At 45.7% G+C, this 70,625-nt stretch overlaps 5 protein-coding genes across 14 annotated transcripts; 2 read left to right on the top strand and 3 right to left on the bottom strand.

Moving 5' to 3' along the window:
- Window positions 1-21,601: 21,601 nt before the first annotated feature.
- Window positions 21,602-36,773, bottom strand: LOC105185658 (4-coumarate--CoA ligase 2). 5 transcript variants are annotated; one of them, XM_025307631.1, is made up of 11 exons: window positions 36,677-36,773; window positions 32,314-32,428; window positions 26,793-27,082; window positions 26,325-26,532; window positions 25,967-26,136; window positions 25,603-25,798; window positions 25,244-25,398; window positions 24,773-24,953; window positions 23,712-24,040; window positions 23,157-23,352; window positions 21,602-22,419 (listed from the first exon to the last, which is right to left on the bottom strand). In XM_025307631.1, the coding sequence occupies exons 3-11, from the start codon at window positions 27,033-27,035 to the stop codon at window positions 22,331-22,333; spliced, it is 1,767 nt and encodes a 588-aa protein (XP_025163416.1). In that variant the 5' UTR covers window positions 27,036-27,082; window positions 32,314-32,428; window positions 36,677-36,773; the 3' UTR covers window positions 21,602-22,330. The 5 variants fall into 5 exon arrangements, with proteins under 5 accessions (XP_025163416.1, XP_019698144.1, XP_025163413.1 ...); XM_019842585.2 differs by lacking the exons at window positions 32,314-32,428; window positions 36,677-36,773 and adding exons at window positions 31,324-31,489; window positions 31,556-31,646; XM_025307628.1 differs by lacking the exons at window positions 32,314-32,428; window positions 36,677-36,773 and adding exons at window positions 31,324-31,480; window positions 31,556-31,633.
- LOC112590609 (uncharacterized) lies at window positions 35,900-36,891 on the top strand. Its single transcript, XM_025307640.1, has 2 exons — window positions 35,900-36,189; window positions 36,614-36,891. The coding sequence occupies exons 1-2, from the start codon at window positions 35,915-35,917 to the stop codon at window positions 36,870-36,872; spliced, it is 534 nt and encodes a 177-aa protein (XP_025163425.1). The 5' UTR covers window positions 35,900-35,914; the 3' UTR covers window positions 36,873-36,891.
- LOC105185655 (uncharacterized) lies at window positions 36,760-41,205 on the top strand. 3 transcript variants are annotated; one of them, XM_019842581.2, is made up of 8 exons: window positions 36,760-36,942; window positions 37,597-37,704; window positions 38,161-38,370; window positions 38,476-39,144; window positions 39,583-39,652; window positions 39,724-39,886; window positions 40,681-40,911; window positions 40,969-41,205. In XM_019842581.2, exons 1-8 carry the CDS (start codon window positions 36,916-36,918, stop codon window positions 41,012-41,014), a joined length of 1,524 nt encoding a protein of 507 aa, XP_019698140.2. In that variant the 5' UTR covers window positions 36,760-36,915; the 3' UTR covers window positions 41,015-41,205. The 3 variants fall into 3 exon arrangements, with proteins under 3 accessions (XP_019698140.2, XP_025163422.1, XP_025163419.1); XM_025307637.1 differs by having other exon boundaries at window positions 40,987-41,205; XM_025307634.1 differs by lacking the exon at window positions 36,760-36,942 and adding an exon at window positions 36,975-37,523.
- A 315-nt stretch (window positions 41,206-41,520) lies between these two features.
- CarT (Carcinine transporter) lies at window positions 41,521-49,141 on the bottom strand. 4 transcript variants are annotated; one of them, XM_011145306.3, is made up of 11 exons: window positions 48,851-49,141; window positions 47,564-47,950; window positions 45,926-46,099; window positions 45,201-45,304; window positions 44,735-44,889; window positions 44,368-44,536; window positions 43,755-44,003; window positions 43,145-43,359; window positions 42,720-42,901; window positions 42,411-42,589; window positions 41,521-42,098 (listed from the first exon to the last, which is right to left on the bottom strand). In XM_011145306.3, exons 1-11 carry the CDS (start codon window positions 48,920-48,922, stop codon window positions 41,891-41,893), a joined length of 2,094 nt encoding a protein of 697 aa, XP_011143608.1. In that variant the 5' UTR covers window positions 48,923-49,141; the 3' UTR covers window positions 41,521-41,890. The 4 variants fall into 4 exon arrangements, with proteins under 4 accessions (XP_011143608.1, XP_025163436.1, XP_025163442.1 ...); XM_011145307.3 differs by having other exon boundaries at window positions 41,891-42,098; window positions 47,729-47,950; XM_025307651.1 differs by lacking the exon at window positions 47,564-47,950.
- Window positions 49,142-61,257: 12,116 nt separating this feature from the next.
- On the bottom strand, window positions 61,258-65,376 carry Fs(2)Ket (Importin subunit beta Fs(2)Ket). The gene is given in 6 exon segments (XM_025307468.1): window positions 61,258-62,753; window positions 62,756-62,879; window positions 62,912-63,289; window positions 63,856-64,038; window positions 64,127-64,185; window positions 64,756-65,376. Coding segments are annotated over 6 exon segments (2,301 nt in total). The 5' UTR covers window positions 64,817-65,376.
- Window positions 65,377-70,625: the final 5,249 nt, after the last annotated feature.

Here is a 70,625-nt window from a genome sequence, read left to right on the forward strand (position 1 = left end):
CGTATCGCTCTAACGATCCGTCATTTTCTGTATCTCCTCGCGGAATAATCGCGGCAATTGCAATTGTAGAGGGGACGATGTGCTCTTTGAGCATCGCAGAACGCGCAGATTCGCAACGCGCCGGCGATGCATTGTTAATCGTTCCGCGGTAGACGAAAGGGCAATCAAGTTGCCATTACACAGCTCGACGCGGAGAGTCGCGCGTTTCCTGAGGAGGACGGAGGGGGAAGCATGCATGCATAATTCACGTAACGTATACACGCCCCATATGGAATTATCATCCCGGTCTCGAAGCGGCGAAATCGCCGCTCCGCGCGCGTCGCGTCGCTGCGATTCGTGAGCGTCACTTCATTAGTCAAACTGCGCGCGTCGACCGCGAATAAGTCGCGCGTACAAACGACGCGCGGGAGCATCTCCGGAGTCGACTCGCCGCGCCGGCTGGCCGGCCGGCCGTTTCTTCGCCGTGAACGATCACCCGGGCGCGTATCCGCGCGGAAACGCGCGGTGATTAATCGTCGGTTGCGCCCCGTCGATATATCGGGCATTTCGGCATTTCCAGAGGGATGTGCGAGCTCTTTCACGTTGGCGAACGCAAATTTTTCGCGCACGGCCCAATGTATCGCACGCGCGCGTGCGCGCGTCTGCGTTTCGACCTGGCTGCGAAATAAATCACGGCCGATAACGTTACACGCCGAGGTAGATTCTCCCGCACGTCGCACGGCTCATAACTACGGCGCCGTGAGGGATAGGATTTTGAGCCGCGGATTCCGTTATGTACCGCGACCGACCATCTCGGTGTGAAGAATGAGCGGAGGCGTTTCCGCGACTCCGTACAAATGGCCCCGCGGCTCAGGAGAAAAATAATAATGCGCCCGGTGTGTGTGTGTGTGTGTGTGTCGGCGAAGGCAACAGGAGCGCGGCGTCCGCCGCATAAATCGGGGATGAAACGCTGTTGAGTCGGGCAAAACGTGCATGCGGGATCGAGCGTCAATTAGCAAAGCAGCGATTGCTCTCTCAAGTTACGGTCGATCTGAAAAAAAAAAAGAAAAAAGAGCAGAGAAAGATAAAGCCTCCCTCTCGGGGCGAAATCGCCGATAACTTCGGCAATTGGTTCGGATGCTTGAGATAGGAGCGGCCGGGTGTCTGCTTGAATGTGATTTCAGAGCAGACGCTCTTAAATCGATAAAAAAGCGACTCCCGTATGCGCGCGAGTGATACGAGCGGGGTACTACGGTAACGCTCGTTTGACGCGTTGTTAGTGATTGCGATTGCGAAGAGTACAACCGGACGGATGCGCGTGTTTATGCGCGCGAATTATAATCGCGCGAATTACAATAGCCGCTCGTATTTGCGCGAGATCGATTTGCCCGGCGCCGCTGATATTTGCACAGTACTTTTCGGGAGCTCGCCGCTGCCGCAGCTCCGCGTAATTCCGAGTAATTTATATTCGATGATCAAATCGCATTTTCGGCGCAGCCCACTACCACGCGTCCTGAGTCGACGCTTTTTGCGCGGCTTTGCGGAATTTTTGCATTTCCCAAGCTGGGATTCCATTCCGACTCCGAGACTCAACAACGCGCGCGCGCACCTTTACGAACACCTTTCGCTCTCTTAATTATCAGCGGAGCGTGAGAAGTCCCTCGAAATTCCCAGAAACTTTGCAGCAGCTCACCGCGCGCCGCGAAGCCGCAGCACTCGCGAATGGACAAAGTAAGCGGCTGATTGAGCTGCCTCGAGCTCGGAGAACTCGAAGAGATCGCGCCATTGGCATTCGTTGAAAGCGCGAAAGCGTGAAACGTGTCGCGGAGTACGAGGTGTGCGTGAACGCTGTCTCGTGTCTCGGAGGCCGCCAAGGACGAAAGACGGTTAATCGCGACGGGAGTCACGCGCGAGCTGTCTCCCGCGAGCTGAACTCGCGCCGCAACTTTGCGCGCGCGACGCGCGCGCTCGCTGCGGAAACTGCTCTCCCGCCCCTTTTGACAAACATCACTGCTTTTACCCCCGGAAGCTTGCAGATGTCAAGACGCCAAGGATCCGGATATTCATCAGGAGCGTCCACGCGCGCACGAGAGAGAGAGAGAGAGAGAGAGAGAGAGAGAGAGAAAGAGAGAGGGGGGCGGGGAGAGAGGGAGACGGGAATATTCGTCGTGTGGAACTGAGAGTTCGCGAAATAGCGCGATCCCTCGTAAGCGGAAAACTCGTTAACTCTTTCATCCCGAGTTACGGGAGAATTTACCCGGAGAGAACAGAGATTCGATTACACGAATGAGACGGGGGTATCGATTATGTTTCCGTTGTCGGGGGGGTGGGACCGGCGGAGGATTCGAGGGACACGGAAGGAACCGCAAAGCAACCGGCCACGGCGGTTTCTTCTCAAGCGTGGGGAAACAAAGTGGAATGTCGCGACGACCGCAGTAATTGGCTGGAATTGAGAATCGCGCGCCCGTTTTTAGCCCGACTTCTATCGCTTCTTGTCGGCGACCGTCACTCCCCCCCCGCCCCGCCAGCCGGGAAGGTGTATAAATCTGTATGAGCGCGCGAGATTCTCTCGCGACGCTCATTTACCGGCGGGCGAGCTTTATGACGAGAAGAAGCTGCGCAACATTTCGACTCGCGGCCAGTCTCGTCGCTGCCGCGTGTAATCGAGCGCGTGTAATTAAAACTGGTGGATTCCCGGCGAATTAATCAACCGACGCGTCGCTTGGGCGCCGTGATGTCGCGAACTTCGCCTCGTGAAGGCGTCACGCTTTCTTGAAGCTCTCGCTTAAAAGAGCAGGAAGGAAGGATGTGCAGTTTCGCGGGATAGATATTTTTCTTGTGCCGCGGCGAGCGAGACGAAATGAGGAAGAATGATTCTTCAACGGCTCGAAAAATACGAGTGAGATTTTATTTTACGGTAATAGAAACACGCTCTCCGATCTCGTAAGATACACTTGAAGGAACGTGACGAATTCGCTCGGAAGACCGATCTGATTACTGACTCGAAATGAGCCGAACGAAGCGTATGTACGTGAGAGTGAGGGAGAAATTGTTGGACCCATATCAATAAATGATCGTTATCTGAATTGCATTGAATTGCGATTATAAATGCAATTTGTTGTATATATATATATATATATATTATACAACTCAAATCTAACCGTAAATTCAGAGTATCTCGCGGTGAAACAAGTTTTAAACGACGACTATTTGTACGAGCTTGAAACTCAGCTGAAATATAAGATAACGGAATTATTACCTGAAACTTATCTCACACACGTACGTAAATTTGAGTTATAAATATTCAGATTTAAATTAGAGTCAGGGGTGAATTTGCCAGTCGAGTTGCGCGATTAAAGGTACAATTGCGCGCGTGTCGCGTGAGAGAGAAAAGAGAGGACTCGGATCCGCTTCTCACCTCAAATCAGAATATTTCGCAAATGAAACAAATTTCAAAGTCGTGACTGTGTTAACACGGACCTTAATGGAGCGTCCCGCTGTACGAGACGTCGCGGTGGCGACACAGATAGGCCGTGTAGCAGTCGCGACGAACGCGTATCCAATTTGCAGCGGCGGGTAAACAGGCGCGCGCGGTAAATTATTCGCGACATCCGTGTGCCCCGATTATTTCCATTTTGCCGTAATGGAGTGCTTGGTGCCCGCCCGGAGAGCCCGCCGATGTCCCCTTGGAATGACTCCAGCGGTGCAGCGCAATACGACGACGTATCGATTAAAAAAGCACAGCGTCGCGCTGGCGATAGCGGAAACGACGCGCGACCGCTCTGTCTTCTTCGCTGCAGTGTCGCGTTTACTAACTGCAACCTTTCAACAATTTTCTCTCCTCCTCTCAAGAGAAAGAGAAAGAGTCGAGGCGACATCCGGCGCGAGAGTCGCAGCGGCAGCGGCAGCGTCATGGAACCGACGATTGTAACTCGGCCACAAAGGCGGAAGGCAGAGATTATGTGATAATCTTGAAGAGTCCGAGTTTGCGGCAAACGCGCGAAGAAGCGAGCTCGCTTCAATCAGCGCGTCTCATTGATTCGCGAGAGAGCTCATCGTCTGTGTGTCTACAAGGACGACGATTTGAAATGACTCTTAATCCTCGCATTACCTTCGCTCGCTCGCTCGGTCTCGCCTCCGTCGCGGTGCGTGTGAAAACGAAAACACCGACACATTCGCTGCGCGAATTCCAAGGCAAAGTAGCTCGCCTCGCGTTCGCGAACAATCGGACGCGCAACGTGAGTTACGTCCCGGCGATCGGATATCGATTACCGCGGATGGGTTTACAGCGAGGAGGACGGGGGAGAAAGGACGGGAGAAAAAACAGCAGCTCCTTAACCTCGCTTTCTGCTTCCGCGAGCAAGGCAAACACGCTCGGGATCTCCCTCGAATGTGCGCCGAGGAGGGCCCGTCGCTGCGAAACGCCCGGCGACGTTCGTCTCGCAACTTCGTCCCCGGACAAGCGCGAGATACTTCAGCGACGGCGATTGTGCCGTCGTCCTCGATCGCGATCTTCCACTTTACGGCCATTTCTGCCGGATCGGATGAGCGCTGTTAACTTTTAACGGGCGACTTTAACGTTCCTAATGCGCGGCGCGGCGCATGATTTTCGCGAGAAACTCACCAAGCGGCTCGGCGACACGACCGTGAGAGAGCTTCCGAGAGCGCTTGACGGTACAGTGACGGTACACTTTTATTTACGTTTATTTAAGAGACAAGCGATCGAGTCGGAGTTATTCGAGATACTCTCTCCGGCGAGATCGGTGATTGCATGGATGACGGTATCGATTGCGGCGGATGTTTTGAGTCGGCGCCGCGCAATATGCGAAGCGATATGATAACAAGCGCGGATCTGTGTCGTTCAAGACTGAACGGACGTGCCGCCTGTGCTAATTAGTCGAATCGATAGCCAAGTGATGAACCTCAATAAAGCCGATTAACCGGCTCGACTGTGTGACAGGCAAAAATTGCGTCACGCCAATCTCACTAATTGACCGATCGCGCTACTTCGGCGATCGAAACACAACAAGTTCTTAACGAAGCGACAATTATTCCCCTTATCGCGCGGCCTTAGCTATTTGCCGTCATCAATTTGTCTGTTTCCAGTACGATCTCGTTCGTATTTAGCAATTCATCGGCCAGGCTTTCCGCTGGTCGAATTTAGCGAGCAAGTGTATACACTTGACGAAAAAGAGAGGGAGAGAGAGAGAGAGAGAGAGAGAGAGAGAGAAATAGGCGGGGGGGAAGAGCAGGAGAGGGGAGGGGATAAAGGGAGACGAGGAGAATCACAATTTATACTTAATTATCTTAACAATGGCGAGATCCACTCGCCAATAAATACCTCTGTTTCGCTGTAGAGCCTCGACATCGATTGGTTCGCGAGCTTTGGAGCACGAGGCCTCCCCAAATCAAATATCATCTCTCGAGATAATTGTCTATTGAGAGGCGCGCAACGCGCTCTGCCTGAATAGAAACCGCGCGAGAAATACCGCGCGAGCGTAAAACCGCAAGAGAGCCTCTCCCACATCGCACATTGTCGTTAATGACTTATCAACAAAGTTCACTCCCTTGAATGACAAGACCTAATTATACGGAGGAAGCTCGCTTATGAATTCTGCAGCAGCGGGGTGTACTTAAATATGCATTTAGCTCGTTCTAACGAGAATCAAGCTCGTCGGCTGCCCCGTCACAAAGTCAGCCGCGGCGAGCGGCTCTCGCCGCATACATACTTGGCCGTCCGACCGTCTCCCCAATGTTGAATCGCCGTTGACGTTGGCCTCGCTCCGCCAAAGATCTCTTTCAATCAACTGTGCGAAAATTTCGCGCACGGTCGATCGTCGAACGCGAAAGCGGAGCCTCGAAAGAAAGCGGCGTCTCGATTGATCCCTTTAGCCTCTCCAGCCGGTCGCTTTACTCACCCTTTGTCAGCCGCCAAGGGTCGAATACCCGCTACACAGCTATGACGTAGGCACGGACGTCGTCGACTGGTCGAGAGCTCAGCTGGCCAAGTGTGACGGGTCTTGCAGCAGCCGGCGGTAGCGACGAGGGAGCGTTGGGATTCTCACCACCCGAGCACAACCACCCTCACCGTTCGAGGGTGCGCGGACGACTGAGGTTCGCCTCGAACGTCGCCGTGGGTGTAGCTGTGCGGTGGCAGCTGCCACCCCCACCTCGGGCTGGCTTCCACCACCCTCTCGCTTTTCCGTGGGGTGCGAAAGCGCACCCTCTTTTATCCCCCGGGCTCCTCTCTCTCTCTCTCTCTCTCTCTCTCTCTCTCTCTCTCTCTCTCTCTCTCTCTCTCTCTCTCTCTCTCTCTCCCCCTCCCCCTCCCTCTCTCTCTCCCTCTCTCTCTCTCTCTCTCTCCCCCTGCTTCTAGCGATTCTCCCTCGATTTCTCGGGGCTCTCCGTCCTCGTCGCGCATTCTCCGTTCGTCCGCGCTCCACGTCCGAGAGACTTCTCTTCGCGTCTTTCGTATCTTCCTCTCTCTCCCTCTCTACGTCTGAACCTTTCGTCCTCTCACTCCGTCCCGCTTGTCCCCTCCTCTCGACGACGATCTCCGTCGTGTGATTCGAGCCCTCTCTTTTCCCACGTATCACACCGCGCCCTTCGTCCTTTACCTCCTCGGATTTCCTCTCTTTTTGCATCTCGGACTAATGTATCCTTTTTCCGCTGTAGTTAGTTCGCTCTTCTTCTGTTGCCATCTACTCCTCCCCTCCGACGATAAACCGATACCTCCTGCTCCCTCCAACCAACCCACCCACCTCCACCACCGCGTCTCAGTCATCTCATTCAACCCGTCTCTCTTGCGCGCGATTCTAAAGCGCCGTTCTCGTCGCTCCCTCTCTCTCTCTCTCTCTCTCTCTCGCCGCTCCCTCTCTCTCTCTCTCTCTCTCTCTCTCTCTCTCTCTCTCTCTCTCTCTCTCTCTCTCGGTCCTACGTCGTCTCGCTCCTGGATCTCTCTTCGATCTGCCTCCTCTCTTCGCGCCGCGTTATCCCGTCTCTCTCGCACACACGCGTCACTGTCTTGGAAAATTTCGCACCCTCCGTCAGCTCCACGGCAGAAACCGACGCCGGACCCGATTCGCCGACCGAGTCCACCCAGCTGGGGAAGAAGTTAGCTTTGACAGGAATGAACGAGTGCTGGCGGCCTGGTCAGCGAGCACGACAGAGAGAAACGATGACGGCGCGATCGAGCGAGCCGACCGGGGGAGAAAGACGGACGATGCGTCGGTCGCGTCGGTCGCGCGCGCCTGGTGCGGTGGAGAGAGGCCCGATTTATTGAATCCTGGGGACCAATCGTGAGACTACGATCGGAAACGCGATTCCGATCGGAAACGCGAGTTTCGCGACTGGCGCGAGTTCCCGACATCAAATGCCGTGTACTACGTCTCCGTGTGGAACTGTAGGACTCCGTGACTCTCTCACCGCCCTCTCTGAGCTCTCTGAGAACCGATGTATAATCGACGAAACAAACGGCGGCGATCCTCAGCAATCGCCAAATCGACTTGCTTCGAGAGCTCTCCGGTCATTTCGAGAGCTCTACCTCCAGAGCCCGCGATGGAGCGTTGCCTGAAAAACGGCAGCTTTCACGTCCCCGATAGCTCCCCCCCGCGAGCGGTTAGACATGGTAGATGTACTCCAAAAATACGGGATCCTCCGCCGCACGTCGCGAGGAAACATCGACTCGGAACTCGCCGAGATACTTCAGCCACTGGACGTTTGCCTTGCGACTGGCGGCGATAAATCGGGCGAGGTCGACGCAGCGATGTAAGATCGGTACGTTGTCGATGCGGCAACAATTGATAGGACACTTGTAGCAGAGTGACAAAATTCGCTCGAGGAGGAAGATTTACGCGCAAAGTCGTATTTTCCACCGCGAGATAATTCAGTAATATCCAGCGCGATCGTACGATCGCATCGAAGGTATCTCGCTCATGCGATCGCCGTGATAAATAAAACCTTCGGTCGTGCGCTGCGCGCGAGGAGTTAGACCGGTTCTCTCAGCGAGTAAGAAGGATCGCGCGCGCGACAACTGCTATTCCTGCCTGCGATAATTGGGAAATCGGGTTGTTTCGAGAAAGTCGTCCGATAGGTTTTCGGGCTTTGATGCGAGAGCGGTCTGTCGCGCGGAGCGCTGAATGCGTTTTCGTGCCGGCAAGATTCAACGATACGTACGAGGTTTGATCAAAAAGTAACGAGAATTGTGAAATTGCGCACGCTGTATCTCGTCTATTCAGTTGATTCTTTTTTTGTGCGTTGGTAGCACTACCAGTGACCAGTGACCAGCGTCAATTTTCGGGCAGCTGCGACGCTTAGTTTGCGTTTGGCGTGCGAATGAGCAAGACGTATTCTTCGGTGCGTTTGGCGATTTTTCGTGTGGCGAAATCAGTCGGATCAGAGAGCATGCCGCTTTGCTTATCCAACAGTTCTTGGCGAAACACCACGCAACCGTTGTGATGCCGCAACCACCTTATTCTCCAGACATGGCCCCCTGTGACTTTTTTCTATTTCCCAAACTCAAAAGGACACTCAAGGAACAACCAACGTTTTTCAACAATAGATGAGATAAAGGCGAAATCGTAGTTCCAGCTCAAGACGATGCCTAAAGAGAGGCGTTCGACCGGTGTTTCTCAAACTGGCATAACTGGTACGTTGGCATAAGTTATACACATGACAGGGGGACTACTTTGAAGGAGATGGGATAAACATAAAGAAGATCAAGTAAATACTTTCCGAGGAAATTAAAAATTCTCGTTACTCTTTGATCAAACCTCAGGATATATCATCAGGATAGAGATTTCGGAGAAGATTCATGCCGCCGCACATATAGCGAAATTTATCGCATTGTTCGAAGCGAAACGAACGTGCACGGCGCGTAAGGACAGGCTGCTGACGATCACTCGTGTTTGTATGCGAGTAGAGTCGAGCGAGAGATGTCTCGTCCAAGTTGAAAAGCGTGTGTTACATTTTCGCTTCCTTACGCACACACGGTTGTGACAACTTGAAGCGCCGTTCGCAAACTCGCGACTGGGCTGTACCGAGTGCAGACTGAATTGAGAACTACAATTAATTAACGTAACCGTAATTTGCGCGATCGTATTTTGCCCTTCCATGCCGCGGCCGGTCGCGTGCGGCAGGCTGAAATTGACGATTTCTCATCAGACTAACTTGAGCAGTTTGGAAACGACTCGGTCTTGCCGTGTAGACGCGAACGCCGCGCTCGTTCTCTCGCTCGCGCTACGGCAGCTTTCAATTTGCCACGAAATAATTTACACTTTCCACTACAGCGATTCCGCTGGGAAATTTATTGTGAATATGCATGCGGTACTTATGAATATGAATATGAGAAAATTATTATGCCAACGGCGCGGCGCGATGTAGGAAGTTCGCACGGAGGGCGACTGGTCTTCGCTCTCGTTTTCTCTCTCTCTCTCTCTCTCTCTCTCTCTCCCCCTATCTATCTTCCTCCTCATTCGAGCTCGCCCATGACTTTACCAAAATACTCCAAGAAAATGAGTCTGCATGAAACGGACGCATGAAAGGCAACGCGCCGCGTGATCGACGACAGAAATGAAATTCGCGCCACGAACCGCGGACGATACGCGGTCGTAGGATCGCCGCGCAGGACACGTGACAGTTCAACAAACAACGTTTCAGTACATGGAATGCCGTAATGCTTCCTGGGCGAGTCACGACGACCGCATTACTCGTGATTTAGCACAATGGTCAGGAAATACCCCGTGTACAATGCACGTCGCAGCGCGCGCGCACGCATTAGAGTAAACTTTAGGCTATTTATCCGGGAGCGGAATTGTGCGAACCGCAAATCAACTTGGGCGACGTGTAAATAATCTGATGTTACGAAATACAGCTTATTACGCGATTTAGCGTCCCGTCGCGCGAGCACGCTTGAATGCGCGTAGGCAGTTATGCTAATTCGTACGAGAGATTGCTTTTCGCTGATGCGGATTCGCTAGAATATCAAATTAAACTTGGCGAGCATAAAGCGGATATCCTCGTAATACGAATTTTTATTTTAGCGTAATATTGCTGCCTCTCTCTCTCTCTCTCTCTCTCTCTCTCACAAAGTAGAAGCTGTAACCGCGACTTGAAATAACCGCGACCCATAAAGTAGCCTTTCGCGGTGATAAGACGAGAACGAAACTGCTGGATTTCCGGATAAACACAGCGGGAAAACAGCGACGGCGCCGCGTCGTCGCATGTTCCTGGCGCCATATGCTCCTCGTAATACGGCAGACAAACACGAACGATTTTATTCGCATTTCTTTCGAAGAGTGCGCAAAAATACCAGTGGCTCATAAAAATTTTGCTCGCCGAAACCTTCTCGCATCTCGCCGGGCCGATAACTATTAAATGTGTAACATGTCGCTGTGACACGGTATGATGCGGTAAACGTACGAGAGCAAAAAATAATTCCGCCATTACCCTCCTGCCAAAGAGACTTGAAGAAATTAAATGCGCACCGGATAATAATAAATCTCGCGTATCTCATCTTCGAGCGTATTGGGCGACGAAAGTTGAAGTTTTTATCTCGAACTGCGAATCGTCTTCGCGGAGTTAAGCTCATTTAATCTTCCCCCCGCTTTTCCGCCGCGAAGACGCGCGATAACGAGGAATGATGATTGCGATTAAGCGGACGTATCGGCCAATCGGATAGAGTGGACGGAAGAAACGACGAGAGGCGGACGCCTCGTCGTTCAATCCGGGCCGGTGTTACGTGCACTCAAAAATAGTTCAGCCCGCCATCCGCACACTCATCTCCACCGGCAGCGTGTCAGCGTCCTCGTAATTTATTCATCCCTTCACCCTCTTTCTCTGATCTATCCTATGACGTCACGGTGACCCTTAAAGCCCATCCGGCGTTCGCGACTGCGTTTCAGCCCCCGGGCGACACGGACCAACTTTTTCCTGGCAAACAAACGACGCGGAAGAGAGTTTAATATGAGCCGACAGCGGATCTCCGTTCGTTTCGCGAGCACTACGAATTCGTAAGAGGAATCGAACGTGTTTGTGTACTCGCGGAATAATGCATCGTGCGCGCGCGCGCGCTGGATATTGTTAAATCGAAAAAAAGTCTCTTGAAAAATATTAAAAATACGTGAGCATATCAATTTTTTTATAGATTAAATTACGCTCGCGGGAATCGGAGTTTTAGTTGTTTTCCTTCTTTTTTTTTGCATCCCCATTAAGTCGGTCTCTACACCGAACTCGCGCATGCTCTCGGGGAATTCTGTAACAAGATATGGGGCTTATTTTTTTAGTCTTTACGTTTGTTCCTGTTTTTTTTTTTTTTGGTGTTAATTCCTTCTTACAATATTCTTTCCTGTCGTATCGACGTTTAAAATTTACTGCGCATATAAAATGCGGACGCGCGCAGTTAAAAGCGCGCGAATTTGTGCAGTCTGACAGGATAAATATCACTTTGTGAGAGCGTGTATTAAATACGCGTGTACGCTCGACCAAATGTCACCAGAAATAACAAGCAAATAAATCAAGTGAAAATAAAAAAGATGGGGGGGGGGAGGGTCGAAAGAGGAATGTTCGCTAATGCGTTTCGCAACTCGTCGCGCGCGCGTTTAAAAATTGGACGAAATCTCGTGCGCCCATCGAAATTTGTTTTGGCCGAGTTTTCGATATAGAAGGGCCGCCAATTTGCGCTCTAATTATATTTACCGAATCAATTTCCCTTTCCATCCGCGCGCGCGGCTTTGCTGTATGCTGACAGTCGTCGTTACGATATTAAGCTGGATATGTGCTGAGCATACCAATCAACGCTCGGCGGGGTTCGCTCATCCGGCGACATTAATTCGTCTGCAATTAGAGCGAAATGTCGGCCGGTGTGGCAACGACTGCATCGGTTTTAGCCCGCGTTCACCGATAAAAGCGAAAGGTTAACAATGAAACGTAATGAAAGTTGCATTGTTTCCTATGATAAAATATTTCGTTGTACACTCGGTCACTCGGCACTCGAGAAATTGAAAGCTCCGAATTTATAGCTCCGAAGATTCGAAACGAAAATTATCGCATCTCGTGCCTCCATTAGGAGAGAGAGAAAGAGAGAGAGGAAGGGGGAGAAAGAGAGAGAGAGAGAGAGAGAGAGAGAGAGAGAATAATCGGCCCGGATTATATAATATTTGTGACGCTACCAGCGCTCATGCTCTCTCGCGAATTAGCCGTTGGACATTTTGCAAAATTACAAAAGGAGTAGTAATTAAATGCGGGAGAATAATAAAAATGACATTAATCTTGTAAGAGAAGCAGTGCCGATTATAATAAGAGCCAATTAGGTCAATGAAGATTGACGATGTGCTGCCTTTCATAGATTAACTATGTATTAATAATGTTATTACAGTGCTTCAAAAAGCAATTAAACCGGCATGCGTGCGCGACAGCGTCAAAATTTATCTCCAGAACTGAATTTAAACTAGTGATGCTTTGAAATTAATTTCATACACACACACACACACATACACACGTACGCAACATGCTCTGCTGGCCGAGAAGAATGTGCACAAATTAAATTAACTTTGCCGAGTGACCTATCGCGCTCGCCGAGAGTGCACGAGACTTCAAGTTGAAGCACAAGAAGGTCTTTCGACACTTATCGATGGCTATCATCCGTGAGTAAGATGAGAAAAATGAAGAAAAGTAAGTGAAAAGGGCACGAGCAACGCGGGAGAACGAGAAAGAAAGGCGAGCGGCGAGCCGCGGGCGAATTTTCTCGTCGAAACAGGACGATCGCCTCGTTATCGCTTCCTTCACTTCTGGCGAGGTGGTTTATCCGCGAACACCTCGAAGGGAATTCTCACCGACGCGACGCGCCGCATCTCGACCGGAAATGGAAGGAATCGGCAGGCCGCCACCTAGTAATTTCCGGCGGAGCGAGGTGGCCGGATCGAGAGAAAGAGGGATGGAAACGCCAAGAACAAATTCGTGATTGTATCGCCGTTGGCACGTGGTGACGATGGGGGGTCTCTCCGCTTTTGCTAGCACGCGGACGTCGTTCCAGATCAAGTATCGAGTGCCGCGGAGCGAAGATACTTTCCGCTCTGTGCGTTTTATTAACATGGTCGTCGTGTAACAACGGTGATTCAGCTACCGCGACGGCGACGGCGTCAAAGACGTCAGCCTGACAAAAACGTGTACCGAAGGTACGAACGATTTCGTTGTTTTCGCGCTCAACGTCTCGACGACGTGATGGGCATGTCTTCGCATTGGTCCTCCTTTCTCTTCTCCCTGTATAAATACAGCTTCAGAGCGCAGCTTGAGCGGACGGCCGCGGCGCAGGACCGCGCGTTAAGCGTGTTAAGCTTCGTTGGAAATTACCTCTTGTTTTCATGCTTTTAATTTGTTCTTTACTTCCCCCTCCCGGCCACCGCGTATCTGGCAAGGCAGCGTCGCGACGAATCTCGACGCGACGCTGCCTTCGCCAATAATCCGTCGCGTTTTGCTTCCGTCTATCAGCGCTCGCCGGCGACAGGCCAGTTCGTAATTGGATTTTCGTGGCGGGCCTTTCATAGGGACACATTCGGTCCGGGCTTCTACATGCTCCGGGTCTGCCGCCACGTCGCGCGGGGCTAATTAGCCGCCGTGTGACACCGCCTTTGATCCCCGTAAATTAATAATGCCACCGCGCGCGCGCTACCTTGACAGCGAATTCAATTCGGCTTTCCTCTCCCTGCCGGGTGTCCCTCTCACCCCCCGGCGCTCCCCACGTACTGCCCCGTTGTTTTTAGTCCCGCACTCGCCTGCAGGTGAGAGTCTCGGAGGATTTCCGGTCTCGTCACGTCATGCTTCCCTTCTCCATCGTGAGCAGTCGCGTTATAGTCGCCGCGCGAGAGCATGTAAAAAGCGCCGATTGAATTTTCAAGCGCATTTGCAGAATGACACGAAGCCACGCGGCGCGGCAAGAGAAAATTACAGCGGGTATAAGCGAGGAAAATTCCCGATAAATACCACTCGAGCATATACGAGAAATAACTCTTCCACGCGAATTATTAGATTTTCTCGTATTATCGCCCTCGTCCTTGTTATTATTAGCAATCAACTTATATAGCGTGGGGGGGGGGGAGGCGCGCGCGCGCGCCAAAATAAGAGTCCGTCTGTGCAAACAAGCGATGTAATATCGCGCGACACTTTCGAGCAATAACGACCGCCGCTCTTATATCGGAAACTGCACGTACGGACAAATAGCGCCAATAAATGTATTGGATTTTTAGCGTTCTCCATTTTCCCATCTCGCGTCGCCTTCACAGCCGCTTTTATTATCGCCTCGTCGCCCGTTGCGAGCGCGCGACACACGTAACCGTGTGCGTGCTACTGTTATCTCCGATTGAGACAGCTGCGCTTTATACGTCGCTCGTGACAGGCGTTTTCTGTAACGCGAGACAAGAGCCGATGGAGCGACGATAAAGTGGACGCACGAAACGGCAGTATGTGATACCGAGGTGTAAACCGGTGACGTCTACGTGCGCATGCCTGCACTTGGCAATTTTTCTTGACGCTCGTGATTCCGCTCGCCTCGCCGAAATCGCGCCTTGCGGGACGAGCGTCGTCTCGTTTTTTCGCTCGACTCGCGCGCGCGCGCGCGTGAATATTTCAGAATAATGAAACATTTTAATTAAGGGCGTTAAACGTTGCGACGTGTGCGACATTCGCTTCGAAGCGACGAAATATTTCACGACGAGATATTTATCGAGAAAGGCCAGTGTGATTGCGCGCCCCAAATTCGCACCCAACCAAGAGAAATGAAGCGCTTTCGCGAAAAAGCTCAATGTATAAAATTGCTTTTCTACGGGAAATGAAGCGATATTAATCAATCGTGAGATTGCGTCTGACAGCTGCTGCAAATCACTGCGAGTCTCCAGCTCGTGCGTTGTTACATCGTCAACATTGTCTAAGCAAGCAGATTTTAGAAGATTAATACGGACGCATCGTTACGGTTTCGCGTTCGTTCCTTTTAAATATCGGCGCATTATAAGAGATAGGCGGTGCCGCGTAGAAAAACGGAAAGAGAGTGAGGGGAAGCAGAGAGAGAGAGAGAGAGAGAGAGAGAGAGAGAGAGAGAGAGAGAGAGAAGTTACAACGATAATGAACAATCTTATGGTAGTCTAATAAAACTTGCAAGTGCACTTTCATCGTCCACACCGGCTGAGTACTTCTCAGCTTGATGCCGTAAAAGCCGAAACGGTCGGAATTGAAAGATCGAAGTGCTCTTCTTATTGCCCCACATTCCATTAATAATGGAAAAACATTAATCCGGGGGAGATTACCGGAGGAGAAATGATACGCTGTTAGGAAGGATATAAGACTATAATTGCGCGATTACGTCCGATCGATTAATTCGCCACCGTGTCGCTTAGCGTTAAGTACAGTAGTTAAGGGGATTTTAATTAGTCGGACGTTGAATTCCTGGATAGTGTCACGAAGAAGTAAAGTTTCATAAAATCGTACGACCGACGCAGCGCTATACGTCGCGATGCAATGCGCCGCGATTAATCGACGAAAAACAATTACCGAGGCGATATGAACGTGTATGATAGCGGTAAACACGCTCATGCAAATGCTGCTTGCCGACGAGATGGATTTCTCCTTTACCGGGAGATAAAAGCGCGCGATAAGGGCGTCGCTATTAGCATAAACAGCGTAAGCTGTCGCAGAGAAACGCGTGCTTATCGCGCACCTTTGGATCTCGTCGGAGCGACGAACCGTATATCGCGCGGGACTACCGGCGCGGGAATTTACGGGAAATGGGCGCCCGGTAATAACATTCGAATTTTACCGGCCGAATGAAAACGTGTCGTGTCCCGGGCGGGCGTAAATGTCGCGCGGCGAGCGGGAACCGCGCGCCCGACACGAGGAATATTCCTCCGGAAAAATTATCGCGCCACTTTCGCACGAGGAGCCGCCGCGCTGTCGAAACACTCGCGCGCGAGCACGAGCGACAAAGGGAAAAGCTCTCTCTCTCTCTCTCTCTCTCTCTCTCTCTCTCTCTCCCCCTCCCTCCCACAAAGAGGTCCCCACAAAGTGAGGATTATCTGAAACGTCGTGAGAGGCAAAAAGAGCGTAACTCCCGGAGAAACATTCCGCCAAAATGTTTCTTACGTTTCTCGCCAGCCAATTGGAAGTGCGAGACTGACCCGAAGACACATCCGAGAAACACCGGCGAAAAAATTCGTTTGATCCTCACAAAGTGGATTCCGGGCGATTTCAAAATCCGGACGGACGACGAGAATCGGCTCTCTCCTTCTTCTCATCACCCCCGCTTCGTCCCGCTTCGGCAGCTCCAACCGCCGATTTCTGCACGACTTTTATTTTATGCCGACGACATTTCGTACGCAAAATAAGATCATTGATCGTCGCCGGACGAAGTTGACGCAACGCTCGCGTGATGACACGCGAGGAGGGAGGAGGGAGGAAGGAAGGAAGGAAGGAAGGAAGGAAGGAAGGAAGGAAGGAAGGAAGGGAAGAGCGAGAAATAAAGGACAAAAAATGGTTTCCACGCTGTTCCCGCGGCCACGACCCTTCCTATTTTTCATCGTCCGACCTCGACGATGCTCTCCCGGCCGTTCTTTCATTTACGAGAGAGAAACAGGAGGTGAGCTCTGAAAGCTTTCAGAGCTCGCCTCCTCTCTCTTTCCTCGCTTTTTCTCTCTTCCACGTCCTGTCGGCCTGTACCTTGCCGCTCCCCTGCGCCCTCCCCCCCTCTCTCTCTCTCTCTCTCTCTCTCTATCCTTCTCTCATTAATATACCGACGACTGAATTAAGCACGCCTACGGTTTATCTCCTTCTTGCAATGCGTTTAGGCAGGCTCATACGTAGCCGTTAGCTCTTGGCCGGGTGAGATAGGACGAAGAGCTCATTCACCAAGGAGCTTTACTCCTGTCCTGCGGCGCGTCAACTCTCGAAACCGAGGAGCAAAAGTGCGAGAGAGAAAGGCAGCGAGAGCATAGCGCCTACTTCGACGGGATAGCAGCGTAGGTGCGACAGAAACGTCAGGGAACGCGGGGGAGTTAAGCGCGAGAAGCCGCGCGACACTTGCGCGACTTCTCGCGGAGATTCGACTTTCAAATGCGGAAAATCGAATTGATTTGAATCTTTCCGGCGGGAGAGCCTTCCGCGCCATTGTCCACGTAGGAATAAATAACGCGAAATGCCGATGCGCCTCGAGCCTGTGCTTCTCACGGTGAAGTTTCGGAGAGAACAGCGGAGATTGCGAGCAGCTACTACATAAGCCACGACAGGTTCGTGAAAATTTAGAAGCGGGAACTTCATTGCGGGAAGAGGAACGGAGAAGCGATACCAGGGAGGAGAGGAGTAGCCTCACGCAGCTCGATTGCAACGAATATAGGCGAAACTAGGTCGTCCGGAATGTGTAATGAGACGCGGGAGAGGATGAACACGTTCGCGCCGATTGAAAGCTTTCTGCGTGACCTCCGGGGTCTTAGTTGGCTACGCAAAATCGTAATTAACGCTCGCGAACTGTCGCCAATGATTGATATCCGCACGATATTATTCTACTTTCTCCACTTATCGCGTGCGCGCTCTTCATTTTGCTCATTCATTCCTGCTCGTATTAATTTTTGCTTTTATCAATGTCTATATTAAAAATACAACGATGTAACAAGCCAAGTGATAGTTGTGTAATCTTCAAGATAAAAACGCAGATTATATTGTTCAATTGTATTTTGAAATTAATGCAATACTGTGCCGAGATAACCATGTGATGCGAATGAAAACGCTGCGGAAGAAATGGGAACGGTAATCTCTCATTGTATTTCTCACATTTGTCGAAAACGAGAAAATAATTAAGCGCAAATTGTCACAGTCACGCATGTGACTGAAAATTGCGTATGACTGCTGGCAATTATTGTTACGAACGTGCACACAACGTGCTCGGTGTTTTGTTGCATTAATTGGTAACGGCGCGCGGTGGTCTTTGACCACGGCGCGTAAATAAATACGCGCCGCGAACGTCGTTGCGAGTAGAAACGGCAAGTTAAATGATTCCCTGGTGGCAAAAGCGTCACACGTATACACGCCGGCAATCTCCTATATATAAAATGCATAAAAAGAGCAAAACTACGACCTCGCGTCGTTCCGCAGCGGCATTGAACTGCATCCGGTGCATCCACGAAAATGCAGCCACGCCTACAAAGCGTTTTCCTATTTCCTATTTCCGTCTCGCACTTTTTTCCCCGGCTAACATTGCCGCTTATTTTTACCGCGTGGCGCCGCGGGTAATCCGCGATCCGCGATTATTCGTTACATTGTAACCGCGATACTTTATCTCCGGCAACTTACGAAACGGTTTATCTCCGCCGGCCAGATGACCGTCTCGCACCGCACGCCGAGGGTGCTATCGAAGAAACTCCGCTCGGGTGAACTGTGTTCGTGGTGAACTGTGTTTCGTGACCATCAAGCCGAGTCCGGGAATAATCGGAGAGCATCGACATTATCGACTGTTTAAACCGCGTTCGATGTAAATAGCTGGCTGCGAGGGTTTGTCCGCGTTGTGGAAGGTGACCGGCATGCAAGAACAAACGTAGTCCCATCGAAATCAAGAACACCGCCACGCGCGGTGATCTACGAAACATCCGGATAATAACAAGTCGCGAAATTCATACACACACACTATTACACAGGCGTCCAGGCGTATTGCCAGTCGAGCAAACTTCCGCTTAGCGCGCGGACGGTCTTTGTGTGATATAACAATATCCCGTCGGTGTATACCTGGAACGTAATTGAGAAACACGCCGGCAAAATGGCTCACGGCGAGATAACGTCGTGGCATGAATAAGAGTAAAGAAGAAGAAAGAAAGTAGAATCATAAAACGTAGACAATGCAAGGAGCGGGAGCATCGATTTCGCATCAAAGGCCCGGCCGTTCGTAGAAACTAAATATCTTTCGCGTTTATGGCACTTTTACCATATTCGAGCTCGGATCGTTACGTACCGATCCACGTAACGGCCGTGCGATAAAACCGTGCGGCCGTAGGACTGTTTAACGAAATCTTCCCACGTGAACTTTAATGGAATTTTTATTTGACACTGAAACGCGTGTGCAAGATAATGATGGACGATCTCGACTTGATAATTGGAAAGTCGATTTTTTTCCTCGAAAAATCTAGTTTTTTTCAATGAATCTTTTTCTGTCCGATTTTGTGATACAAATCGATTCTTCTAACAGAGAATTGATTTTCGAGCTGTTGATACGTTCAGCAACGTTGTTTTGCTTAATGAAGAATTCACGCTGGAATCAACATTTGATACAATCAGGATATTATTTTGTCCTTTGCGAGACTCTCTGAAAGAAAATAAAATAAAATAAAATTGACTAAAACTGTTACGCAGTAACAGAAGTAATTAGAAACCAGCTGATTGCAATTCTAATTATTCAGCTCGACTTTAGTTACACGTTATTTCGTGTATCCGGACGACAATGTTGTCAAAAGTTGTTATCAAATATGTTATCAAAAATTTTCTCTCAAAAAAGAAACGCCTCCGTTATCAACATAAGATTTGCGTTTCCCTGAAAATCGGTAGATGACGAGAAAACATGCGACTATCCGTGACAAGAAAGAAGAAAAGGGACCAGATAATTTCGAGTTTGTCGAGATAAACCGTCCGACGACGCTAAACATTTGGCATGAACCGACATGAAAGCGGAAACGCAAGCGAAACTGCAGCAAAAGTCGCAATCCTTATGTGATTAGGGCATAATACGCGATTCTGACGGAGAATCAGGTCGTCTATAGAAGCTAATTTACGAAAAGCTCTTTGCCATGGGACAAAGCGGTTGAAATAAAAGGCAAGGACGCGTCCGCTTTTTTCTTCTTCCTCGAGGTGCTTCGCTGTCAGAGCAACGACTTGGAAGAGATAAAAGTTGGTTCGCCTTTTATACCAGCGGAGGCAACTGCATTCGCACCTTTTTAGCACAGCGCATTATGCCTGTCATAATGATACAGCGCGCTCGAGACACACTTCACAACTTGCCGGTATCAGCGGTGAATTTCTTTCACTCTCTCCCCACCACCCCCCCCCTAGTCCCCGAGCTTATTTGTCCCGCATTTCGCATAACGGTACAATGACAAGTGTCACCAGGACTGTGTCACTAAAACTGGCGACGATCTTCATTAATCCCAGAGTAGAAATTGCAGATTGAATTGACAGTGAAAAGGAGAGGAGTTATGTGCTAATTGTGATTAATTCAGCACGAGGCAAATGGTGCGTGACATGTGTATTGTCCTGAAAAAGTGTGTCTAAATTTAAAAAGTAGGGCGATTCTCTGGAAAGTCGCGATACCATGCAAAGGCTGAATATCGGGACGATCTCTCGAAATATAATTTTACCGGAATATTGAAATTTTCTCGTCATACAGAGAGAGATGAGTGCATTAATATTCATTTGATCACAGCAGGAGTGTACTCTCAAATGGATGGATATTAACATATCTGTGTGTAATGTTTTCGGGATAATAGTCCCTCGGATTAACAGTTGTTTGTATAGTTCGTGTTGTAAATTGTATTTCAGAATATTGCCTCGATATTGGGATTTCAGTGTCATGACATGATTTCGGGAAATTGCCCCAATTTCCGAAATTTTGACTTTTCAGGTCAGGTGCGTGTTTGCTCCCCAAACAGCGGCGAATGCGATTAAATATTGCAATGATAATAACAAAAGGACACCTATTAATTAATAGTGTTGAGCAAGAATGCTTTAAGCAAGTTCCTTCCTAAATTATGAGGTGAGCTTCATGAATTATGAGAAAATGTACGTAATTTATGAAGATTACTTTAAAGATGCAGCCTGGAATTTCAATAAACTTTGCAAGTTCTGCATCGAATCTGCAGTCCTCACCGCGAATTCTCGGAGCATTAATTGCCGATTCAAAGTTTGTGCTCGCACGCTGAATCCCCCTGAATTGGCTCGAGAAGTTAAATCGGAAGACACGTATCAGTTCTTGTCTCTCATTTCTGCCGTCGAGAGCTCGGCCCGTTTCTGCAAAGTAGAGCAACATCCCGTGCCCGGTAAATCCATCTCCGCGCGAACGAAACAATGCAAAAGTCTCGCCGCCCTTCTCCATTTGCGAGCTTCATCGTAAGAGACTCGCACTCTCCCGACCAACCGCCGTGCATAAATCCCGAAAGCGCGTGCATTCGCCTCAACCGCAGAAACTGCGCTTTGCCGCGAGACAAAGGCGTTTCCTTCGCGTCCTATTTTTTTCCGGTCCAGGCATCCGAATCGTGGAGGCGAGCATCTTGCTCGCCTCCATTTATCTCGAAAGGAAAATGCAGTTTCTTCCCGCCCTTCCGCTGCCCTCCCCTTTCGTCAACGACAAAACCTTCGCATCCCCTCGCAATGCTCGGAATGATTACGATAGTGATAGTGGCGCTTCCCGACTTTCTTGTACTTTCAACTGTCACTTACTCCTGGAATTTACATACGGAGCATAATATTTACGTAATACTGGTTGTCTTTTCGTCGCAATTTGTTCGATCATTGCGAAAGATACACTTCCTGTCGCATTTGACATTTTTATTTGTTGTTTCCGATGATATAAAAAGGACATCACAGTCATGTCAATGAAAAATGCTACACAGATGTATAAAACATTTCATTTAAAGAGTAAATAACATACGTATAACAAGTACGAAATTAAAATATAACAATTTTCAAAACTGACAACTGATACACGTATGCGGGAGTCGCAGTAGTAATACATAATAAAACAATAGCAGTGAAAATTACTAAATTAAATTAAATGGGCAAATAAGAAAAGAGCATAGAATGTACAGTCCGTCAAAATATAACATATTCTCTACATAAAATGAGCAAAATAACTGCAGCTAAAACACTTCAATCAGACAATTGTAATTATTTTTAGTTTTAGTTATATAAAGTCAAAAATGTCATCTTTTCAGAAAATATATCTTCTAGTTCGTGTGAATTTTAGTAGTAACATAGTTCCAAATAAAGTCTTCTTTGAATTTTCTTAGTTAATTTATCACATGACTCTTTTACCTAGATTGGTTTTTGTACTTATCCTACGAGTAAAACCCTACGTATAAAAAAGTAGTAAACTACATTTTTCATCACGCTCTCTTAACCAAGTAAACCTTAACAGGAAACAGGACATTGAGGTAAAAGGTTAAAAAGGTAAACCTTAAAGTATCGTAAACCAAGTTTGCCTTCCTCACTTCCATCATGGTTTTCAGAAAAAATAGCATTTTAAAATAGGACACCCTGTACCTATGTTCATCTCTATGTACAAACTTTGTCACTTGGAATTTCGTCGCGCGAAATGCTGTACATATATAAGATATAAACGTTAAAATTTCGCGCAATCCTTCTTCAAATGTGCTCGCAAGATCTTCCCGCTCGGGTTCTTCGGGATATCCGTGACGAATGTGACTCCGCCTAAAAGAAGAAGAAACGTACGTATGCAATCTTCCAGTTCTTTCTAATTGCCCGGTTCTTGTGGACCTCTACATCCTTAGACCTCTACATCTAATTCGACCGACTTACCTAACAATTAACGCTATTGTCCCCTTTTCCCCCCTCACTCCACGATACTTATCTGGTGTCATGCCCTAAGTGAGCATGACGAATTACCATTAATTAATATATATTAATTATATTGGCGGAAGTGCCATGCGAAGCACGTCCGCCTGTGCCGCACGTGCTGCTAGCTAAGTATCACGCCACACAGTGAAAATTCCAAATGTCCCAAAGAAACAACAGGCAAATAATGCACTGTCTGCATGGACAAAGGTCGCAAGTGACGCAAGTGGTGTTTCCGCAAAACTTGCAGATTCCTTCGGCGATGAACTTCGATAAATCGACTGCCATCGCCGAAGGAACGTTCAGAGCTTAACACACACCGGCCGACCGAACCGGACGCACATCTATCTCTAAGACTACATCTGTAGCGCGCTAGTCAAGTCAATAGGACTCCTTTCTTCAATAAAAACCAAGTTTTTATTGAAACCGCCTCGATAAACCGCCACCACTGTCTCGTTGAACGATCCCATAACACTGGATACTCGAATAATAAACTCTCTAAAGGCGACGAAGTCTTGTCGCTTTGATAATTAAATGTCGTATTAAATGACAATTAGAAATTCCACGCAGCGACTGTCGAAATCGAGTTATACCTTTGAGTTCCTTGTAGTCGGAGACCTTTCCTTTTACAAAGTTCTGAATGTCCTGCTCGGTGGGTTTCTTATCCTTGCTGATAACTATGAACGCTTTCGGTACCTCGCCGTATCTCTCGTGCGGAATACCAACCACTGCCGCCTCCTGCACATCCGGGTGCGACCGCAGTAGCGCTTCCAGCTCCGCCGGTGGTACCTTCAAACAGACACAAGATAACATTTTGAAAAAGGACGAATGAGGACGATGAACGCGATTCTTAAACGCCAGCGGATGAAGTAAACCACCGTGAAGGCCACCGCGAAGCTTCGAAGCTGTGACGGTGCTTTGGAGGGACCGTTGTGTACAAAATGGATTGTAGAAAAATATCAAATAAGATCCTAGCCTCCTGTTCGAGGTGTTCTAAGGTGTCGAAAGTGCAGGTTTGACGATGCAGCAATAATCGAGAGAATTTTTGGAATATTTTGAATATTTTGAATGTCATTCAATGTCAGAGCCGTCACTCGTACAAAGCATTGACTTTTCCTTTCCTCTTGTTTTCAGAAAGAAATTCTTACCTGGAATCCTTTAACTTTGATGAGCTCCTTCAACCTGTCCGTAATATAAAAATCGTAATCCTCATCGTAGTAAGCGATATCGCCGGTCTTCAGCCACTTGTCCTCGGTTAAAGTTTCCTTCGTGGCAACTTCGTTATTCAGATATCCTTTCATAACGTGAGGTCCTCGTATCCATAATTCGCCGGTTTGACCAGGGCCGCTGACATCCCGCTGAGTAGTCACATCTACCAAGCGCGCTTCACAATTCGCTACATTTCTCCCGATGCTGGAGAATTTCTTTAATGTACTTTCAGTGAAAGCCACTGGCGAAGATTCTGTCAGCCCGTAGCCTTGAAAAATTATTACGAGGTTTCTATCAGTATCGTTATATTATTGTCAGTATTATTTAATAAATACGAAGAGATTCGTAGAATCGAAATATAAACAATGATTACAAAACTGAATGTAATCGTGAACCGTTCAACGACGACGAAACAAAAAATATCCGATTTCATGCGTGTTTTACATGCATAGGGAAAACGTCAAAATTTATATCCTCGCTGCGAAAACAATTCCGCCGAATAAAAGTTTTACGCGTGTGTGCTCGCACGAAAGCCATTTTGGGCAGAAATCGAATAAATGGATCCTGGCGGTTAATACCGACATTTTTACAAACCAACACTGTTTTGCGAACTCGAGAGCGCATCAGGACGCAATATCAATTGGAATAGAAGTAAAATTTAATACGACCCCGTTCTCGGTACGCGGGGCTTTATTCCAAAAGCGCGACCGACTCGTCGTGGGATCTCGTTAAAAATTGAACGTACACACTCTGCCCGCTCACGAAGCCCACAGATGCAAAACTCGCTCCCACCTGCCTCCCTACTGCACTCTTTCGATCGACACTCCGGCGTTTCAACCTGCCGGGCGAAAAAAAAAAAAGAAGAGCGTATCCAGGCCTTCAAAGCTTGCGTGCGTCGGAACGCAATCCCGAAACTCGATCCGCGAAACTCGATAAACGTCTCGCTGCGTTCGTACTGCGAATTTCGCGTCGGCCTGCGCGCAATTTCACGATCACTCACCTTGACCGAATTTTAAGTCTCTGTCGAACTTGAACTTGTCGTAGAATTTGTCGACGTCCGACTGGGCGAGCGGCGCGGCGCCGCTGAAAATTTTGTCGACACTCTCCAAGTGGTGGTTCTTCATGAAGGGGGAAGTCGCCATGAAGAGTATCAGCGGTGGTACGCAGTACAGGACAGTCGCCTGAAAAATATGTGTTATTCATCGTGAGCTTGGCGCGCGTTAAATACTCTCAGCGTGCGTGAAATTTCAGAAATCATAATCTTCATCGGATGATTACATAAGTTGAGATTTTTTTCTCCCCTTTTTTTCTTATTTTGTATTAATACATCCTTGTTGCATCAATACTTGTTGCATTAATACATCCTGGTCAGGCTTGACATTTTGACGCTCGGAACACACTGCGCTCTCTTTGATGGCTCCTCGGGATATCTAAAAGTGAAATTTACTTGCACTTGCAAACTCTTATTCACCTTGGTCTTTTCCAATACGCTCAGATATATCTCCGGTACGAATTTCGGGATGGTAACGAATTTTCTGCCCTTACTAAGACCGGGAAGTAACATGCCATTTAATCCGTAAATATGGAAAAATGGCAGTACCGCAGGTATCACATCTTGAAATGTATCTAAAAAACGATAAATAAGGAAAAGAAAAACAAAAGAGACAGAAGAGTAGTGACTTACTCATGGCAAATTTATGAAATCATCGCTAGTCGATCAGGAAGAGGGAGAGGGAGAGGGAGAGAGAGAGAGAGAGAGAGAGAGAGAGACAGAGCGATTGGAAATCAAAAGTAGAAATTATAACAATCCATTGAGTAACAGCAAAGTACCAGTGGTAGGAAGAAATTTGTTATCTCCTAAAGAGTACTCGCACATATTGATATTAGACACCAAATTTCTATGCGTTAACATAACACCCTTCGGTAATCCAGTGGTGCCGCTTGAAAATGGCAGCACTGCCACATCGTCTATCGAGCATCTGCTCGGATTTGTATCCGGCAGCGATTTACCTCGCGTTATGAGATCCTGAAAAATTATATATTGCATATATACACGTACATTAATTAATGGCGGTTAACAGTTCATGTACGTATATATGCTTGGCCTCTAGGGCCAAATTACTCTTTAGCGACTTTGCACTTGTTTACCCGCGCGCGGTTAAATATTATTTAACATTTTTTCTCCGATACTAACATCGAAAAGTATACAACCCTCTGGTATTGGTTTCGTGCGATCGTCGATCACGATGATAGGCGTTTGAGGTGGAAGACAAGCGTTTGCCGCGGTGAGCACCATAGATGCGATCGCGGTCGAGGTGATAATCGCTTTCGCATTGGATTCCGTCAGCTGCCTCGAGATCTCGTCTGGAAGCGTCGAAAGTTCACGTACTCGCGTCAAATTTCATCACGTACTCGCACACGCAGCGTGACGATATACGCCGCGCGATAACTGTCTTTATCTTATTTTCGAATATCTTCATCGACAATGATTCATACATATCTCATCGAGAATATCTCCAAGTTAATGAAATGGACGTTGCGAAGTGATTTACCGGCCATATACTGCGGATTCATAGTGGTGCAGATAAGTCCGGCCGACAAGATTCCGAGGAAACCTAAAGCTGAGTCCGGCAGATTCGGTGTCACCAGCGCCACCACGTCGCCCTTCTTCAGGCCGAGGTTCTGTAAGCTCCTGCCGATATAATTCGTCGCGTCCTTGGCTTGCGCGTACGTGTACTTCTTGCCGGTCACACCGCACTCCTAGATTATACGATCGACATAAAAACTCACAACTCACTTTCTGCAATCGCATTACGCATTGCATTACGTTGGAACGAGAAGGCAGCGGAAAAGAGACCCGGGTCAACTAATCCGACATGTTTCACGCGCACGAGTGTGCACACACTTTTCCCGACTTTCCCGGTGTCGCATGGAAATGGGACTTGTCAGATGACCGATCTATAATCCGTTTGCGCACAAGTTTGCGCAAAAGTGATGATCTATCGAGTAATCGGAATTACCAGTGCTATTTTATCCGTATAATCCTCGGCCTTGTTCCAAACGTACTCGTGGAGCAACATGTCGGACAAACAAGGAAGATCACCGTACGGTGACTTGATGATCTTCTCGTTGTTCGGTCCCTTCACGATCCTGCTCTGGGCTAAGGTCGATGCACGCCTTAGCGCGGGGTTCAACGTCCTTATCCCGCTGTTCGTGATAATTCTGCCCAGCCTCCACATACCGTGAAACGCATTTGTCACCATACTTGGACGCTACTAATTCATCAACGCGCTATTGTACGAATCGAAATCTGCAAATGCAATAATGTGTAATTAATGTGCGAGTACAGATAAAAGATGCGCGTGCCATAGACATGAAAATAGACCGCAGACTGGCAGAGAGGCGACTTTGCGGGCGCATTGCAAATTACATTTTCAATTGTGTATGTGTTGGTCGTATAATAATATAATGATAATGCACAAAGATTTGATACCGCGCGAAAATACCGGTTTTGGTCACGCGCTATTAACACGTTGAATATTGTGCGCGGCACCTGTGAGATTACCGCAACTCATTAAGTTATATTCGTTGCATATAAAGTGCAAAAAATTGCGTTTTTGTAAAGCGCAATAAATTGCGTTTTCGAAAGGTTGAATACCAATACGACCAATCGGGACTCAGTAAAACAGGATAAAAAGTATGCATATGCCAAAGAGCGTTTTGTATCTTTGATAAAATTCAATGATTGGAAGTTAAACTCTTACTGTGTACACACACACACACACACACACAATCCACGGCGATCGACGCGACGCGACGGTTGACGCATTTAATTGTAGCTGCTCGAAATATATTTCGTTTATAATATCAATTGACCACAATGTAGCGGCGCGCTTGTGCGTGAACGAGACAATGCCGATATCACAAACAATGCGTCGAGAAGCGTCCTGTATATAAACTGATCGTACTCTTTAATGAAATCGGTCCTCTCGCTCGACGCGACGATTTCTTTTCTCTTATTGTCTTCTTTTATGCCCGATGGAAACGCACGGTTCGCTTAGAGAGAACGTTTTGCACGTTAATGTACGTAAATCCGACACGATCCATGAATATTTAAAACATCTTTATTTTTGCTTTTTGCGTTCATCGTCATTTTGTCAATCATTTTGTTACGTTTCTGAATTCAAATTGGCCACTTATGACCTTTCGTCATGATATAAATAAGTATAAATGCCTCTTTATTGAAATATAATTATAATTCGCACAGGTACCACTACTGTGTGCTGATTATTACATAAATGTTACATAATCAGACTTCAAACTCCTTCTTTTTACCCTAGCGAAAAAACCACAAATATATTTCTCTCTACCAGCGTGACATGTGATTAATGAGTGATAATATGTGAAATTGACCGATCTTCTTTTCGCTGCTCCTCACGAGCCGGAAAATAGTTATCGCATGAAATCTGTTCATCAAGCGAAACGCTCACAGATTTGAATGCAGAAAATTGACTCGAATTAGATGCGACTTTTCTACAGTCTATCTTGTTACATCGCGATTACAAGCATAATGTCGCACATATCAAATGATTCAACGAAGAATGTCGAAATCCAGCTTCGAAGGAGTGAAATCTGAGCGTCTCGCGTGAGATGACTTCCAAGCATCGACTATCGATACGGGCCTAGATGCATAAGAATTGACAGTCGAATATAATTTCCTCCCTGAAAATACTATTGAGATTCTTCCAACCGGGAATCGCGAAAAGCGTCGTACCTGATTGCAATACAGTCCGCATATGATACACTTTATTAGGAGATCACGTACGACATGCCGAGCAGATATTCGCAATTGGAATGTGTCGCGATCTTTGATTCCTATCGTTGTTGCTATCGCGATAATCCGTTATAAAGAGCTCGTTTATTCGCAAACTTAAGTTAAGGTCATTTTCCAACTATACTCAATGAATTTTGTCGCTGCCGTCGCTGGAATCGACTTGACACGTCGAACATTACGGGCATCGATGTCAAGGGTACGCGTTCCACACCGACAACTCGATGTTAATTGGGAAGCGGGCCGCTTACTAGCTCGAGATACGCTGATTCATATTCGCATGTGGCAAATATATATGCAAATGATGCGCGGCGGGAATAACAAATGTTAATTGCGACTCGGCGTGATTCGAGATCAACGGTTCAGTGTGCGCTCAAAACGGCATGTTTTCGTCATGATGTTAGGTGTAGGTGATGCCACACAATGATGTCGAGTGTATTTACCGATTCTGATGCGCATAATACTTTTTTGCTGGGTATTGCTATGTTATCGTTCACGATACGACGCAAGCAGCCCAGGTTCGCATAATCAAACGATAACAATTTTCTCATTCATTGGAAACGAATTGAGTATAATGATATGACGCGCGAAAGCGTATGGCACAGATGTGCGATATATATTATCGACTTTTTTCCGCGGCACACGAAATACGCGCGTAAAAAAATTCGTTTATTTTTTTGTTTAGTCACCACGTCGAATAATGTCAATTCAGCGTGACACAGAAGTTCACAGAATTTCCTTTTGAATTAAGCATAATGTAGACCTAGAGTTGATTTAGAATTTATTAATGAATTAATAATGAATCGCATAAATAAAGAAGACAATATGCAATTAAGCTTGTCCAAGGTTCGACTTTTTATCGTAAGAACGTACAGAGTTTTTATTTTAGATCGATAGCAGTTTATGACACATAAAATATCGTTTCCGTGATGATTCAGCGAAACAACGTTTTCCAAAAAGATCACATCATTAAATTAACAAGCGGGCGAGTTTGCGTATCATAGATAATCCACTCGGATATTCCATGCTGCATCAGAGATAGGGATCAGAGTCGATGGCTTCAATTATATTGAAGTTAGATCATTGAGCTTGGGAATTATTGAGTGTCGCCTGCGACAAGCGCAGCGTCAAATTGACATGACCCGACACGTTTCGAATAATTGGAATACACAGCGTCTCGCATCAATCTCTTGTTTATTGCAATTCCCCTCGACGTGGCTTAATCATTCAGATAGCGACAAATATCGCTGATGTGATGCAGCATAATCTGCGTGCTCCTATTTCGAACGAGGAAACTGTAAACAGATTGCGTGTACACGCCGGTGCGATATATGAAATCGCCTTCGCTGTTGCTTTTTCACCGGACAAGAGCCCGGAAAGATCTTTTTCCGAAGAAAGAAGACCTATTAGTAAGAATGAAAATCATTAGATCAACTAGCGGGCGATTAACAATTTGCGTATGCATAGATAATCCACTCCGATATTCCATGCTGCATCAGAGATAGAGATCAGAGTCGAGAAAAAATTCTCACGGATCTCGAAAATCTGTGTCGTGTGACGATGTACCGAAACCGTTAATTATATTATCAAAGCGTTTCCTCATGTGTTTTTGCTCTGTCGCGCCTTTTCTAACAAATGCAACGCCGAGAACATCGTGTTCTTTTTCACGCTTCGAAACGTGTGTTTTAATTCCAAACGTCGTTTGGAATTAAAAGTAGTCGTGTCACGTAACGACGTAAAAGACGTTTGTCTTGCTTATCACTGTTGTTGTTAACGAATGCATATTGCATTATTCATTAGCATGCATCGTGTTTATAGTGGATGTAAATCTCGCACTTATATAAGTATCCACAAATGAAAGACGATTATTTGTTATGATTGCACTTAATAATAATTGCTGTGAGTAACATAGACATGACAATACAAGCGAGTCTCTGATCTTATAGCCGACGCGAGTTATCGGACACTAAACAAATCTGCATCTTTACAACACGCTGCTACAAATGTTCTGATAACGTGACAGCCGAGGAGAAAGTACTATTTAGGAATTAGGAAGTTGAAATTATCTTTAATAATAAGTGGTTGCGCAGAAAATGCGTTATATTTCTGCAAGAGATATCTCTGTGCATAGCAATTTCTTTTAATGGCCCTCTTATCATCGCAAAATGATAAAGTCAGAACTCGTTGCACATGCTGCGACACATGTGCAGCGTCGTCCACACATGCAACGAAATCGTCAAATTTCGAAAGCCTCCTGTCAAATTCGAATAATATTTTTCGTACACGAAACAACGACCTGTCTATAAATCGCCCTACGCCATTTCACCCACGTGTGCATGCGTGCGCTTGATCTAAATATAGATGCTCCAAATTCAAGTTCATTACCCTCCTCACATTTACTCATTAGCACAGAAGACGTCGACTTTCACTTTAAACAGTGTTAAATTTACGCGGACGAATTTATTTAACGATTTTTATCTTGAGCATCTCCTTGAGCATTCTTCAGCCTAAGTTAGTATCCCCGAACAATGCTCTTGAATTAGTTGACATTCCGACAATGCGTTTAAAGCTGACGCATCACGCATAACGTTGTAAACATTCCCAAGTGGGAAACATTTTTACGCAGGTAAACAGAATCCAAACCTTCGATTGGCTTGGTCTTTGTTCTCTCTCTCTCTCTCTCTCTCTCTCTGTGTGTGTGTGTGTGTGTGTGTGTGTACCTCTTTCTCTCTCTTTCTCCCCCCTCTCTGTCACTCTCTCAAGACGTAGATCCACTGTAGTTTCCACGATCGTTAAAGCACTATCTCATCTTGGGTATTACATATAGCCTGAAGGTCGTCGGCGAGTCGGAATGCAGTCGGAAAACGCGTCAGAGCGCTGCAACAACTTTCCCACTTTCTCACGCGACCCGGTCGTAATCTCGATGTAATTTCACGAGAAATGAATGCTCACCGGCTGGATCGCTGTTCGCAATCGGTGACACCGATGCCGACTGTACCGTTTTCGTCGACGGACTGAGTTTCCTCAGCAAAGCGTGTTCACTTCTAGCTCAATGTAGATATTGCTCCCGGCTCCCCACCATCGGGGTTTATCATGCTGGGTAGGCTTGGCAGGTTAGCAAGTTGACAAGATGAGTTGGAAGAAACGAAACGCCGCGGTTGGACGCGAGAATTCGTTGGACTTGGGAATTTGGCGTTTCTAACGAGTGGAGTGAAGCTCAGAGGAGAAAACTCAAAATCTATGCTACTATACTTGGCGTATATCTCGATTTTTATGTAGCAACCTTACATTGTATGTGTGTGTGTGTGTGTGATCATAACCTTCGTTATTTAGAAATTATGATATGCAAAAGTTGTAAGCTCATAAGTTGATATCTTTTGGACGAGTAGTTTAACAGTGTACTCTAGCGACTTGATATCAGATTACTCGACGGGAGTCGAAAGTCCAGTTTATACATGATACTATCATTCCTGCTTGAAATATCTGTGCCTCCTTTTTTAAGCTACTTTTTTAATCTACTATAAATACAGTTGTGTGTTAGTAAAAGTTTAGAACGAGCTTAGAGAGTTTATATTACACTATTGTATACAAGCACTGTAAAATGAGAAGCACTGTAAAAATAAAATCTAAATCTTTAAATAACGGCTCTGACTGTCGAAACTATCTTGGTGTAGCTTTCTTCTAATAAAAATTCTAACAGGATTACCTACTTGCGATATGATCAGCGTATGTTTAAATTTCTTCCTTTGCTACTAGCTCTGCGAGCATTATTGGATCTTGGCGATACTTTAGAACGATGAGCGATGCATTAGTACTCGTCATTCTCTGAAAATTATAAAAATATATGTTTGTCTTGAGTCACAATTACGTAAGAAGGAAAAGTAACACAAACATTGCGCCGAGTAAATTTTCTGGTACAATGATCTTATACCAGAGTTCAATATCACTGACTGCGTTCAATTACGTTGACTGAAATCGTAATAAATAAGATATTATTGATCGGAGAAAAACAAGAATCTTATGTAATATATACGTAACGCATTCTGTCTTTGAGGACTATGTGGCAGCCTCGGCTAATGTTTCTCTGTATAAAAGATGCATTTCAAAATCACACTTATAAAAGACTCAAGTCCTTCCTTAGTGCAAATTTTGCACTGAACGAACGAAAAATAAACGCGACCTTTATGCCATTAAATTACGCGAACTACGAAGCTAAAGCTGACGTTGTATAGGAAAATTTTTTTAACGCACGATATGCACACACAGTCTGCGGTTGTTTTTGTCAATACACATAATTGTAGTTATAAAAACTATATATCTTTGCTTCGTTTCCGTTGCTCGTTATTTTTCATAGCGTGTTATTTATATAATACTAAAGGTATAACGATATTTCTATGTTAATGCAAGAATAATTTAACGTATATTTTATGTATGCGTTTTTTACAATCGATATCCCCAATGCTATGAATGTTTGCATATTCATATTTACGTCATCGTATATATAGTAGCAAAAGGAAATGATAAAGACTACAAAATACTTGTACTATGTGCTCACCTATTTTATTGTAATTTTATTATACTTTTATTATAACATCATTCTAGCCATTTTTTTTACATTTTAATAATTTTTAACATTTCGTCAGACATATATAATTTGTTTCCTTTACTTTTTTTTTTTTTTACCAGACGAAGAAATCCTGATGTAGAATTAATAGTGCCAAAAACTGACATTAGCAGTTTGTATCTTGACCGATTATTTACAATCGTATTAAATATGTGATATCTCTCATAACGTGGTTATCTCATGTTGTAAAATATAACGGAGAAGATATTTTCAAACATCGAGCAGACATAAGCGTGATGTCAACAAAGCATGTGAAACAACATTTGATGTATATAATATATCGTCGAAAATCTAAATTCACTATTTGAGCAACACAGTTGGGAAATAATTTTTGTTAATGATATTTTTTTACCTCTAAGAAACTATGAATTAATAAAGATTGAGGAATATGACTTATATCTCGAAGTTTACTTTGCAAATATTTCTCTTTTTATCTGTGTTAACAGGACCAGCCTAAATAAAATTGGTTTAAGTAAAAGTATTAGTATTTATAATTACACGGGAAAAAGATGTATGAAATTATGATACATCACTTGTTTCTTATCTCTAGTAAATATTATGATTCAATATATTAGCCCATCTCCTCTTTATTTATATGTTCAGCCATTCATTTAAATATTTAACACATTAACCTACATACCTACTTACATATTTCCGACAAGGAAAAGTACTTGCACCATTGTGTCGTAATGTAGAAAAATAAGTACATTAGTGTTATATTCTTAAAGTATCTTAGTCTATTTTAAGTATATCTCTCTTATAAATAATATATTTATAAATAATATACATATATATTTATATATACATATATATACATATATATACATATATATACATATATATACATATAATAATATATTTATAAATAATATACATATACGCTTGCAATCGTATATTTTACGATTATACTATTCTTAATGACTCATTCGATTATGTAACCATAATTGAGCGATAAGGTTGATCTATATATTGGGTGTGTGAATATGACTCCGCCCTTTTTTGTTAAAATAAAACACATTTGCTTGTTTAGAAAATTAAGGAAAAGTTTATTGAAAGTATACTCCATCTGCAGCTACAACCTTCGCCCATCTTTCAGGTAATTTATGTATTCCTTGCCTGAAGAAGTCCTGGTCTTTTCAGATGATCCAATTATCAAGCCAAATTTTGATACTTTCGTATGAAGTGAACCGTTCTTCCGTAAGATCTGACTGCATCGTCCGGAATAAGTAGTAATCTGAAGGAGCTATGTCTGGCGAATATGGCGGGTGAAGTAGCACTTCCCAGTCCTGTCCATCTAAATATCTTTTCACGTCTTCTGCGGTATGCGGTTTGCCATTATCATGCTGAAGAATTAATTTGCTGTGCCTATTCACCTATTCTGGCCGTTTTTCTTCTATGGCTCGCTTCAAACGCATTAGTTGTCGTCGATAAACTTCTTCTTTAATAGTTTGGCAACAATCCTCTGTCAATAATGCTTCCAATTCAGCATCTTCAAAATTTTTTGGTGGTTTCCCATGTTCTCTGTCCTCAGTTCCAAAATCATTATTTCGAAATCTTCGAAACCATTCCTTACAAGTTGTATTAGATGGAGCATGATCACCGTAAATCTCCACAAGCAAACGATAAGTTTCCGCTGCGCTTTTCTTTGCAATAAAATAGTGTAATAATACTTCCCGCAAATGATGTTTGTTTGGAACGAAAACCGACATTTCCAAGTAGGGTAAAACACTTGTTGCTTACACTTAAACCAAATTTCACGTAGTGCGTTTGAAAGTTGACATGAAGTACTATCGAATACAAGTGTTGCCAGTTATTAGTGCACGTTAACAATACTAAAAGCAAGCAACATCTGTTGGGAAAGGGCGGAGTCATATTCATACCCAATACGTAACGAGCGGAAAAATGTTCAAATGTTGGACAATTGTTTATTGTTACTTTACTTATGCTAACCGTGCCGCTCTATGAATATTTGTTTTATTTTGTAATAAGAACAGATTTAAATAAAACAGATTGTAATAAGGACAGATTTAGATAAAATTAATAGACTTTATATTATTTTATAGATCATTAACGCCAGAATAATCAAAGCTGTCAGAGTGACCGCTTAATGAATTCTTTTATAAAAATTATAGATTCTCTGTATAAGAATTTTATTATACAATTTATATTTTTAATTTCATAAATTCTAATCTTCTATAAGAACTTAAGATTTCTATTTTGTGTTTCTCATGAAAATTACTTGAATTTATACGATGATATATCGTATATTTTTCACAGATGTTAAAAAGATATAGAGCTAAAGAAATAAATAAACATTTTTGCTTTTACATAATGTATTTTTTTTTTTTCCAGGAACTTGTCGTTTCGATCGCTCTGGTAGAAGTATTCACATCGTTAATCGTCGGCAGTCTTAATGTTAACGAGCAGAAATTAAGCATGTAAGTATTTAAAGATATTTTTATGGTAGAATATAAATATTTAAAGATATTTTTATGATGCAATGTAATCTCTCCGAAGACATGAGTACGTGTGTATAAGAAACGTCCCATTCTCTTGTTATCTAGCAGTCCTGTTGAAAATATCGAGAAGCGGTTGCCGTCATTATATACGTACTTGCTATCATTAATAAGAAAGCACTGTTTCACTGTTTAATCAGCCTTTTATTCAAAACACCGCGAGAGCTGTACATGGCAAATTCCAAGGCGACTAAAAAAGCAGTGTCACAAAAGTACGTTATTAAAAGACTCATTGTAGCGTTTGTCGCGTCCTTCGTAAAGCCGCCAGTTTTACAATTCCTGCGCGTTAGAGTCAATTCATGCTGGCTGAAACGCCAATGCGTCGGCGCATCTTCATCGACGCTGACGCCGACGCTGATGACGCTTGCCAGGGCAGGGACGTCTCGTGAGGTCAGCGACGATAGCAACGTGCGAAATGTATCGAAATTTTCGAGAGATTGCACAGCGTAAATATCAAGCACAAGTGCTTTATTCCGTGCCAATTTCTCGTGCAAAATTCGACTAGTTACAAATCTAACAACAGCGGAACGACAGCGATCTTAAAAGATCACGTGCTCGCGCTGTACTTCACTAAAATCTCAACGTAGAACCTTCGTCGGTTTATACCACTTATAAACGATCTTTTTTTTTTTTACGTTTTCCAGATCGCTGGCGTAATTTGCAAAACTACCTCGGCAAACGCTCCTCGGGAGCCACTGAAAATTGTTTATCTTGTAAATAACACGAATGCGTTTCAAAGTTTCCCTTCCTCGTCAACTTTGAACGAGCATCCCCTCGAATTTCAAACGCGCGAATTCGCAGTTATATTCAATGGCACTCGATTACCGGACCTCGACAAATTTCTCACGCTATTGCTTTTCCCGTAAAAAGAGAGAAAAAGAAGAGAAAAAACGGGAAACCAACGACACAGTCAGCAAACGCAATCAGACTCACCAAAGGCAACGAAAGCCGGCACTGTACGCGACATCCCTGTATTCGCTTGAAACCTGCGCCCGAGGGTGACGCCATGTCGACGTGGACCCTGCAGTGCTCGCCCGTTGCAACCCACGTACACCCTCGACGAACGGTGACTCGCAGGAAGGAACGATCGCCACGAGGAAACGCGCTGGGCCACCCCCGAAGCTCGTAATCGTCGCACCGGATCACTCTCGCACGGAGCATTTGGGCTATGAATGAAGACCCAACCCTTTCACCTCGAGGTAATTAACATCCCTCATAACGACGTAGTGGTACTCGCGTACTCGTATTCGCTCGATGTGCCCTCCGGACCCGTCCGAAGTCCCGGCGAACTTTCGCGTCGCTCGCGCGAAAAAGGGCCGCGCGTCGCGCGCGGAACGACAGGCAACGCGAGCGCGTGATTAAGGATAGTTCAAGAGGATATTATTAATGTGCGTGAGCGGGCCGACGACGACGTTTTTATCGATTGTATTACTTATGCATGTGCGCTCGAGAAGGAGCACCGCTCGTCGCTTGTACACATTGTTGCGGCGCGTTAAGATTGGCCCGTCGTGCGTCACTTTGACGTTTGCCATTTACCCCCGTCGTCGTTGCGTGTCATAATGCGGCTCTAATTAAAGCCCGATGTTGTTCTGTCACGTGAGGGGGCTTAGACTGCCACTTTCTCTTATCGAATCGTACGAAAGCCCATGAATGCCCGTGAATGCGGAAAGCAAACACGAGGCACGTCATTCCTCTGTTCTGCTCTGTTCTCTTCCTGCGAAATGTTTGTTTATCTTCACGCCACTGATGACCGATGTATCAAGACTCTGTGACGAGGAAGGTTAAAATGATTCTGCTCTGAGTGTATTTTTGTAAGCACGCATAAAGATATACTGATATCGCGTTATCTTCAGGTTCTGGCAGTGCTGCTCTTATCTGTCATTCCATGGCCGGGTCCCAGCGTCTTTAAGATATCATGCCCGCGCGACCGAGCGTCTGTAGTGAGGAGGATAGTTCACAAGGTGAGAAAAAGACCGATGAATCAATTCAATGTCCACTGATAAGATGATTATTCGCCAAGACTCTGATATTCAAGATACGATGATAGAATTCTATCATCGAAGGATTAGAAGTCGTAGCTTGAAGAAGACAAATAAAATGTGAACGCGTCGTGTACTTTCCTCGATCTTTATTTGCAAGTATCGCACAGCAAATTCTAATAATGTTCTTCAGCAATAATCCTTAAACTCGTGAAGAGTTTGCTTTCTACTGCAGAACTTATATATACGCAGCCGGCTCAGCAATAGAAAGCAAGCCTTAGGCGACACTCGTCTAATTCGTTGAACAAGTAAAACCTGGAAAAGATAAAAGAGACGGACTAACGAGAGAGAGAGAGAGAGAGAGAGAGAGAGAGAGAGAGAGAGAGAGAGAGAGAGAGAGAGAGAGAGGCAACATCTTAAGCTCCGTCGAAATTTCAGAGATGGATTCCAATACTGAAGAAGTATCAGGTAGAGTTGCCGTTGGAATGCCCATTTCACGAAAGCCGAGACATTTTCCGACCGCAGCAGAAAGCGAAGCACCAACACAGGCCGTCACAATGGACCTGCGGCCTCTGCGGCAAGTCCTTTTACGCGGAGAGACATCTGGACGTCCATTTCGATAACAGACACAAAAGTAACGTGAACACGGTAGGCGCTAGAGAAAAAGAAACAGCACCAAAGCCAGCGAAATATCATGACGGACCCTGTCCGACTGTCCCCCTTTCATCTCCTCTTTCTCTATCCCTCACGAAGGCGGAGGACGCAGTTTGCCTGGCAGACTACTGCGACATCATGCGCTGCGACGTGCTGGGCAATCGTGACTTCGACAACTCGGTGGACGACGACGACGGCCACCTGAGCACCGACATCCAGGTCTGGCGCGAGAGCACCGAGCAGCAGCGGCAGCAACAGCGGCAGCAGCAGCAGCAGCAGCAGCAACATCAGCATCAGCATCAGCAGCAGCATCAGCAGCAGCATCAGCAGCAGCAGCAGCATCAGCAGCAGCAGCATCAGCAGCAGCATCACCGCAGCACCTCCGTCGTGCCGTGCGAGCCGCGCGGCCTCGCCAGGATGTACCCCGCGGACAAGTCCTGCGCCATCGCTGGCGGTGGCGCGGTGACGAATCTGCAGCAGCGTTATTGCCGGCGCGACGACCACGACGGCGGCGAGATGCACAATCATAGACTGGCGAGGTCGTCGTATCAGAACGAGATCGCCGGGCCGGACAACAAGAGCAGCGCCTGCGACGGCGACGAGGACGAGGACGAGGACGACGAGGATGCCGAGGACGAGGAGGAGAACCTGGTGGAGGCGGCGTTGCCCGCCGTCGACAAGAAGCAGAGGCGCAGGGGCCTGCACCTGAGGAAGCTCAAGTCCAACTGCAAGCCGGAGGAGCTGCAGAAGCTGAAGACCCAATGCGAAGTTAGTCGCTCACACGGATTCATGCGGTAGAATGGACGCGCGCGCGCGCGCGCGGTTACACATAGCGGTCACTCGTGCGGTCCGCGCCTCGTAGATTATTTATTCGGCACACCGCTGTCGTGGCGGCTATATAACGACTCGGTATACATACCGTATAACCTTAACTCTACTCTAGCGCTCTAGACAGTAGATAGAGCATTACAATACATCTCTACCTGTATCCACCGCGCGCATCGCAGGATCGCTCATTTTATTTCGATAGCTGGTGACCTCGAAGAAGGCCCTTTGAAGCTTCTTACATGTATTTCGCGCGTATCGGACGAGTATCCGCTAATCTAGTTCCGCGCGTAATCGACGCGAGAAGGGGATCACCCCAAAGATGGTATTCGCTGATATTGCGACACAGAATCGCACTCATTATCGTCCAATTGTCGACAGATACTCGTGCGCGATTGCATCGCTGGGCTGCTCGCCAATCTCTCCGTGCGGGACTTTCAAGAGATCGAAGGTACGCGAGCGTGCGACACGCGGCCGCCGCTTTTCGGCACTCCTCTTATCGGTCGTTCTTTCCGTCGGCAGGGGAGCTGAATCGCGCGATCTGCTGGTACCTCAGCTGCGACCGATACTGGGAGGACACGAAGAGGCACCAGCGGCACACACCGTGGCAGCTGCTGACCGTGTTCATGCTGGTGTTGTTCTTGTCGATCTACGTGTGTTACTACGTCATATGGGTCTGCTTCAAGTACGTCGTGCCGAATTGAGCGCGTAAAGTCGCCAGAGGAGGAGAAGTCGACGTCGGCCTGACGCCTGACTGGCCGAGATCAGTTGAATCATTCATGAACGCGCGTGGAGGGCTGGGAGAAGTATTAAAAAAAAAAAAAAATACGACTATAGACAGTCAATATCGCGGACCTCTTATGTCTCAACGTACATTGATTGCGTAGGCTGCTTTGAAGAAATTGTAATGTCGCCGCGCCATCCGTCCGTGCGCGTATTCTTGTCTAAAAATAGATATCGAACGAGCGATTAAGACAAACTCGAGACGTACGCAAAAAGCAGTTGCGCAAATAATCTTTCGACGAAACAGAATTTATTGGCCCTTTATACTCGCGCTGCTCCTCTCTTCTAATCGACACTTCCGAACAACGGCAACTCGACGAATGAACGATCACACGAATGCAGCAAAAGATCAAGTCGTACTACCTCTTTCACGAGGTGTGACCGGTTTCTCCGGCAACTTTCACGATCCCTGAACTAGAGCTTTCTCGCTCGTGTCAAAAGGTGGATTGATAAGAAATAGAGTCATCCATCTCATGAAGTATCACGTCACGTTGATTATTCTAAGATATCGTAACTCACATTACTCTGAAGATACCGAATCACATTGATCATGGTATTATCACGACGTTATCATTAGCGTTCACATTAGCATCACGACATGCTGCGCAGAATGCCGTGTCCGGCATTTTCCATAAGAAAGAAAGCGTCCGTTTCCCCTTGACGCGATTTCTCTTCAATTTCGTCCTCTCATGGCAGAACTGCGGACGAAGATCGACTGGACGGTACTGGCAGTGTGGATTACAACGGTAGCACGGATCGCTCGAGTACCTCACCGTTACACGACCCGAGCATTCACGGCGAGGGCAGGCTGGAGAGACGAAAGGGCGAGCACGGGGACGAAAATCTGCCCTTGTCGAGCGAGGACATGCCCGACCACTACATATACGTGTCCTATCCGCCCGAGCTGAAGCGGCGACTTCTAGAGAGGTAAATCGAGCCGCGCAAGAATGCGCTCGTCGAGCGACCTGCGTCGCAATCGTACAGTGATCCTCCTGCTTACAGCTGTTACAACAGGACCACTCGCCTGTGAAGCCGGGGCGAGGCGAGTTTACGGCGAGGAAATGAGGAACGCATGGGAAATATGCGGCGGCAGATTGTCCCGTATCCTGCACAAAGAAAACGAAAATGCACACTCGAGGCTGAAATTCTTCACTCTCTCATTCCTCTCGCTACCCTCGTGTTTTGTATACAGAAAGCGAATAAATTGCATCGTGGACACGATCTCTCTTTCTCTCTCTTTCTCTCTCTCTCTCTCTCTCTCTCTCTCTCTCTCTCTCTCTCTCTCTCTCTCTCTCTCTCTCTCTCTCTCTCTCTCTCTCTCTCTCTCTCTCTCGCGCCTGCTTCTGCCGTTCGTTCGTTTCATTCGTTTGACTTTTCGGGAAATCTCACCGTGCGGGGGACAAAGAGATGACGTGTTTGTTATTTGATCGTGGGAGTTGTCGTCTCCTTGATGCGTAATTCGGCCAGTTCCAATCGATACCGCTAATTTATTTCTCACGCTGCAGCGACGGAAATTTGTTCAACTTTTCTGCACAGATTCTGTTAACGTGCTCGTTATCGAGGATAACGAAGGTTTATTGATCAATGCGGTACAGATATCATGACACAAGTAAGCTGATATATCTCCTCATCAGACATTTGTTTTCTTTTTTATTAAAATAGAATTTATTTAATAGAATTATTTTTTTATACTTATGTACATGTATATAAATACATCGTTAAATACAAACTTGAAACAGCGAAATAGAATTTCCTCACCTCGACCGTTTTCCGGATTTTTTTCCACGTAAAGAAGTGGAATGGAATCAATCGACATATACTTAACAGATATACAAACTATCCAAGTTAAAAACGAAAAAGAAGATACATTGGACCTTATTTTGCTTGAAATATGAAGCGATTCACGTTAAAACCAATATGTCATCTTCATGGTTCCGTCGGAATCGCGTTGCGTATCCATCACGCTGGACTGACGAATCAAACGGCGAACGCTCGCCGTGCTCGGCCGTTGTTGTTCCTCTAAAATAGACGAAGCAAGCGGCATTTCAGGCACTTCGTGCATCTCAACGGTTTCTCGTGCCGATAGATCCTCGTACGACGCAATCGACGAAGGTCTAGAAATCAGAAATTATGATGAGACAAAAAAACTATACGAGAAGAGACGAGGTCAAAGCCTCGCGGCGAGAAAATTAAATCATGCAGCGGCCTTTGCGACTGAAATGTGACTGACAAACGACATCTTCTTCTTCTCACAAGTTTACATCTCAATATCACATCGCATGTTTACAAAATTTATGTGTCTTTTTCCTCCAGAAGAAAATATCGTTTCACGCGCTGAGTGCTTCGATAGACGATAGACGGAGAAGTCATCTTCTAGAGTACTGTAAGCGCGCAGAAATCTCATTCGATTTCTCGCTAATGCGTACTTTGTGGGAATGCAACGAATGCAATCGGCGCACGTCCAATCCTTGCCGAACAATTCTCCTTCCTCCACTGTCTGCGGCAGACGGTGGTGCAATGTTTCCGGTAACCGCAGGCCAGACAAGCCCCCAATTACTGAGACCATGCCTAAGATGACCAGAGGCAAGACAAGATTATCTTTTCCCTGGAAATCGGGTTAATGATTAGCTTGGAGCAGATTGCTCGCAACGCGATGTTTTCTTAATGGAAAAGGTAAATCGCAGTGATGGGGCGCATTGTTCCAGCAGCATTCCGGCATATCGACTTAGACTTACGAGATACGTCACGAAGGGTATGATGATGAGTCCGAGGCCGCTGATGTACGCAGAGAAGCCAATGGCAATCCCGCGCAACTGAGTGGGGTAAAGTTCCCCGGCGAAGGGATAAATAATTAGAAAAGACGCCGATATCGCCGACTTGGACACGAGGAACAGTATCAGAGTCTCCAGCACGGCATCTTGAATGAAGAAAGATGGAATGATACTCGCTTTAACAGAGAATTGCGGCTCAATTGTGTAGCGTGCGTCGCAATGATATCACTTTTCTCAGACACGCGGCGGCGACTGTCTTCGACACTAAGTGACTCTCCCGTTTCCGTCGGATGCCGAGGGCGCCGGTGCATTATATAATTAACTAATTATATCGTTCCGCTGTCGCTATAATTAATCGAGTCATTAACTAATCGGCCAATGGTGCGTACCGGACGAAAGCAACACCGTAGCGATGCACGACACTCCAGCCACCACCATGCACAAGCAAAGCGGCCACCGGCGGCCCCATCGATCCATTACAACCCAACACGCCATGTAACTGGGGATCTCGGCGAGGGAAGAGAACAGGAAGCTCAGATGTTCCTCGTTCCCCAGAGCCGGCCCGTAATAGGAAAGGCCGACATACACCATGTTGTTGGCGAACCTAGTCGCAATAGAAACAAGATGCATCATCGCGCTGGGCACCACCCATTAATAAATCCGTAAAACTCTATCGCTCTATCTGAATCAATTATATCATCGGAATCTGAATTATTCCCTCAGTCTGAACTGTTTCTTTTATCTACGATTTACTCTGATCAAATATAATCGCGACAGATGTCGCGAAACGGTTAATCCTAAGTGTCAACACAGATCAGTAGATAAATCAATGACGGAAACGTTCGACACGATAAAAAAGTAAGTAATGTGTCGATAACAAGAGCAGATAAGAATATGCGTGTAAAGAAGAGCATCGACGTAACGTAATGTGTGCAAAGCTGTCACGTTCTTAGGCAAATATTAAGTGAAGATTAATGTATGTACTTCTCTCTGTCTCACCAGTTTAAAGTAATAAGGCACGTTTTAAGGCGCATGTTCGGCGTTCTAAATAGCGAGAGAACACCGGGACCAGCTCGTAATCTCTCTTCCTCGCTCTTTGATCTCGACATCGTCATGCGCTGACGGAGCTTCTGCGTGAATGACAACGGAAGTTCTTTACCATTCACTCGCGCCAAAGTTTCAAGAATATCGTTAGCCTCGCCGAGGCGACCCTTCGCCAGCAACCATCGCGGTGATTCCGGCAAGAACCTGAAACGACCTCTGATTCTGAAGAAAAGATCTAAACTTTTTTATCAAGTGATTTTTCTAGGCATTTATGGATATTTGAGACGTTTGCACGAGAGGAAAAAATTATACGTCGAGAACATTTATAAAAATTCTTTAAAGATTTTCGTCGCAACTGAACCATAATCGTGACGAGTGATTATTATTATAACAAGTCAATAATTATTATAATCAACCAATTAGTGACAAAAATGCAACTGAATCTTCTGAACAATTTCTAGGAAATTAATTAATGCTAAAACATCGATATGATTACAATGTAATGTCACGTCATTAATGGACTTGCTTTTCAATGAATGAATTTTTTATGTGAATTTTATTCGCTCACCACCAGTAGAGAAAATAAATCAGGAAAGGTGCACTCGTAGTTACGGCGAGTGATCGCCAATCGCGAATCAGATAAGTAACGCCTGCTAACATGCAAAGACCCATTGTGTAGAAAGTACAAGTCATGACCGTTACGAATGAACGATAATTTGGTCCGACTAGTTCCAAAGCTGCCAAAATGAAATTTTTTCATTAGATTATTATTATTACACTTGAGATTGTTATTACTAGATCATTCAAGTTTCCAGCGTGTTATTTGGCGTCAAAGCAAAAAATTATGATAAAATATATACATATATCACACGAATAACGTCTGCAAGCAACTAGTTTCTTTCAACAGAAAAATTAAAATTCAATCATGTGCTCACAGATAATGAATGGTATTTGATAAATAGCCGGTATCGTTAAGCCGACGATAACACGTGTAGCAGCCCAAGTCCAAAAGTTATTTGATATCGATGTTAAAAATCCTCCAGTTATTAAGGTCGCCAAACACGTAAAAAAGGACAATCTTCTCCCAATTCTGTCAAGCAGAACAGTTCTATGTAGATAAGATATTAAAATGAACTAGGATATGAAAAATGTAATTTACAGTAAAGAAAGAGAAAAAAGAGAGAGAGAGAGCGAGAGAGAGAGAGAGAGAGAGAGAGAGAGAGAGATGTTACGTGAATAAAAGAATTTTACTCAAGAGAAAAGGAAGAAAAATTAATATATGTTCCAATTAATGAAAAACGATGTGAAACAAGCTTTATATGGACGTTGAACAACTAAAGCTAAGATAGAAAGTGATTAGAGCTGAATCTTTGAAACGCTCGCACCGATTTTCTAATTTACCTGTCATTTAGTGTACCGAACAAATACACTCCTATGGGGCCTCCTGTATTAAGAGCCACCAAACCGATCGTCGGATAAATCGCCCGACCGCACACAAGATCAAACTGCAACACATTCAAATCTTTAGTGAAGTGAAGAGGCAGCGCATGCCTAAGAATCGAGACGTTTAGTGCCTTCTACAAATTTGCCTTCGCGCAAACGCTTAATAATAAAAGCATGCACGAAAAAAAATCAAAATCTTTTCGAAATATAACAGAACGTCTCGCAAAAATCTTCCACGTATGCTCTAACATTTCTAAGTAAAGATATATCTGTAAAAGAATTATACGTATATTTATACCTACAGAGATCAAATATACGCTTGCTATTGTAATTGCTTTGAATTTTCTCCACTGATCTCATCCATTTAATGACGCAATTGTTACGTACGCATATTTATCGCTTGATAAAGGAGCTTCAACAAAGAATTAATAAGGAATTTAGATATCTCTTCACGCGAATTAAAGTAAAAATTACTCAGCAAAGCGCAAATGGCACCGCTGCTAAACACCGGAGAGAAATGCAAGAGCTGGATGAGAAGTTGACTGTTATCCGACTTCTCTCCGTATATCCATACGGATCAATCGATTACTCGCAGCAATGGTAATCTAATCGACGGCTTACGGAATCAAGCATGGTCGATGACATTGATGCTGTGTACTTTATTATTAGGACACATAACGTACGTCGATGACGATGGACGATATGACCTCGGAGGTCTCGTACTCCCAGCCATGGTCGCAGGGCACGATGGACCACGACGCGTTGGGCGCGGACGGGTACGTCGTTACGACGGAGTGGTTCTCCGTCGTCCAGTCGACATCATATCGCGTGCACTGGCTGTACGTCTCGTTGTCATCCTGCATGTCACATCACATCTTTTAGTCCTGGCGCGAAACATGGCATGAATAATGCATTAGCCTCGGGCTCGCGCTAAAGGCGGGCTCGATTTTACAAGAGGGATGCGAGAGTCGAGCGGGCGTTTTCGAGTCGAAACCCGAAATAATGAATTCCGCTCGGGTTCTGAAAGTTTTCGCGATACTTCACGCATATAACGTTACTTTCGCACTGTTCACAAGTTTGTTTACCAACGATCTCGCATTACTCGCGCTGGTTAGCATATTCCTAGGTGTTAATGAAACGGCTACAAGTGACTGAAAATTTGCAAGTAAATCTGCGCGCTTGGCCTCTGATAACACTGTCCGATATGTTTCGAGCTTTTTTCTTTGTCCGGCGAGTTGAAACAGTGTCATTCCCAATATACTTTGGCCGCTAAACACGAATCCATATAAACCAAGTGCAGTTACCACGTTACAACGTCGAAAGAAATTGTGCAAAATGGGCGAAAATTTTCCGCTCCCGCTCGGCTAAAGTCTCCTTTTTAGTCGAGACTTGAATTAAAATTTACAGCTTCACTCCGTGAAATATAGCCGAGACTGAACCAGGTTTTTTTCTTTTCGTGAACTTTTAAAATTACATTCGATAGTACTCGTCGAGTTACGTACGGTGATACCACCCCCGAATTTTTCCCTTCACCGGAAGAGCCTGAAAATAAATATATCCCTTTAGAAATGATAGAAGATCAATCTTTTTCGATCTCTCCCAAGCACTCTTCCGCGAAAGCGTGATAAAAGAATTTCGAAAGGAATAAGAAATAAAGGGAATAACATGCTTGAGCGTACATCATTCCTTTTCATCTCTTATTCTTCTCTGAAAACGACAAATTATTATGTGACGTCTCAGATAATCGTATTAATATCCTAACAATTGCGATTTTATCTTTTGTCTACTGAGAAAGGAAATATTATATAGGTAACCAAACCTGCAGAAGCAGACATCGAGCGGTAAATTTCATGGGCAATTTTTTAAGAGAAAAAATACAACAGGTAGTGCGCTAGTAAAGTATGAAGACAGATCGATGACAGCAGGAACCGAACAAAATCTGTCGTTTCCTATCGAAATAATCAATAATTATTGAAATGTATTTTCATTCTCGAGTGGAACACAGTGCAGAAATTCTGTTCGGTTTTTGCCTCCCAATCTACCGTCAAGTTGCGTCAGCAGCCTTTGTCGACAGAACACGGGCTTAATGCGGAATCGCTACGGATCTACGATTTTATTTATATTTTGCGACTCAGTCTCGCCGGGTATCTACATCTTTCGGAAAAACTCCAATACTCGAAATCGCGCTCGACGCTGTCGAGCCAAAAATGTGGGAGTGCTCTTTGAATGCGACAGATATGGCAGTTTCCGCTGCTCGGAGATACGAGAGGAGCGAAGGGTGATGCAGCATGAAATTCACAAACAAGGAAAATGACACGTACATTTAGCGCTAATACAGTGTGACAGAGCAGGTACGTTGATACGGCGTGTCGAGGCCGCAAATGAGGAAGCGGCGAGGCAACGTATAACCGGTAGGTGCATCTCAAGGTCGTACGAGCGGTGCCGTATCTACGAAAGCTCCTGGTCGCCGTCGACGACCGGCGCACCTGAATCGCAGGAATGGCGAGCCGCCTTCTGCGAGCGGCGTCCAAGTCTTCCAGGCCCGGCACTTTGCACCAGTGCGGCGGGGTGTCTGCCATGAACAGCTGATTGAAGGCGCAAAAGCCGCAAGGCAGGCACGCCGGCAGACAAACCAGCCAGAGCAGCTGCTTCTGGTAACGACCGAATTCGCCGACGACCGACCAGAGATCGTCCAGATCGAAAGCACCCTGCGAGAGACATTCCGCGCGTAACTGACCATCCTCGCGCGTAACAAGTGGTTCCAAACCATCGACAATGCCGTGTTTGCGCATTGTTATCTTGCGCGCGCGCGCTCTCGGCCGAACTTCCGACTTGATTTATTTTTTTGAATATCGTTATCTTTTCTTCTTCATGGAAGATAGCGGTAGGCCGCACGTTAGCGCGATAACAAGAATTATTCAATTCTAGAGGGATAACGAGAATTACTCTTGACTCTAGAGCGAAACATGGGAGCGTTTCAGCTCTTACAAATTAATGACTCGAGACATGAAAATGCAACGACAACGAAAATGTTTTGCATACTTTATCATAATTTCTTTAGTTTTATTTTTCGTACCGTCGGGGAAACGAAACTTTCTTCCTTCCTTTCCTTTTAAACGTTACGCCGGTTAAGCAGCTTTGAACGTTGCCAAAGTAAATAAAATTACGATAGGAGATCATAATTCGAGATCTTTGTCCCTCTGTTGGAAGTTCGAACACATGTCTCGCATTCGCAAGCTCAAGGCTGCCGCGCGCGTGTAGCTCGAAGTGATGAAATGACTTCGTCTTCGAGAAGACGACTTCGAAGAAAGCGACTTCGTCGCTGATTGTCATTTACTATATTACGGAGATTACAGCTAAGCTCCGCCGCTCTCTTAATTGTTATGTTTCTGATCACAACGTGACAATATTATTAATTAGAATTAACGGTTCCAATGAAGGGTGCAATTTTTTGTGTTGACGACAATGTAATCGATATGTAAGGGGAAAGTTGACGCGAGGCCCGACGTTAATTACGCTTTTACGTAAACTCCGATTCGTCATCGGGGATGAAAGAAGCAGAAAGTGAAATGGCATTAGGCGGAAGCGGCTTGTGCGATAATACTCACGTCATCCTTCGCGACCTTACGGTCTGCCGCGTGATTTGGCTGCGTCGAGTCATTATCATCTTGCCGCTCCATTTCGTGAACTTCGGCCTCGTCTCACGATATCGAAAGCCCCGATGATACCCTACAAAGGCGTCGTCACGTGACGTGCATTAGCCTCTCCACCCAATGGACGACGATTCGACCGATGCAACGCGCATCTTCTTGCCGGTGTTCTCTTCACGGTGAAAACGCGAGAACGATTTTTCTCTCTCTCTCTCTCTCTCTCTCTTTTCCTCCCTCCCTCTCTCTCTCTCTCTCTCTCTCTCCCTCTCCCTCTGCAACTCTGTGTCTCTTTTTCTCTTCCTCTCTCTCTCTCTCTCTCTCTCTCTCTCTCTCTCTCTCTCTCTCTCTCTCTCTCTCTCTCTCTCTCTCTCTCTCTCTCCCTCGTGGGTTTTCAAGGCGCACCACCATGCACCCTTAACGATTTCGGCGTCGACGGCGATTCGTCGCGCTGCGACTTCTACTAACAGGACGGGCCCAAAATAACAAGGACACCAGTGAGTTTGAATATTCTTCCAATCGCCGAGTTCGGTGTATGATATTTTTTGCGCGATACCGGAAATTACACACTTGCCGAGACTTGTCGAAAATAAGTACACGCGAGTATCTCTTCGCCCGCTACGCGATGTTTACCGACCGGAAGATTTACGAGCGGACAAATGTGCATTGATTCGACGCGGGGAACGTCGACGAGGATTCATGATCGAGATGAAGGGAATGAGGGACTGCGAGAATGATGAAATTGCGAATCGTGTCGATCGTGTGCGCTTGGGGACGAAGTGTCGAGTGCCGAGCGTAATTGAACTAAAGCAGATCTCGTTAAGCGTCTCTCAATCAACGAAACTGCGATTCTCGCGACTTGACACGAACAATGACAACTCTCGGGGTCGCGTCTCTCCTTCGTTATTCACGCGCGCGCGCAAGTTCGCACTAAGCGAAAGAACATGCCGGAGGTGCGAGACGGGTGGTTGGTTGGTCTGTGACGCGTGTCGCGCGGGGTGTGCCCTTCTATAATTCAATTGGGTTAAGGATATTTAGAAGAGATTAAGAATAACGCTGACACATGCTGTGTGTTACGCACGCACGACTCTCCCGATACGGCGATCTGATACACCCTTCCTCTCTCCCTCCAGCCCCCCCCCCTCCTGCCGTATCTTCTCCGCCCACCCGGATGAATGCGAAGATTATTTTCGTATGGTTTCAATTGTCCCCATCGCGGTGAAAACTTAATTCCGTTAAAAAAAAGGAAAAAAAGACCCCTCGCAACATCGAAACTTGAGAGTGACAGATTTCCTCACGGGGGCCACGGCGATTGTTATCGGGAAGATATTTTGAAGATGTTGCAAAGTATTTTGAAGTGCACTTTTGAAGTGAGACTTGGGACTATGTTGGGCAAGGTTGGGAGATGAGAATGTTCACATGGCTGCCGGAAAAGAGAGACGCGCATTCTCGCGGACGAAAGTATGGAAACAGATGTAAAACAGATGTTCAAAAACGGGCGGCGATGCAGTGGCAGTGCTTGTACAGTTGAGCGGCGACTGGTAATAATGGCATCACTGCGTGTGTACAGATTTCAAATGGAATTTATTTTCGGGTCATCGTGTTTTTCCTTCGCTTTTCTTTTTGTGAGAAAAGAAAAATCATGAAACAAGAGAACAGGAAGCAATTCGCATTCCGCCGATTGGATCTCATTTCATCCGTCAACGCGCGCTCGCGAACGAGGCGCGAACACGCATTCTCTCTCTCTCTCTCTCTCTCTCTCTCTCTCTCTCTCTCTCTCTCTCTCTATTTTTCTCTCTTTCTTTCTCTCTCTCTCTCTCTCTCTCTCGCATTCGAAGTTCATGTCTTTGAAGAGGATCAAATGAAACGGTGAGAAACAGCAGTCGAAATAACTCGATATTGTATGGCACTGTCGCTTGGCGATTCGTATAATCTTGTTTCTCGCACACATCGGTACAGTCGGCCACATTAATGTCTTAATTGATATGCAATCGAATTGATCCAGCACGGCGCATCGTGATGGACGCGCCGTGCGCGACGATCGAGGACACGCGAGTGTCCCGAGGAAATCGTCCTCGAGGAGGCTTCTTCGCGAGCCCTTTCGACCGATTGGCAATAGCGATTCCTCTTGCCTGAGGAGAGGAGGGGGCTCTAATTTGTGGCCTAATTCTAAATCGAGCGACCATTAATGTGACCAATTATACGCTAGACACACTTCCCGAAGAATCGTCCTCCAGTCATTCCACGATCGCTCTGGCACACACATAAGCGATGTAGCCGAAGTCACATTGTCGTTGTCAATTGTAAACCACCACAGAGAACACAATCCTCGCAAATCACACAACCGACTCGAACCGAACAGGAATAAACGAATTCGCGGTGCACTCACACACCGCGTGAATATGCCGCACCCTCTCCCGTTCAAGTCTAATTAGCTCTCCTCGCGACCGTCGTAAGCGGAACTTGCGATTAAGGAAGCAAGTGAAGGAGAGAGAAGCGTTGTACTCTCGAGAATAAGAAACGGACTCGCACCCTTCGATAAAAAAAAAAAGAGAAAAAGTCTCACGCTCGTAATTGCTCGGCCTTCTGACATTTGGATCCGCGTCAATAAAAGGTCAATCCCATGCAGGAGACTCTTTGGTTTCGGTTCCACCTCTTGGTGGAGTGGTGAGAGCGAGATTTTCGCAGAAGAAGACGGGAAGATGATTTATTCGCACGGATGCAAAGTTTTAGACGAAGAGGATCGGATTTAGATCGTTTCGCGTATAACGTGTATCACTTTCGAAATTATCGATTATGTGCAAAATTTATTCTCGGAGATTCCACTTGGAAGTTCGCGAATCAAAATACCACGGAGGTCACGCGTCTTCTTTCACTTGACTCTTTAATTCGAGAATTTCAGGGTAACTCCCAATTTCCGATGTGAAATTGCGCGCCCGAGTAAAAAAAAAAGGTTCCGCTCGAGATCATCCTTGTTGCGCAGTGTACGCTTAGAAAATGTCGCTGTTTTCCCTTCTTTCTCTTTCTCTCCGCCTCATCGAGATCTGAATCGCGATATTCGAATATCCAACTAGACTAAACTTCACATCGTCGCTCTGTCGTGAAGATGCGCGGTATGTTTGCATCATAATTAACAAGTTACGGCGCGACAGCCGGTCAAACGCGCGTCGTATTAAATCCGACATATTCTCTTCCCTTTTTTTATCCCCGCATAAATTCCCTTGAATATACAAAATAAAATCTCTCCTATGACATCACATTTGTCGAAGTAACTTAATTTCCCTCCCGTTTTGGTGTTCCTTTCATTCTCTTTGCTCAATATACGATCGATCCGTCGAGACGACGGACGTCCGCGAGAGACGCGGGCGAATTTGGCGCATTTCCCTTAGCTCGACACCGATCGCAGTTGCAAACAGGACATCGAGTTGAGCAAGTGTCGATGATTAACGTCCCCGAACGGCGAGGGACACCGAGAGCGCGCGTCGATTCGATCGCGATTCCGGGCGACGACGCGCGTCGCGAGTGTAGGCCGTGATTTTTTTTTTTTTTTTTTTTTTCGTCGCGCTCGTGATCCGGCGAGGAAGTAGTCGCTTTATTATCGCGACAAAAAGGGGGGGGCTTATTCTACAGAGATCGGCGGATCGAGTGCCAGGAGGTAGCTGAAGGAGAGGGTGGAGCAACGGCGGCATAGGCGGACGTTCGTCCAGCATCGTCCACTTTATTTCTCGCTTCACCCACGCATATGTAGATCGTCCAAAGACACATTTTCTCCAACACACTTCAAATATAATTATCTCAATCCGATCGCGTCTCGATCGGCAGCACTCAACATACACACATGCATACACGCACAGGTGCACATGGACATACACACGTACATTTTCTTTCTCTCTCTCTCTCTCTCTTTCTCCTCTTTTTCTCTTGCTCTCTCTTTCTCTCTCTATCTCTCTCTCTCTCTCTCTCTCTCTCTTTCTCTCGCGCGCGCAGCACACCAAATGTCATTCACACACGCAACATTTTTTTTTTATTTGTTTTAATTAGTTCGCCCATCTCATCGCGGCGGTGGCGTCGCTCGCTCTCGGCGTCTGCTCCCAAGAAAGAACGATCCGGAGCATCGTTGCCGTAACTAAATCGCGGGGAGTCTCAGCGAGCGTATACTTCAGCTAATCATAATCGCTGAATGCGGCAACTCTTTCCCCGTCGCGGCAATTTCGCGGAAGCGCGAGATCCACACCCGCGGGTCCTTCTCGTCCGAACCTCCTCGACTTCCCTTTACTTTTGTATTTTTATTTTTGATATTATTATCACTAACGCTATTGAGGTTTCCGTTCGGCGCGACGATTAATTGATAGAGCAATGACGGTCAGTCACTATGGAACACGCGATTCTTAATTGACGGGTCGCAGTTTCGTTTCGGAGGTCGTCGACGGTTCGTTCTCCAAGCTCGCGTCGCTCTTGATGAATCGACATCGACGCGTTTTTCCGCGCGCGTCCGAAGGCGCGTCCACGGGAATGGAATTCTCTCCGTTACGGCTACATCGTCGGCAGCGGAGAAAAGAAACCAAGGAGAAAATGAAGAAGAAGAAGAACGACTCGCCGGTACACTCCCGCGATGCCACTCGTCGATCGCCATCGCCGCGCGGTCAAGCGCATCGAACAACAGATTTACGCGTTGGGCTCGTGTTTCGCGGCTCAATCGTTAAAAAATATTATCGAAAATATTGTCTCGTACGTACAAGGACACCGCAGGCGGGCGGCGCATCGCGAGGGCGTCCGCGGGCCCGCGGGATCGTCCGGAACCTCCGGAAGAACAGCGACGTGGTGCGACTGCTGCTAATGCAAGGTACATGTGTGTGTGTGTGTGTGTGTGTGTTGTATGACCGGGTTGATCTAAAGCGTCGATAAAGAGGATTCCGTCGGAAATATCATTCGAAAAGTGTCGAACGTTCGAATGGCACCGGTGACTATACACGATCAAGACACGAAAACAATCGCGAGAAAGTGAGAAAGGCGCGGAATGTACTCGGCTGATCTTTTTCTGCGCCCTTCGGCATCCTCCTCTCAGCGCGTTCGCCCTACCATCACCACCACCACCACCACCACCACCATCATCACCCTCTTCCGCTCGCTCACGTAGTCGGAATTTCCCCTTTTTCGTTTGTAGTGTCACATTTCCGCGCAGCTGGCAGATTCTACGGCGATTATTTCCGCAAGTACGACCGCGCCGAGTTCCCTGATCACTAGGAGCAGACCTTCCCGTCGATCCCGCGGGCCGACAGTCGGCGCGACCCGGCCCGCCTCGCGATACAAAATTTATATTTACTTTTACACGTGTTTGCTTTCGCGCTTTCGTTTCTCCGTACATCGACGATCCGTTCTCCCTTCTCGAACGTGACGCCGCGATTCACGACGAATCACGAGCCAACCACATCACATCGCATCGCATCGCATCGCATCGCATCGCATCGCATCGCATCACATCACATCATCACATCACATCACATCACACCATCAACACCCTCATCTCATTCTCAGCATCAGCAACCATCAACATCATCAGCAGCCGCATCATCATCCACTATCACCCCGAAACATCTTCTCTCCCCGATCCGCTCCCACAGTCATCATCGACGCACATCCTTAAGTATAAACTTCGCTCTCCCTATTTCACAGCGCACATCATCACTGATACAGCGTAATGCACACGACTTTTAAATGTAAACTACGTGATACGCTCTCACACGTATACGTTCCCTAATAAGCATCGCACGCACTCTAGGAGTCTCGACGATGAAAAGGCTAACAACTAATTAGTTCGACAAGGCGTCGCTTTGTCGCACTATGAGTTTCCCCCGGGCTGGCTTCGCGTGCCCGCCGCGATGGCAGGACATGAGGTCCTCGTCGTCGCGCACCGGGGATCACCTTCCGCCGCAAGGACGGACTCGCGTCCTTTCCGGGAGAAGATCGACCACACACACAGAGAGGAAAGAGTCGTGAGAAGACGTCGTTATGGCGAAACGTTCGTATCGTATGTGTGTGTGTGTGTGTGTGTGTGTATTATGTGTATACGTGTGCGTGTGCGTGTGTGGGGGATGGTGCAACAGAGCGGGTTTCGTTACAAGGAGAACTTCTCACAGCTATGAGTGACAATCTAGAGCAACGTGTCGGAGTCGTGGATAATTCTTCGCGCCGAGTGAGAACCTGTTGCGTTAATCTCCTATGACTTTTAAGAATCTTTGGCATGTGAACGTTCGTGAGACTCGCACGGAGCTGTCTTGTTGCGCGCGGATCTGTCGAGGCCTCCCCGTTGACATGGGGGAGAGGAGAGAGGGGCGGGATTTCGCTCTACGGTCCCCCGACATCCGCAGGAGAGGAGCTGATTGAGAAACGCCTAATACCTACGGGGTGAGGAGGATTGTTCGTCCGACGAGGACGTCGTGCGCGATACTTCGTGCGAAGCCAGCCCGATGAAGCACGGTGCTCGCGAGTGGAGTCTCCTCTGCCGACGATCCCGACGTGTGCGTTTCAGGCTCGATCAGGTTCTCGAGGTAGAAGGGAAAAAGGGGGACTTCGATCGTAGGATATGCTGGATCAGGATCGTCAGACAGAATCGTCGTCCTTCGCGATCGGCGAAAGGATCGCGCGGTCGCGTGCACCGCGCTCTCGTCAGGGTAGAACGTCGACCCCTCGCACACGAGAGTCTCCCCGAAAATCACAGTCGCATATATATCTATTATTTCTTTTTTTGTATTTTCGTATCTTTTGTCACCCTTCCATCAGGCGGCCGACTGTATCTCGTCGCTCCGCTTCGTCTTCCTCCCTCTCTCTCTCTCTCTCTCTCTCTCTCTCTCTCTCTCTCTCTCTCTCTCTCTCTCTCTCTCTCTCTCTCTCTCTCTCTCTCTCTCTCTCTCTCACACGCTCTCGTTTCTCTCACTCTCTCTCTCTCTCTTGCATCACAAATCTCTGCTTCAGTCATTCACCAACAACAATTTCACGCTTCACTCTCGCATCTGGTTTTTGCTCTTTTCATGCTTTTCTTCCCCTTCCCATTGATGGGAGCCGACGACGCACGCAATTCGCCGTGATTTCGTGCCAGTGCCGAATCGATCGTTACTCGAGGAGTACAAGTTGCTAATGCAAATATGATCATTATGTAACTGGGACCGCAACCAAGTAAAAATTTCGTATAAAAAATATATTTTCACTTTGTAAGATTGTCTTGTTGCTAGAGCGTATATTAAATTATATAATTTTCAATATGACTCAATGTTTTCTGAACTTTAAGGCTCTGGGGTTTTCAGAAATTCTTCCAACATGTATAGACGCGGGTAAATTAATAATAACAAAGATGAAAAAACTTAACAGCACAAAAAGACATACATATTAAATAGTTCGCTGAACATTCCTCGGGATTAGATTCTTCTTCGAATATGACGTTTCTCGCTTGCGTTAGGACGATAAAATTCTATATATGTACATGTGTATGTATGCGTTATCCAAAAATTGAGTTGATCGACACAGTGACACGCTGAAACCGCGAGTTTCCGGTTTACTATCTTCGATATTGAGTGACAGTAGTTTGATATTAAATTTCGAAAGTATGACCGATCTCGGCACTGGTTAACTACAAAATCGGAATCAGCTGCGAATTCCGACGACGTCACGCATAGAAATTGCAAGCTCTCGATTGCGAATTGTGACGGATGGGCGATCGCGCTCTTTGCACGACGTGAAAAGATACGTATCGCCCTCCTTATCGTGCCACTCTTTCATTCTCACTCTCTTCCTTATTCTATCACTCTCTCTTCTTCCCTCCCTCTCTCTCTCTCTCTCTCTCTCTCTCTCTCGTTCCCCTCTCTCTTTCTCTCTTTGCCTAATCACTATGGAATGTATAAAAGAAAAGGATACTCGCGCCTCTTTATCGACTCCATCGCGATCGAGCAATTCGCTATCGGTCGCGATCATCAACTAACCGTCGTCGGTGATAACCATGCTGATACAATAAGTTATCAAAGTAATTCGATCGAAATTTTAACGTCATTGGCATTGGTATTGGCGTTTCGACAAGGAGAATATAATCGATTCTCTCTCGGTAAACACACAAAGCGGTCCGTTGAGATTAATTATCATTGACCGTGCGGAAACAACCGTAACCGTTGCATTTCTGTGTATTCGAATCAGAAGTTATTTAATAAATTTCGTCACATCAAGTAGTATTCCATATATTTTGCGATTTATTAATTCCAAGAAAAAAAAAAAGTACAAAAATGTGTCCGACAGATTTTTGAAAATCTCACTCGCTATTGAACAAATAGCACCAGCGACCTTAAAATACATACAGAATCAATTCCACGGATAAATATTGCCACAAACTCGAAATATTTTCCTGTGTTTTCGCAAGAAGGAAATATATATCAATCCGCGACAAGACAGTTTAGTTTTACTTTACAATTTGTGTATGTGTAAGAATCTTGTCATAGAAAAATAGCTTATATCCTTCTCATTTGAAAGAGGTTCTAAAAAAAATATATATTCGTCCTCCTTGTGTATTCTATTAAACATTAATATATCGATAGGTATTTCAAATCGGTAATCAAACGTTTCATTTGCTTATTTACAATTTGGTAATATGTTACAAATTACCTATCGAGAATAGTCCATCATTATCATCGTGTCTCATCGTTATATGACCTAATAACACATGTACGTGAAACGAAAAAATGTTGATATATATACACCACTCAAGCAAATAAAAGTAAATATATATAGATTATTTTTCTCTCCTCTTTCTTCCTGTAAATCGCGCATATTGTTATGGACGCGACCCAAAATATGATTCCCGTAAAAACCCAGGCTACGAAATATCGTGTGGCAACACTTATGCGGGACAGTGTATAACGAACGTCATCGCATTGTAAAGTAATCCACAAGTATAAAAATCACCAGAGGACGCGTACGTTTCGTCTTGTACGTGCATCGGTTTCATCGACGAGAAAATTAAAGTTCGCACGAGTTCTGGCTAGAGAGACGCAAGGTATATTATATAAATCAGCCAACGTGATCGTCCGAAACATTCTCACAGTCTCATTTATAGCGGATGGGTGCCAGAGAATTGTGCGTTTTCACGCTGACGTATGTCAAAATATGCTTGCCCCGTGTTTGAAGCTTGAGAACTTGAGACTCCTACGCTACGTCATTATACATCACCCTCTCACACTCCAGAATTCACATAAGAGGCGGATACGAGTAAGGGATGAGGATTAGGTATTACGAACGAAATCGTTATAAAATACTCAAATTACGAAAAAGTACCGGCACACCTGCTGGCAACAGAAAAAAAAAAAAGAAGTATTTGGAATGCATGGCACTACCACAGACACGTTTCTCGACGACGCGACGTAACCCCCGTATATATATCGCATTGTTCGCGACAACGGCTGGCCGGCCGGCCGGCCTCTTTTTGACGGAATGTCGCTGCATACTTGTCATGACACATCATATATTGTATATCTGATGGAGTTTCCGAAAATACGCGGGGCGATAGACTGAACACGATTTGCGCGGTCGGCACGGCGCTGGCGGCTACGTGTCATCAAGGACGCGGTATAAGCGGAGGTAGAAGTACGGGATACTTGAGACAACCCGGTCACAACGTGGAGGTGGAGCTTGTGATTGCGCGAATTTTGCTCTCTCTGCGCGCGATCTCGCCCTCGAGAAATAGAGAAAAGAGATCTCGCTCTCTCCCTCCAGCCGACACGAGGCTATGTCAATTACCCGTTTTTAACGCGACTCGACTAGTTTACGCGATTACGGTACCGCTTCAAAGTGTTGGTGTGAACCGCGAGTACAAGGGCTCTCCCGTGATGCAAAAGCATCACGGGACGGAAGTCCCTGCATACGGTAACGTGCGATCGGGAAGACGATGATCTCACCCAAAACGGACTCGAGTGGCTTTTGCGGTGGCGCCTCAGACGTCTTATACATGGAAGGAAGAAACGAGTGTTTAAAAAATGTCTGGACAAGCCGTGCAGCGTTGTTCCAATGGCAGTGCGAAAAGCTCTCTTTCTTACTCTCTCTCTCCCCCCCCTCTCTCTCTCTCTCTCACTCTCTTTGTCTGTGGCGCTACTTGCGAGTACCGTGATCGCGTAAAGTGCTCGACTACTAAAAGGGATGCACGTGTGTGTAGTGTATATATATCGAGGGGTCAGGGCAAGGAAAGTATCGAGGGGTAGAAGTAAGGGGATGGTGAGGGGGGGGAAGGGGTTGATCTTGAGCACTCGATATCATTTGTTCCTACGGACGTTTAAGGCCGGACGAGGACTTCGGTACAACTAAATCACTTATACCAGCAAAATATTAACTTTAATGAATCAACAGAGCAACAGACATTCACGTACGGGGATAAGTAACATACACAACATCTCGTCTCATACAACTACAACAGATCACGCGAATACTCGCGCAGCACGATCGGATCAGGGTTCATCCATGACGAATGCTCCCGATCTTTCACATTCAGTCTCTCTTTCTCTCATTTTCAATCACCCTATCTCTCTTTCTCTCTTGTCTCGCATTCTCTCTGTCTCTCGCTGCTGCTCATTCACACCTCACTCTCTGGCTGCACAGGAAATCGAAATCTTTCACACGGGCATAAATTCGATTCTCATCACTGATAGCTAGATAAAACGTGATTCAGAATCTGGTGCACATCGTTAAAAAGCTCGACGGGGGCTTCGCAACGTGTCAACCATGAATCACCGTGAAGCAAGTCTCTCGTTTTTTTCTTTCTCTCTTTTACATACCCATACACACACCCACACACACGTACATGCGCACATGTTTGTATTTCACTGTTTGTCTCTTTCATTCTCTGTCTCTTTATCTCATGTTTCTCATGCTGTCACTTTATTCTGTTCATCCAAATTCTTCCCACAAGTCTATCGCTTTCACTCTTCCTCACATTCACACATGTACTCCCCGCTCAACCCCCCTCTCTCTCTCTCTCTCTCTCTCTCGGTTATGCTTTATCATATTCGTAGCATCTCATTTTCTCGCATCTTCTTCCATTCACAATTCCTCTCACAATCCACTCATATCACATCCATCGAAGTCATTCTCTCAACAAGTTTAATCTCTCAATCACACAGGTAGAAGTCGCAAACTCGTTTACCAGGCACACTTGCAACATCTCTCAGCAGGCTTCGGCCTTCACTCACTCATCGGCAACATCCACTTGTATTCCTAATCATCCAATTATCGGCATTCGGCAAACAGGTACTTATTTATTCTCTTTCTCTCACTCTCTTTTGCTCCCTCTCTCTCTCTCTCTCTTTCTCTCTCACTCTTACTTTCTCGCACTCTCTTTCGCTCTCTCTCTCTCTCTCTTTCTCTCGCTTTCTCGCACTCTCTTTCGCTCTCTCTCGTTTTCTCGCTCTTTCTCTCTATCTCGCGCACGCTCGTTCTCTCTCATTCACTTTCTTTCGCTCTCTCTCTCTCTCTCGCTCTCACTCTAAATACCCTTTCTCTCGGATCATAGGCTGCGCCCGACGCCGATATCGATAAAATACCGTCGCCAGGATAGGGACACGTGCAGACTCATCACCCCATCTCGTCATCGCTTCGGAACTCACGCACATCCATCAACTCGCATCCGCAACATCCAATCTTGTTGTCTTTGTAATGTGTTTGATAGCTTTCTAGTCAAATCAAATTGCACGACAGTACAACCGTGGGGTGATCTGTAAACAACAAAAGCGAGCCAAATATCAGTCACCGTCGCTCATCGGTGCTTCTTTCTGGGGAGGGAGGAGGGTGTCGGGCAGGCTGTCTATCGCGTATACGGCGAGTCCGAGGGACAGAGAACAACGCTACGACGAAAGGTAGCGCGTTCCACCCGACATTGAGAATTCCTCAATGTCGCCAAACGTTCGCGTGCTCGTCCATACGCGCGCTTTCTCTTTCTCTCTTTCTCTCACTTCCGCCCCCTACCCCTTCTGTATTTCCTCTAACAGGGAGCACTACCCTAACTCTACGCTCGCTACACAAATATCGCCGTTAAGTAACAGACAACACTTGCCACCGCAGTAACGAGGACTATGTACGACAACAATGTAACTGATCAAATGTGCGAAAACATGAAGGAGGAGGAGGAAAAGCGCGTGAAGAGAAGCGATTATAAAGTAGTAATGAGTAGATATCCAACCATCTCTCTCGTCGCTAGTGAAATACAGTCTGTGAGGTATGTGAGACTGTATAAACTCAGAATAAAATGCTGTGTCGGTGCGTTTTTTAGAGCGCGAGCAAACCGCGCCGAGGTCGTTGCGACTAATCAAACACGGTGTTTACAGGTGCCAGAAATGGCGGGGTACTCACCAACTGGACGTAGCGTTGGCGGCGGTCTTGAGCTTTCGAATCTCCTTGGCGGCCCAGCTAGCCAGAGTTTTGGTTTTATGAGTGCGCGACTTCCGACCCTTGGCCAATAGCTCATTGAGCGGCTCGGTTTCTACCATCGGCAGTAGTTTGACTCCGAACACGGTAACGAGATCACCCAACAAGCCCACAGAGGCCGACACGTTACCTTCGGAGTGCTCGCGATCCTGGGCTATGGCGGTGATGAATTGCAGGATGTACGGTACGTGCGGCTCAATTAGAGAGATAGCGGCGTCCGGACACGTGGTCCCGTCCCCGCGGAGACCCTGGACTATACCAGTGTAAGCTTCGAGCACGCCCTCGCGCAACTCGTTCAGGTAATCGATCATATCGTAGTCGCTTCTGTCGACGTTAGCCTGCGACGCCTGCACCAAGGTCTGCAGCACGACGTCCAGGTACTTTTTAAACTCTGGACCGATGCTCAGCGCGATATCGCCGAAGGCCGAGAAGATCTGGGGTTTCACCGACCGGTGGACCGCGTTGTTGCCAAGATTCTCGAGCAACAGTGTCATAATCTCGTCGCAATAAGGTAACATCTTATTCTTCAGAGCACGGCAGATGTCACCGGTTAAACCAACCGCGGCGCAGCATACCTGATATTCCGCGTGATTCTTCAGACCAAGGCAGAGGTAGGGCTTGAATGCTTCCATGTATTTCAAAAAGCCTTCGCCGAGCACCTCGACGAGAGTTGACACGGCCATGAGCGCGTCTTCCTGGACACCCCCTGCCTTGCAAGAATTGGAGCTGAACATGGCTAGCAGAGCGGTCATGATTACGTCGGATATCTGCGGTGCGTCCTCCGGAGTAACCTTACGTAGTACTGATTGCAGAGTTGCGCATAAAAGAGACTGCAAATCGTTGTACTGAGCACGATCCGAGTGACTCTGTATATGCGACTCCATTTGCAGTACTTGCTGTAATCTCTCCAGTATCACCATCGTGGTCTTCTGCACGGTCACGTAGCAATCACGCGGCGAATTCTTCACCATCTCCATCAGCGCCTCATAAGCGGCAGATCTTAGATTCGCCTGCGCACCATCCGGTCGATCCGTAGTTTCCAAGAGTCGTTGAACAATAAAATCAAAGTATTGAGACATGCAATATGTTTCCGGCTGATTGCCATCTTCAGTAGCTTCAGCGGACTCGTAGCTTGCCTCCGCCAGCCCTGTGAACGCCCAGCACACATTCGCGGCGACACGCGGTTCGGCCTTCAGTCCGTTTACCAGGGACTCCAATAGCGGCTTCAAGTAGGTTTCGTTTATCGCGGCGTCTGGAATGATCTCGCAAATGCGGCCGAACGTCCACGCAGCCGTGTCTCGAACGACCACGCTGTTGTCGTACATTAACTCGATGAGAGTGGGCATCGCCTGTTCCACTAGCGGCTTCAAAGTGGTGGGTTCCAGACCTCCTAAGATAGAACCAAAAGCCATAAGAGGCCGCTTCTGTACCTCCAATCCGGACTCTTGATATTGTCTTTAACGAAGGGAAGAACGAACGGAACGATATTCTCTTCGCAGCACGAAGACAACAACATCAGACAAACACCAGCGGCTTTCGAGGGATTCCAGCAACATCAATCGTTTGTCACATTGAATTATATGTATAAGATTTACCAACCTCCTTTTCGAAATTTCCTTTGGTGAATTCGAGAGAATTGTATAACGCGCTTGTGGCAGCTAATCGAACATGATTCGACGTACCCGAACCATTCATGCCGTGAATGATAGCAGTGAGAATCTGATTTGACTGCGATACTAATACTTCGCTTTCGATTTCTTGGCAAATATATCCAATAGTCTCTAGAGTGGCCTCCTTCATTATGTCGGTACTGGACGGGTTGGTGACATTATTGAGTAGCACCTCTATCAATTCATTCCATTGCCCCACAGGCAACTCGGCAACAGCGACGTAAGCGACACATTGCGCCGCGGAACTTGGCCTGTTGTTCTCAGTTCCTAATGCTCCTAAAATCTGTAAAGGAGCAAAAGTTTGGCTTTATCATACAAAAGAACAATAGCATTATGCTTGAAAATTGTAATTTTTTATACCAACATTAAATGAAAATATATTTCTGATCAATAAGCTGAAGCAGTACTTTTGATGAATTTTTACTTTAACTGTACTCCACAGAATTTAACTTGAGTATTACAATTTTCAAGCGCATTCTATAACATTAAAATATCTTGTACAGGAAAAGAATAAATAGCTTTAGCTAAAAGATTAATTCATCTCTCCTTCCAAACTTATAATTTACATAATAATATAATTTGCATAATGTAAGCAATATTGTGTCTACTACAAGTGATATTATATATATAAGCTTCTATTATAAATTATTTATTGAATCATATATGAATCATATATAATGTACATATATATTTTAATGTAAATTCATCATATTAATACCATCAAATAAAGTATATATATTTGATAATCCAGAAAACTCAAATGAATGCTATATTTACTTAATACAGAATAATGAACAAAATAAAATATTAACTTAATATAGCAGATTATGATAAATGTATAATACTTACATTTTTCTTGATGTATTCTCTTGTTTCAGTGGGAATAGCAAGCCAACGTTGCTGATACTGGAACTTCATATCAGGATCCTTGGAGGTAAGTTGGTTCTTGAGCTGTAAACCCGCGGCCATACGAGCAATGGGGCTCGCGCCGACTGTGAACAGCACAGCGCTGAGTCGTTGTACGAATTCATGCTGAAACAGACGTGGAAACGCAAAGAAATTAGAATGAGCATTGCCTACTGTGGAAATCTCGGTAAATCTCAATGTCTCAATTACTCACAAGATTAGCATCAGCCGCCTGTTGGAGAAAGCTCTGTGCTGCCACCAACTCATTTTTATCTGCGAATGAAATAAATAAATCGTATCTGAGATCTCCGCAACGTGGAGAAGCGACGGATCGCCGCACGTGAATTGTAGGTTAGACGAGCACGACGCGTTGGCCAAACGCGTATCGCAACAACGTTGGGATGCGTGCAATCGTCATACCGGACAATACTTTTCCCGCGGCGGACAAAGCGCCTAGCAACAGTCCGTCGGAGCATGATATCGCGCGTCGTCGTATTTGAGCTCGCTCACGTTCTCATCCATACACATAAACGATAAAGGCAAGGTCGGGAAAGGCGCGATGCGATCAGCAAGACCGCGATGCGGCAGCCACGTTGTGCACGTTGCGACAAATTCGCCGGAGTAAGCGGAGCGTAACGTGCACGCGGGCGCGACGTCGCTACTCGCGTATTCAAGATCACTCTCCCGTGCGTGAGCACGGGAGAGATCGCGCTGAATGTTGGACGAACGAAATTTCCAGAAAAAACACTCAGCGGCCTGACTAAAACGGCGGGCCACCGGTGTCGTATATGACATCGCGATGGCACGATGGGCATGATGAAAGTAGCTGCCGATTGTACTCACCCGACGAGACGGTCCTCTCGAGGACCTGGATTAGCTGTAGCGTCGTCGGGTCCATCTGCATGGCTGCGGTGAAGTGTTCTCGATTATACAACTCCCGTCACGGTATCTCTCCTCGGCGGTACAACAGGAGGAAGTCTTACGTTTGCTCCCTGGTACGAGAAATCTCCTTGGCGAGACCGGCGGATACCCACATGTAGCCACCACCGAATCAACTGCCTTCGATGTTCCCCCCACCTAGACGCCCACTTCCTGCTGGCTGCCGATTCTCTTCGTCTCTCTCTCGTCTGGCCCAACTGCCGTGCAGTCTGTCTTCCTCTTCTTCCTCTTTCTCCCCTACACGCGCGCTCGTTTCCGTCACACAGCAACGTGCAGCGTAGTGATACTCGCAACCTTTGATATTCTCGCGCCCGATCCGCATGAACCAACGTGCCCGATTCGCGACAGAGGAGTGCAGAAACGCGACGCTCTACCCTGGCGAGTGAGACAACAGCGAGGCAACGACTTTCCAAGTGCAAAACTATCGTCGCATTTTTCAACCGCGACAGTGTTGTGTCTTCGCAGGCGCGGACTATTTTCTTGGTGCGCGCGGATGCACACCATGCGCATGCGTGAACCGTCATGATGCACCACCTGGCGGCGCGCATGGATAGTGCGTTACGACTATGTACGTACAGAAAAATGTATATAGTAAAGACTTAAGTAATGAGAAAATTAACCAATTACAGTCGATTATTTTTGGATCGTGTGCAAAAAATAATCAACTGTGGTTGGTCAGTTCACATGTTGCTTGAGTTTTAACAAGTTTTATGCTTTTGTGTGTGCCACGAAAGATCTTTGTCGTGCAGCGTGCGCAAAGATAACCGTTATGATGGAGGGACTTTTGATATGAAATATTCACATTGGGGTGAATTGCGAAAAAGTACTGACAATTGTCCTCCGGCAATAAAATAAGTATCCAGCGCTCGATCTATATCGTAAAATTTCGTATTTCTACTTCGGAGGGAATTGTCCTCCGAGTAAAATCAATTGAAAAATACAACCGGGATTAACAAGTTTATGTATACGTTAATTATAAACTGCCAGAGGGACTACCTATCCCTTCTTCTCTTTGTCTCAGAGTTGAAAAATAAATTCATATAAGGCATAAAAACAAGGCAAAGATACAAATGTTCGTGTTATTTTCGGTGTAGTCATCGACGAGACACCAATAAAGATTGGTGATCTTATGAGATTTGGAGTACCAGAGAAATCTCACTGAACGCCAACGCCCTCTTAGATATATCGTGGCTGAAATATGAAGCTGAATGGCCTGGAGGTAATTCAAGAGTCATGACAATACCGAAGATAACACGAACATTCCTATCTTTGTCTTGTTTCGATGCTTGTAGAATTTAGTTTTCAATTCTGAAGCAGAGAGAAAGGGGGAGAGGTAGACCCTGAGAATTTATAATTAACTTACCTAAGAAATATTCTTGTCTATATATTTCTTCTGTGTATTTTATATTTTTAATATTTTAGAATTTATTGTATTTTACAAAATGAGATATGTTACATACTAATTTCTTTTTATATAATTATAAAAAGTACGACATAAGCAGTAAGCAAACCAACCAATCACAATTGAGAATGTAAGCAGTAACGACCAGTAATTAGTTGATTTGCTTGGCTATGATCGTTTGATTTACTTACCGCTTAATATTTTTTTGCGTATTCCCTCGTCGCGTCAAGCGATCGAATATAATCGCGCGAGCTTCAAAGTAGGGACCATTGAACACTAGCTCTCACGGCGTTACAGTTCGTGCCGGCAAGCGATATACGCGTCGCCGATTATTTTATTCGTTTCGGTTGATTATCTTTTAATTAATTAGACTCTCGTGAATATTATCTTATTTTATATATACATATTCGCATCTACGCGAGCATTTGAGTTAGTGTTAGTGCTACTATCAGTGCAACGTCGGAGTAGTCGAATAATGCTAAGCCGAGAAACCAATCTATTGTTGTAACAGATGTAAAAAACAAATTCTTAAAAAATAAATATCATTTTGAAAATTATAATACAATTATCTTATTTAAACACCTTTTCTTTTAAACCGTATCCTTGAAAATTCCATCCCTATTGAAAATTGCAATTTTTAATTTCCCGCCGTATATTCATGTTACCTCTTCGGACATTATAATCCCCTGATGTAAAATGCGGAAATCGGGAAATTGAACAAAATTTGTAAATTTCCAAATTTCCCGCCAGAATTCAGGATACCTCTGCGATCATTATATTCTCCTGTTACAAAGTGCGAAAATCGAGAAAATGAGAAATTTTAAATTTCCCGTCAGAATCTGAGATACCTCCTCGGTCATTATATTCTCCTGTTACAAAGCGCGAAAATCGAGAAAATGAGAAATTTCATATTCCCCGCCAGAATTCAGGATACCTCCTCGATTATTATATTCTCCTGTTACAAAGTGCGAAAATTGAGAAAATGAGAAATTTCGAATTTCCCGCCAGAACTCAGGATACCACTTCGATCATTACATTCTCCTGTTACAAAGTGCGAAAATCGAGAAAACGAGAAATTTCAAATTTCCTGCCAGAATTCAGGATACCTCCCCGATCATTATATTCTCCTGTTATAAAGTGCGAAAATCGAGGAAATGAGAAAATTCGAATTTCCCGCCAGAATCTCAGATACTTCCCCGATCTTTTATTCTCCTGTTACAACGTGCGAAAATCGAGAAAATGAGAAATTTTAAATTTTCCGTCAGAATCTGAGATACCTCCTCGATCATTATATTCTCCTGTTACAAAGTGCGAAAATCGGGAAACCGAGAAATTCAAATATCCTCCAGAATCCGGGATACCTCCTCGATCATTATATTCTCCTATTACAAAGTGCGAAAATCAGAAAATGAGAAATTTTAAATTTCCCGCCAGAATCTGAGATACCTCCTCGATCATTATATTCTCCTGTTACAAAGTGCGAAAATCGAGAAAATGAGAAATTTCAATTCCGCAGAATCGGATACTCTCGATATTATATTCTCCTGTTACAAAGTGCGAAAATCGAGAAAATGAGAAATTTCAAATTTGCCGTCAGAATTCAGAATACCTCTTCGGTCATTATATTCTCCTGTTACAGAGTTCAAAAATCGAGGAAATGAAAAATTTCAAATTCCCGCCAGAATCTGAGATACCTCCACGGTCATTATATTCTCCTGTTACAAAGTGCGAAAATCGGGGAAACCGAGAAATTTCAAATTTCCGCCCGAATGCGGGATACATCCTCGATCATTATATTCTCCTGTTACAAAGTGCGAAAGTCGAGGAAATGAGAAAGTTTAAATTTCCCGTCAGAATCTGAGATACCTCCTCGATCATTATATTCTCCTGTTACAAAGTGCGAAAATCGGAAAACCGAGAAATTTCAATTTCCCTCCAGAATCCGGGGAACCTACTCAATCATTATATTCTCCTGTTACAAAGTGCGAAAATCGAGAAAATGAGAAATTTCAAATTTCCACCAGAATGCGGAATACCACCTCGATCATTATATTCTCCTGTTACAGAGTGCGGAAATTGCGAAAATGAGAAATTTCAAATTTCCCGCCAGAATTCAGGATACCTCCTCGATCATTATATTCTCCTGTTACAAAGTGCGGAAATCGGGAAACCGAGAAATTTCAAATTTCCGCCAGAATCCGGAATACCACCTCGATCATTATATTCTCCTGTTACAGAGTGCGAAAATCGAGAAAATGTTAAATTTCGAATTTCCCGCCAGAATCTGAGATACCTCCTCGGTCATTATATTCTCCTGTTACAAAGCGCGAAAATCGAGAAAATGAGAAATTTCATATTCCCCGCCAGAATTCAGGATACCTCCTCGATTATTATATTCTCCTGTTACAAAGTGCGAAAATTGAGAAAATGAGAAATTTCGAATTTCCCGCCAGAACTCAGGATACCACTTCGATCATTACATTCTCCTGTTACAAAGTGCGAAAATCGAGAAAACGAGAAATTTCAAATTTCCTGCCAGAATTCAGGATACCTCCCCGATCATTATATTCTCCTGTTATAAAGTGCGAAAATCGAGGAAATGAGAAAATTCGAATTTCCCGCCAGAATCTCAGATACCTTCTCGGTCTTTGTATTCTCCTGTTACAACGTGCGAAAATCGAGAAAATGAGAAATTTTAAATTTTCCGTCAGAATCTGAGATACCTCCTCGGTCATTATATTCTCCTGTTACAAAATGCGGAAATCGGGAAACCGAGAAATTCCAAATATCCTCCAGAATCCGGGATACCTCCTCGATCATTATATTCTCCTATTACAAAGTGCGAAAATCAAGAAAATGAGAAATTTTAAATTTCCCGCCAGAATCTGAGATACCTCCTCGATCATTATATTCTCCTGTTACAAAGTGCGAAAATCGAGAAAATGAGAAATTTCGAATTCCCGCCAGAATCCGGGATATCTCTTCGATTATTATATTCTCCTGTTACAAAGTGCGAAAATCGAGAAAATGAGAAATTTTAAATTTCCTGCCAGAATTCGGGATACCTCCTCGATCATTATATTCTCCTGTTACAAAGTGCGAAAATCGAGAAAATGGGAAATTTCAAATTTTCCGCCAGAATTCAAGATACTTCCTCAATCATTATATTCTCCTGTTACAAAGTGCGAAAATCGGGAAACCGAGAAACTTCAAATTTCCGTCAGAATCCGGAATACCACCTCGATCATTATATTCTCCTGTTACAGAGTGCGGAAATTGGGAAAATGAGAAATTTCAAACTTCCCGCCAGAATTCAGGATACCTCCTCGATCATTATATTCTCCTGTTACAAAGTGCGAAAATCGAGAAAATGAGAAATTTCAAATTTGCCGTCAGAATTCAGAATACCTCTTCGGTCATTATATTCTCCTGTTACAGAGTTCAAAAATCGAGGAAATGAAAAATTTCAAATTCCCGCCAGAATCTGAGATACCTCCACGGTCATTATATTCTCCTGTTACAAAGTGCGAAAATCGGGAAACCGAGAAATTTCAAATTTCTGCCCGAATGCGGGATACATCCTCGATCATTATATTCTCCTGTTACAAAGTGCGAAAGTCGAGGAAATGAGAAAGTTTAAATTTCCCGTCAGTATCTGAGATACCTCCTCGATCATTATATTCTCCTGTTACAAAGTGCGAAAATCGGAAAACCGAGAAATTTCAATTTCCCGCCAGAATCCGGGAAACCTACTCAATCATTATATTCTCCTGTTACAAAGTGCGAAAATCGAGAAAATGAGAAATTTCAAATTTCCACCAGAATGCGGAATACCACCTCGATCATTATATTCTCCTGTTACAAAGTGCGGAAATTGCGAAAATGAGAAATTTCAAATTTCCCGCCAGAATTCAGGATACCTCCTCGATCATTATATTCTCCTGTTACAAAGTGCGGAAATCGGGAAACCGAGAAATTTCAAATTTCCGCCAGAATCCGGAATACCACCTCGATCATTATATTCTCCTGTTACAGAGTGCGAAAATCGAGAAAATGTTAAATTTCGAATTTCCCGCCAGAATCTGAGATACCTTCTCGGTCATTATATTCTCCTGTTACAAAGTGCGAAAATCGAGAAAATGGGAAATTTCAAATTTCCCGTCAGAATTCAGAATACCTCCTCGGTCATTATATTCTCCTGTTACAGAGTTCGAAAATCGAGAAAATGAGAAATTTCAAATTTTCCGCCAGAATGCAGGATACCTCCTCGATCATTATATTCTCTTGTTACATAGTGAGAAAATCGAGAAAATGAGAAATTTCAAATTTCTGCCAGGATTCAGGATACCTCCTCGATCATTATATTCTCCTG

Source organism: Harpegnathos saltator, unplaced genomic scaffold (assembly GCF_003227715.2).
Source record: "Harpegnathos saltator strain DR-91 unplaced genomic scaffold, Hsal_v8.6 scaffold128, whole genome shotgun sequence".
Lineage (NCBI taxonomy): Eukaryota > Metazoa > Arthropoda > Insecta > Hymenoptera > Formicidae > Harpegnathos > Harpegnathos saltator.

Excerpts from the sequence above, each read along its gene's own strand:
- LOC105185655 (XM_019842581.2), top strand. The coding sequence starts at position 36,916 with ATGAAGACCCAACCCTTTCACCTCGAG. Across the intron at positions 38,371-38,475 it reads ACAAAAGTAACGTGAACACG|GCGGAGGACGCAGTTTGCCT; the intron begins GTAGGCGCTAGA and ends TCCCTCACGAAG. Across the intron at positions 39,145-39,582 it reads AGCTGAAGACCCAATGCGAA|ATACTCGTGCGCGATTGCAT; the intron begins GTTAGTCGCTCA and ends AATTGTCGACAG.
- LOC112590609 (XM_025307640.1), top strand. The coding sequence starts at position 35,915 with ATGGCAAATTCCAAGGCGACTAAAAAAGCAGTGTCACAAAAGTACGTT. Across the intron at positions 36,190-36,613 it reads TTTTCGAGAGATTGCACAGC|AGAGAAAAAGAAGAGAAAAA; the intron begins GTAAATATCAAG and ends TCCCGTAAAAAG.
- LOC105185658 (XM_025307631.1), bottom strand. The coding sequence starts at position 27,035 with ATGGTGACAAATGCGTTTCACGGTATGTGGAGGCTGGGCAGAATTATC. Across the intron at positions 26,533-26,792 it reads ATACGGATAAAATAGCACTG|GAGTGCGGTGTGACCGGCAA; the intron begins GTAATTCCGATT and ends CGTATAATCTAG. Across the intron at positions 26,137-26,324 it reads GAATCCGCAGTATATGGCCG|ACGAGATCTCGAGGCAGCTG; the intron begins GTAAATCACTTC and ends CGACGCTTCCAG.
- CarT (XM_011145306.3), bottom strand. The coding sequence starts at position 48,922 with ATGGAGCGGCAAGATGATAATGACTCGACGCAGCCAAATCACGCGGCA. Across the intron at positions 44,890-45,200 it reads TTCGGTACACTAAATGACAG|AATTGGGAGAAGATTGTCCT; the intron begins GTAAATTAGAAA and ends TCTGCTTGACAG. Across the intron at positions 44,537-44,734 it reads TCAAATACCATTCATTATCT|CTTTGGAACTAGTCGGACCA; the intron begins GTGAGCACATGA and ends TCATTTTGGCAG.